We start from the raw sequence: 72089 nt of genomic DNA on the forward strand, positions 1-72089 counted from the left end.
ATCTTCATCGAGATTCTCTATGTCCTCATCACTTTTTCTTACAGTATGTTTGGAGACCTTAGATTGGCGTAAACCGCAACGTATTCATGTTACCTTCACATAAAGTACAGTTTGTTGATGGCCATTGACTGTTAACATAAAGGCAGGCCTATCTGCTGCTGAACGATCACTTATTTATACCATACCGTAATAATATGTTTGGACTCTTTTTGCTCCTCAGGATGTGGGTAACAATTTGAAAGAGGTTTGGTAAAGAAATATTCCAGTCCTTTATCTGATCTCCGGCACGTCCAGGGGACACTAGCAGATACACTCGTTCTGAGTCTGAGCCCTGCAAGGTTGAGACAATAGCAGATCAACAACGTTCTGAGTCAGAGTCCTGTTACTGGGAAGCCAGCAACATTAACAACGTTCTTTTGTCCAGAGAGACTATATCAGACTACCTGTGTTCTAAGTTCCAATCCTGCGAGGGAAAGGAAACTAACAGATACAACGTCCTGAGTTTCTGGCCTGATGAGGAAAGAGACTTCAACAAAGCTAAGGTTCAGCTCAGCTCTTGAGTAAACCTTTATATTGACTATGAGTCAATAGGTGTTATCATCATACAGTCTTCATGCATGTCTTACCCAAGGTTATTAGATCCATGTCACACAGTGTGATCGGCAATGATCTTATAGTGTTGCTAAAATCGTGCAGTGTGTAGAAGACTTAATGTAGGGGTTCTCAAACCTGTTCTGGAGGGCCCCCTGCCCTGCACAATTTGTAGGTCTCCTTTATGAAACACACCCAATTCACGTCTTGTAGTCTCTACTAACGCGGCTGATGAGTTGAATCAGGTGTGTTAGATGAGGGAAACACACAAAATGTGCAGGGCAAGGGGGCCTCCAGGACCAGTTTGAAAACCCCTGCTCTAAGGACCCCCTTGGTACAACAGAAGTTCAGCATTCTCCAGGCCAGCACATCAACGGTTACCGGAATGCAACTCTATGCCCTCTCTACTGTACGCAATCTGCATCACCAGTGGAAGACATCTCTGCTGCTGGACTGATCACCCGACCACGTGGAATGTAACTATAAACTTCCAATCCTCTTTCCTAAAGACCTTGGCTTAGTTTATACCAGCAGCCTGTTTTCTAACCTGTTTAGATAACATTTACTTGGGGTCAGAATTACAAATGATAGCTATATTATTTGTTCAAAGATAAATAAGCAGTTATTTATTATTAAGTCTACCAGAGCCATTAAGTGTTTTTCCGATATGTCGTCACCTTTACTTTGTGGTGAACAACAGTCAAGATGGCATTCCAAGGATCAGTTTACGGCAGAGCCCTTCCTAACTGCCAGGTTTGGAGGGAGATGTGCCACACTGTGATTGGACCTTGGTGGAGTAGAATAAACAAATGTTCAGAAACATCAGATAAGATGCCAAGACAACTGCCAGACACCTCCAGCAGGACAGGGAGGGAGACCTCCTGCACCCACAACCATCTAAAAGAGGACTTCTCATTGGACTATGGGTTGACCCTCACCAATCCTAAGGTTTAGGAATGACTGCCATAAAAATTCCTTTTTGGATGCAACAGCAGCGGCCGGAACAAAGAAAGGCCACAGAGATCCATTCAAATCCATTCATACCTATGTTTGGAGACCTTAAATTGACGTAACCCTAACCGTATTCACGTCACCCTCACATAAAGTACGGTTTATGTTGATGGCCATTGACTGTTAACAGTTGACGGAAGCAGGCTGAATAACATATTACGGTATAAATGAGCGATTGTTTAGCAGGTTCCCATCATGTTCGGACTCTTTTTGCTCCTCATGATGTGCATAACAATTTGGAAGAGGTTTGGTAAAGAAATATTGCATGGGTAAAATGTTAAAGACACTGTTTAACTTTGTACTCCACTATATGCAATAAGTTCCACACTAGGGCGGGCAACACCATGGCCACCACGGACACAAGCGGCCAATCACATTCCTGGAATGGAGAGGCGCCAGATTTCAATCTCCTCCTCATCAGAAAGGGATAAATGTATCCCTTCCAAAAGACACACCTTGTTCTGAGTCTCCGACACGGTTGAGACAACAGCAGATCAACAACGTTCTGAGTCTTTCATCCAGAGAGACTGTAACAGACCATCTATGTTCTGAGTTCCAATCCTGCGAGGGAAAGGACACTTACAGATGCAACGTCCTGAGTTTCTGGCCTGACGAGGAAAGAGACTTCAAGACAGCTAAGGTTCAGCTCAGCTCTTGAGTAACCTTCTATATTGCATTCGGCTGCCCTTCCGTTGCAAAGGACCCAGCAGTGACGGACCCCGTCTGACTCTTGCCACTCCGTAAGCAGCGCAGCCCAGACACTGCCTGAAACACACAGCTCCTCGATGACGCAGCCCAGCTGCAAAGGACCCTGTGAAGACCCATCTGACCCAGCTGCCCGGTCCATGCTCTAAGGACCCCTTTGGCACAACAGAAGTTTAGATAACATTTACTTGGGGTCAGCATTACAAACGATAGCTATATTTTTTGTTCAAAGATAAATAAGCAGTTATTTATCGTTAAGTCTACCAGAGCCATTAAGTGGTTTTCCATAAGCAACATTACCATAGAAATGTCTTCCATTGCTACATTCAGCTCAACAGCATTGCATTCTGCCATTCTGTATTCACTCCATTTATTTGTTTTATGACTTATTTGATATTTTCTTTCATGTGTAGTTACCTATTATCTATTAGCAGTGCATATTCATTTATTGGTTTTATCACTAGTTGTTGTATTTACTCTTGCAAATCTATTGTTAATAAATTTCATTAATTTTATTACAATTATGTCTTCCTTGTGTCGATGATCCAAGGCTCTACTAGCTAGCAAAACCACCAAACTTTCAGATAAATCAGTTGACTAACTCCCTCCAGAGTGCAATTCTCAAATTATTGAATGTATTGCCGAATTAACAGTCCTTGACTGATGCATTGAACCAAGCAAGATGGGAACTGGTCATCTGATATACTCATATCCGCACCTTGAGTGATGTGTGACCCAAAAATCACAACATCATTGGTGACGTGAGTCCCCTTTACTACAACTTGTATAGTGCGTTTAACAATAAAGATTGTGACAAAGCGGCTTTACAGTGTTAAATATGAAATAATGCTTCAATAATGCAAAAGGACAACAGTAAACACTCAATTTTCAGTTAAAGGCAGTTCATCACTGAATTATCATCCAGCTCAATTCAGTTAAAACAGTATACAATATCACTGGAAATTAAGTGTCCCCAAGTAAGCAAGCTGGAAGCGACAGCGGCAAGCAACCAAAAGTCCATCTGGGACAGAATGGAGAAAAAACCTTGGGAGAACCAGGCTTAGTCAGGGGGTCAGTTCTCCTCTGGCCAGACGAACCAGCAGTTTGTTCCAATGCACAGAGGACTCATCTGGTTGTCTGTTGATGGCCATCTAGGTGACGAGGTCTTCACTGGGGATCCATCTCTGGGACTCATCTAGCTGATATGGTCTCCGCTGACATTCAGGCCATTTTTCTTACGATGCAACAAACACATTGGGTGTTATGGGAAGTGTTCCCGGTTCCGGTTGACCTAATTAATGCAGCCTAATAATCCTTTAACAGATCTGAATTATAGAAATGCATTACCATAGAAATTGCTACATTGACCTCAACAGCATTGCAATTAATTTTATTACAATTGTGTCTTCCTTGCATTGACAATCCAAGGCTCTACTAGCTATCTAAACCACCAAACTTTAAGATAAATCAGTTGACCAACTCCCTCCAGGGTGCAAATTCCAAATTATTTAACCTATTGCTGAGTTAACAGTCCTTGACTGATGCACTGAACCAAGCAAAGGGGGAATTGGTCATCTGATATACTCACAACCGCATCCTTAAGTGGCGTGTGACCCAAAAATCAGTGTCATTGGTGATGTGAGTCCCTTTTACTACAATCCATAGTCTATGTAAATGTTAAAGGTAAAAAAAAAAAAAATATTTTTCAGATACAACTAACCCCTATAGCAGCAGAAAAAAAGTTGATTTAAAATCTCAGTAATTAATTTGCTAGATTTTGCATGATGCTGCACCAAGTAAAACATCAAAAATTAAAATATCATTTGAATGTTACAAAGTCTACATCTGCTACATGACTAGCAGTGTGAGCAAAAAGAGTGAGAAAAATATATATATATATATATATATTATTCACATTATTCAGTCTCTTTTTACTTCAGTTTAACTTAAAGCCAGCATGAAAAATGCACCCCGTTTTGTAAATGCATGTTATAGATTTAAATTTGTTAACATTTTGTCCAAGTGTTTAATCAAAATGTCATAACTCAAACTTCCTGTGAAAACGGACTTATTTTTGGTGATGCATGCAAAACTATTTAATCCACTGAAACTGGATCCCTCCACAATCAACCAGTGGATAGAACCCACCCTACATTTTTCTTTTTCAGTAATCTGTTTTAATAATCATGCAAGCAGGGAAAAATTACGTTACTTTAGTTTCATTGCGACTTCAACAAATTTCAATATCTTTAAGATGATTTAGAAAAACTAAAAATAAATCTACATTAACAATATTATTTCAACGAAGTAATTTTACTACGTTAATCTGTATCTGTCAGATCGACCATATGAAACCATGTGGGTGAATCAGGAAGTTTACAGAAATTTATCTAGACATCCAAACAACTGCTTAAATGTCACATCAGGGAGTCAAATCGGAAAAAGCCTCAGCATGTTGACTTAAAACAGGTTACATAATACATCAGAAAATTTAAACATTTTATTACTAAAAAGATAACACTCAATGTGCCATTTTAATTTTCCTTCACAATCAAATCTTTCAAGTTTATTATTTTCAAAAAAAGAAAAAAAGGTTTTACACTGTGAAATCTGAATTATTTACACTGTAAAATAATTGATCATCGTTTTGTCAGGGCATATCTGAGAGACTTTATATTATGGTTCAAATCAGCAATTCAGGCATAGAGAGAGGCACTTCCTATCACATAACCTTAACATTAGGGACTTTAAATACAAGCATCATCTCTAACAGGCCTGGTATACTGAAATTGGATGTGGTGCCAAATTCAAATCTAGCAATTCAAAAGAGGCAACTAGCAATAAGTAGTGGTTAATAGACACTAATAGAGTCTAATGATCCAAAAAGTTAATTTTCAAATTAAAATTTTGTTTTGGAGTTTTTGGAAACAGTGAATCCATGTAAATTAACAATTTAGCTGTTGAAAAGTGACAATTTACCATCATTCACTTACTAAGATTTAATACCTTTAAGTGCCTTGTAAATTTAATTGTTTCTAAAATCAATCTCTCAATAGGACAGGCTTGTAAGGTGGGGCAAATAAAATGTGACAAGGTTTCTAGTGTGATCTCCAGTACAGTTTGAGGTAAATGTACTACAGCAAAACCAATATTTTAAACAGCTGTACATGATGAACTATTGTGTATTGTTTTCAACAAGAAGGAGATAGTATGAAGTTACTAACCAGCATAAGTTCCGATCACCTGGAGAACTAGCAGTTAATGTCAAAGGTGCACTCCTTGATTAGATAAAAGAATTCTAAATTGAAGCCACTGGTTTAAATGGTCACCAAAAGGGACACATACACATTATAATTGGAGAATCCCAAAAATAATTTGTCTCCTAAGATACCCCTCTCATATGCTTGCCCAGCCATTTCTTGCCTTCAACATCTGAACCACTCAACTAACCTTGTATATGCTGCATTCTGCACATTTCGTTCACTTCTGAAGTTAAATAAGACAAAATCCGATAACTGCTAAACATGCCTCTCTCTCAGTGAATGACAATGTGTGCATATGTACAATAAAAACAAGATCATTCTGAGAGATTTGAATCCAAAATGACTGGGCAAAACAAAAACAAATAACTAGAAAAAAATGAATAAAAATAGAAAATTGAAAGTCTTGTAATGATTCTGAACATCCTGAGCTTGAGTCTATTGGCTCAGTCCTGGAACAATGAGAGGTAAGGATCAGACGTGAAAGTTTCATATCTTCTCCTGAATAAAAGGGTGCTGCAGGGCTTGGTTGATGCTGATGCGTTTAGCTGGGTCCAGCATCAGAGTCCCATCCAACAGATCTTTAAGCTGCATGACCTTCTTTCTCTGATCCTCAGGTAACCTCTGACCTCCAATCATGTCTGCGAGCAGGTCTTTAGTGGGGTTAATTGTGCTCATCACAGTTACCTTCTCCTGAAAGTTTAAAAGAATGTGTGAGAGAAGGTTAAAGGCATGAAATAGGAAGCAGACGTGTGCTGTTATCATAGTTGTGTGAAATGGGCATTAAAGTCACTTGAAAAAGCGGAAACCACAAAAAAAAAACTGGAACATACCCTTTCAGTCACTTTGTCTACCTCTATATACAGGAAGTTCAAGTTCTGGTCAAAATGTTGGTCTTTAAAGAGACCTTTCCGGATCATCTACACAAAAAACAAAACAACAAAAAACAAACAAACATTGACAAGAACAACAACAACAACAACAACAACAACAAAAAAAAACACCATGTAAGAATGTATACACTAAGACATATGCTGTAATAGTGAGTAAATATTATTTAAAAACTATACTTAATTGTAATAGATTTTTAACTTTATCTTTTACAAAAAAACAAAAAATTGAATACTCTGGTTCAGTACCTTGTTGGGCATTTTGCCCTTTAGATCCATGGCCAGCTTCAGCATGTGGTTGTTGGAAGAGCCAGGAAACAGGATCTTCCCAGTGTACAGCTCATACAAGGTACAGCCGACTGACCACATATCAATGCCATAATCATAAGGTTTACCGATGACTGGCAAGGAAGAAAATGTTAGATCCAATTACTCTGTTGTGGTTGTGGGTGGGGAAAAAAAAATCTGTGGAAACTAAATTATACTAATATGAATATAGGCAAGCCTGCCAATCACACAACTACAATGCAACTTACCGATTTCAGGTGCCCTGTAGAATCTGCTGACCAGGTAGGGAGTGATTTCATTGTCAGCAACATGTGAGGCAGAGCCAAAATCACAGAGTTTAAGAATGGTCTTTGATTCATTCACCTGCAAACAGAGAGAGTGAGTGAGTGAATGAATGAATGAAGACTCGAGTCAGCAGCCATACAGATTATGCTCACCAATATGTTGTCTGGTTTTATGTCAGCATGGAGGATGTTGCAGCGTTTCAGTAGTTTGAGGGCAAGAAATAGCTGCTGACTGTAAGAACGCACCGCCTTGATGTGCAGCCCCACGTCTTTACCATACTTCTTCAGCACTTCCCGCAGGTTCATACTAATAGAGACAAATGTGGTATAAAAAAAAAAAAAAAACAGCTGATAATTGCTATTTCACATTTTATGTTATTGACCACACTAACATTAACATTCATATTGTCGTATGATGAAGGCCAGTGGTTCTCAATCCGCGGCCAGTCACAAATCCAAATGCGGCCCACTATGCCGAATGCAATTAAAAAATAACTTCACTTCACTTCACTTCACAAGTTTGACAATTCATTTCAGTTTGTAAATTCACTACAAAAAATGTACTAAATGTAACTTTGAGCTATAATGTTTTTTTCATCATTTGTTTTCAGAAATGCACAAACCTACTTTGTACTCACGTAATTATGCATTTAACAAACACGTACAAGTGCGGGATTCAGCAGAATTCAATTCAAATAGTCTGGAAGAATCAGTTTGCTTTTAATCAGCGAACTGGACAGCCTTCCTGTTTGCTCTTTAGTAAAGTACTGGGCGTATGCAAAAGCTACAATATCAAAAGATTTTAATACCACCCATGCAGCATTTGATAAGAAATAACCACCTGGATCTCAGGAGAGAGCCCCTTAAAAAAAAAAAAAAAAGTGATTGCTGAACTGAATACAATGCTAGTTAGTTTAAAAGTGTCCCAGACCATGATATTAGCAACGATCAAAATTTTGTGACTCCTTTCCAAACACGGCAAACCATTCAATGATGGGGAACTAGTTTAAAACAGTGTTCTAGAATCACAATATATTTTCGATGAACTTGACAGAAAAAATAAAAACGAAGCTAGCCACTGTTTCAGTTTGGCTGCAGATGAATCGACAGACATTGGAGACGTTGCTCAGCTTAGTATTTGGGTGAGAACAGGAAGTGTGTTATTTTGAATTTTCTCAGCAAGTTTTGTGCCATTTTTGCTATTTCAGATGTATTTAAACTCCTTCTCAACACCAAAACACCAAATTTGGTCAGTGTAATCATGTAAAATTTAAAAGGGATGTTAAATTGCAAAGATCTTCAGTTTTCTTTGAAGGGCATGTCCATGGCGGCCTGACAAACTTTGATGTTTCACCATGAAACAGGAAGTTGTTATTATTCAAGCATACAATGTCCAATCTGACCCAACCTTCAGGTTTGATAAGAATCCTGTCCTGAACACATGCACATGCTTATATTCATTTATAGTCATAGAGCCACTTGCTGGCAACAGGAAGTAAAATGTTTTACACTGTAACAAACTCCTCCTGCAGATTTAATGACAATGACAAAGGCCTTTGCGATGTTAAATTAAATATATGTTGGGTTTTCGTTGAAGGGTGTGTCCGTGCAATGTCCAATCTACACCAAACTTCAATGTTTAGTAAGAGTCCTGGCCTGAAGACATCTAAAAGCCAATATTCAGTATAACCATAGTGCCACCTGTTGGTGACAGGATACGTCATGCTTTACACTAACTCAAACATACCATGTTCAATCTGCACCAAACTTCATACGTTTAATAAAAGTACTGGCCTGAAGACATCTACACACCAATATTCAGTTATACGCATAGTGCTACCAGCTGGCAGCAGGAAGTTTGGCACATATAATTGACTTTGACATATTCCTACTATATTTACCACTTTACTTGCATATTGCTCACATTTGCTGTTTTCCTAAAGCCACCAAGTGGCGGTGAGTCCAGGTGCGAGGGCCCTTTCAACGCTGCTTGCAGCTTTAACTGGCATTGGAATCGCTACATGAACAAACAAGGGGCGAGGACATTTATAGGGCACTCGGTGAAGCATGCAAAGACGAACATACCAGCATCCTCAATTGTTTCCACTACTGATGGTGCTCCTTCAATGACAGGAAAACAAAGGTTTTGTTGCTAAAATGCGAAAAATATCCCCTGACTTGTTGGCATTTCACTGTATTGTGCACCAGCAAGCTCTATGTAGCAAGCTAGCTGATGGATACCTCATGAAGATCATGGACACTGTGGTCAAGGTGGTCCACTTTATTTAAACACACCCTCTAATGCTTCGCCGTTTTGTTGCATTGTTGGAGGAACTGGACGGTGCCTATGAAGGCCTAGTTCTGCACAGCAAAGGGAGTCGGGCAAAAGTCTTAAATCGCTTTCTGGCTGTACTCCCTGAGATAGTTTACTGTTTTGATGACATTGGCGAGGGAGAGAGATTCTCTGTCGTGAGAGACAAATAGTGGATGACAAATCTTTTATTGCAGACATCACAGTTCAAGGTGATGGAAAACATGGTGATGACCTCTTAGGCTTTGTTGAGAGTTTCAAAATGAAGCTAGGACTGTACACTGCACAACTCAAAGATGGTTAACTCATTTCCCACTGCTAAATGATGGGAGTGAGGGTGTATTGGATGTTCAACACAAAGAAAGATTTGTTGCAACTCAATCAAACGAATTTTTTTCGGATTTTGAGAAGCTTAAATTTGCTGGATATTTCATCAGAGAGCCATTCACTTTCCCTGTGGGAAAAACCAAGGAACTAGCTGCAACTTTCGGTTTGCCTCACCACTCACTTAAATATGAACTGAAGGATGTTCAGGCAAAATGAAGTCACACTTCTGTGCGTGTCTTATAGACTGCAAATTACAGTCACAACTTAATTGTGTTGTTACTCATTTCTAGCCAAATTTCACCACATTGGTCAGCTCTTGACAACATCAGGTCCCATTAATGGCGAGTAAAATTATTTATTTACATAAATCTAAACGTCTGGATATCATAATATTTATAATATTGTCTGCTAATACAATAATATAAATCTGGTTGGTTGGTATTGGTGGTGTAATGAATAACATGGGGCCCGTGAGACTTTCACTTGGACCATAGTGTGGCCCAGTGGAAAAAAAGGGTTGAGAACCACTAGATAAGGCTGATTAGGGAAGCTGATCATATCAAGGCTAATTTTAGCCCCATTTTAAACAAAATGTTGAAATGGACAAAGTGTACACTTAAAATACTAAACCATTACCTTTTCTAATGACAAGAAAAGTTTTGATGCCCTATTTCACGAAGTAAGTAAAATTCTATAGTAATATCAGAGATGCAAACTCATCTTGAGTGAATAGATGACAAGGTGCACGTCATTTACTCCTGTGATGGCAAAGCTGAATTTCCAGTATCCATTACTCCAATGATCCTTCAGAAATCATTCTAATATGCTGATTTTCTTGCTCAAGAAAAATGTCTTACAAATGTTGTAAACTGATTTTTTTTTTTTTTTTTTTTTTTTTTTTGTGGAAACTGATGTTATTTGCTGCAGCAAATTTTTGCATTGGTATCAACCGGTACCAAATATATATTTATATCAGGGGTGGGAATGTTCAGGCGCTTCACGATCCGATTCCAAAACGATTCTTGATCTACATTTTTTCCCCAATTAATTCTTCTGCTGTGTAAATACATCTTTACAACCATATATTTTAACCAAAATTGCAGTTTCTATGTTTTTTTATAGTTGGAATCTCTGTGTATGTCAGTACTACCATCTTAAAAGTAGGAGTGCGATTCTTCACTGGTTTCACGATTTAGTTCAATAACGATTTTCATTATCAACTCAATATTTTTTCATGTTTTCAATATTACTTCACATAGCTACATTTTCATATAAATTTTAAATCAAATTTATTTTGTTATAATCAATTTTATTTTTTATTATATAAGCAGGCTACCTTTTTACAACAATTACTTATTTAAAATAAGTGTTCTTTAAGTATCCTAAAGTTTACAGACAATAGTTATGGGTTTTTCTTTTTTCCTCAGCATTATTCCCGTTTGAATATTACTGATAAGATCATAGACAGTGGCAGCTTTAACAGACTGCATTCATTTTTGTAGAGCTCCATTTGATGTTGTGCGCTAACGCGGGCGGTTGACATGCGCTATAGAAAGCTTCATCCATTTTTTCCACATTAAGTTATGACTGATATCTGACATTTCTGAACTCTTTTAAAACAAAGCTGGGCTATCTCATATCCTCTTGCTCACAAGTGCTTGTCAGTGTGAGCGTCTATTGTTGTGTTCTCTATTTTGTTGTTATGTCTCTTTACTTTCATTTTCTATTGTGAAACAATTGGCCCAGACAGTGTTGCCTCCTGGTGGAACGACTGATTTCTGCAAAATAACTTGTGCAACCTGCGCATACAAAGTGCGGTTACAAAAATCCGGTGGTGTGTGTACTGTTCTGATGACGAAATTCTCTGTACACTGTTCCTTGCGTACGCGTAAAAAGTGAAGTATACTTTAGCCTTAATGTACACACAAAGTGCACGTGAAAGTCCGTCAGTGTGGGAGTTTCATGCATCTAATAGTACTGCATTCCAAACAGCATTAAATGAAAGCATATCTGAAGTAAAACACGGTGGGTGGAAGCACACACTGTCAAGCAATGCGCACGTGTCTCACAGTGAAAATTCTGTGCAATGAAGGCCGGCACGTCTCTAGAGTGCACACGTGCCACAAGCTCAGTATACCGAATCATTGAAGAGAGAATCGCGATGCATTGGAGAATTGATTTTTTTGTCCCATCCCTAATATATATATATATATATATATATATATATATATATATATACACATACATATAGATAGATGATAGATAGATATAATATAATATAATATAATATAATATATAAAATATTATATAATATTATATTAAATCTCACACATGCACACACAAACAGCAGGCGTGAAATACCTGAGAGGTTCAAAAACCAAACAGAGATGCTGTTTGTGGTAAAAGTGCCTAAAGAGCCGCAAACAGTGAAATTTATCATCAGGATCTGCGTCATTCAGCTTCTTTAGAAACTCAAGTTCCTTCAGTCCTGTCTTCTGCCTGCAGACACAACAAACAAAACCAATAAATAAAAATGGGTTCTCAGACATGACTATGAGAGAGAGTAAATATGGTGGAAATCTTGGATAATTTGGGTAAAATATAAAAGAGCAAAAAGGCAAAGTCACAGTGACAACCATTTTAGAAAAGTACTTACATGAGCTCATTGTTTCGAATGATCTTGACTGCCACCTCCTGGCCAGCCCGGGCAGTGTCTCTGGCCCTGACCACATTACTGAACACACCCTGTCCAGTGTACCCATACACATCATACCGCTTATCCAGTATCTCACCAATGTTTACACCTAACAAAAGGAGATGTATTTTAATTATTTACTTTTTAATTATTCATTCTTGCATTTAAAATGCACTGCCTTTAGGAAAGAAGCAAGACTTTGGACTTAAACAAGCCTTACGGTAGTATCCTTCGGCATCAGTCCAGTTGTCCCTGAGATTGGGATTCTCCTTAAAATCTTTACCAATGCCTGCAGCCCTCAGTCTTGCACTCTGTATTGGAAGCATCAAAACAGTCAGATTTCTCAAACTAACCAATCTAAAGCTGCAGAAAGGCCAAAGAAGCTTACATCAAAATCTGCAGCAAACATGTCATCTGACTCGGTGAACATGTCAGGTGCTGAGGGCTTCTTTGGGTTGGCTCCTGCATAAAAGACAATAAGATTACAGATTGTTTAATGTGCCTTCATGGGAAAGATTATCAAGCTGTAACACATTAAAATTGCCCCACAATTCCTGAAAACTGCTCAAGCAAGAACCCTGCAAATAACCCAACTTATGCCAGAATACAAAACCTTCTTTCTCCTGAGCGATGAGGTTGTGCTTGGCCTTGATGTTGGCCTCGAAAGTGTTTACATTCTCCCGCTCATATTCCTTCACATCGGCTGCTACCCGTTCCAAGATGTCATCAGGGGAAGGTGAACGACTACGGGTGCTGCTCTGAGGACTGCTGGGCTCTGATGCCATGGAGCCCATATTACTGTCCTCATTTACTGCTTTATATTTCTATATCAAAACAGAACAGTTTTATGGATGTACAACCTGATCATGTTTCTTTCAGAAGAATTCACTATATTGTGTTACCTGCACAATGGCAAGTCGCTGCTGTCGTCGCTGCTCAATCAGAGCCTCTTCATCCTCCTCTTCTGCATCAAAGTCCTCCATCCTAAACACATTAAGGTGAATTTCTCATCAGTCAAAAGACTCAATTACTTCTTTTGTAATACAAACATCAGTCCAATAATTCTATTACCACAGAAAAAAATATTTTGCCTTTAAACACCAAAAACTCTTGCACGTTATTATAAAAAAGTATCTTATGCTCACCAAAGCTTACACTGTTAAAGTCAAATTCTGACAGCAACACACCGTTTTCCATTAAAACAGTAATGTAGTGTAGAAAACAATGCATTCAGGGCAATATTATGCAATAGTTTCCAGGTGCAGCCCGCAGACCCACACACGTTTCAGGCCACATAATCCAGGCCCCCCGATCCAGGCTGGAAGTGGTGGGTGGAGTAATTAAAACCACAACATTGTGGAGAGAATGGTATGATACCTATAATGTTTCTGTCATTACGTAGTGAACTGTTAATTCATATACTAATTTAAACGGTTATCTTATAAATATCGATTATGTATGTCTTTCACATTTTACTACTGAAGGTTACAATTGTCTTTTAATGTTCTCAGCATTTTTCTGTTAACAGTTCAAATACGTTTTAGATTGGGTGTTGTAAATGGGCTTTGTGATGAAGCCACATTATGTTCTGAATACGTTTAATATATTTAATGCTACTTAAAGGGGTCATCGGATGCTAAGTTCACTTTTTCATGTTGTCTGAACATTAATGTGTGTTGGCAGTGTATGTACAAATCTACTCTATAATGATAAAAATCCATGCAGTGGTTTTTAATTAATCTGTAAAAAAAAATATCCCCTTTTTCAAATCAAGCCGTTCTCAGATGCCTGTCGGTGTGCCGTCACACTGACAGAGGCCACTCCCACAACAGTTGACTGACATGAGCTCTTACCCCAGACCAGCTGTCACAGTCCAGTAACTTTCTATGTTTTGATGCCGGAGCAGGGATGTAAGTTAGACAAGAATATCTCTGATTGAGCGATTGAGGTGTTGTGTTGCTGGATGTAATAATGAACATAGTGGTTGTCATTTACTCCTGACATCTGAGCTGCTGAAGATGCAGTAGATTATGATTGTTTGTGAATGGAATGCGCCTCCCGATCTACATATATCCGTCTATGTTCGCACTAATCATTCATGATCCAGCTTCACTTACAGCAAAAGTGAGTACAAGCGTTTTTTATGAATGCGATCGCCTTTCTTATAACGTGGTAGTTAGGAAGTTTAGTGGTTAAACGCGGCTAATGTAAACAAGACCATCTTTCCACAGAGAGAAGAGAGGGGTGGGGTGAGCAGAGCTCATTTGCATTTAAAGGAACAACCCCTTAGAATGAGATGATTTTTGCAGAGCTTATTTTGGCAAGGTAAAAAAGGGTGTTGTTTTACAAAACCATTGAGAATTTTTAATCAAAGTATATTAGAGACTTTTCATTAAGACCCTAAAGAATCATATCAACTTGTGGAAAATGGGCATCCGATGACCCCTTTAAGGTTACTTCCCCTATATTAAACAAACTAAAAAGCCTTGTTATTTACCTTACTTGCACAACGGCATGTAATTTGTGTCTCTACATGGTCGTGCGCCTACAATTACTCCTCGACAAAAACGCGGAAGGGATCGCGGAGCCCATTCATAAAAACAGATTTATTCTAGAGCGCGGAATGCCACGGATGCCAAGTAGATTGTGGTTCTTAAGGAACTTTTCTTTTGGAATCTTCATTTTTAAGGCTCTGTATGGTTTAATCCCTGAGATATTGAGATCTCAGTGCAGCTCCATGTCAAACTTTAGTATCCTAACCATTTTCAATTGTCAAAAATGAGGTTGTGTGTTTATATTGTTATCACTGTTGACAATGCAAATATGCAAATAATAACAGTAACCCAGGGTTTAGGAATATACAGTGACACACGTCAGACTACGAATGACCAGGATTAATTGTTACCTCTAGGTAAAGTATGAACAGTGTGAAATGCAAAAAAACTAAAAAATAAAAAAAATAAAACACACACACATTACGCAGGATCCTATTTACTTCGGCTTTAGAATTACCCAGTGTCAATTATTTCAAGTGTAAGAGGCCTTAAATGTTTGAGTACTATCAGTGATTCTGCCAAATATGCCCTTTAGCAGGAGATACATTTTACAACAATAAAAAACAAAATCAGAAATTCTAATAATCAATCCAGCTGTGGTAAATCTTAAAACCTTAAAATTCTTAAATCCCAAGATTCGATTAGTCTAGCCTGTTTTCAGTTAATGGATGGAACATCCAATATGATACAAAATCTCAGATTTCATATTCTGTCCATTGTATTGAAGTATTCTAATAATAAATGCCATTTTGGCGCTGTTTAATGTGGAGTGGCAGATTGCTGGAGAGCCTCAATGAACAGACATGTCAGTGCGTAGCGCACGTGACCTGATCATCTCCGTCCAGAGCGCCAGACTGCAACCATTTTTTCTGCCAGTGCGACTAAATTTTGTGAGCGGTCACACTGGCACTACCACAGTGTTTGATCAACTCATAAGTGCTGCCATTTATCTGCCATATAAGAAACGGCAAACAAAACAAAAGCGAAACAAAATCCCATTGCTCTTTTGAGATGCGCAGCATGGACCGTTTATCAGCTCGGACCACAACGCAAACCAACTTGTCCGAGCTCAGCACAGCTTTAACAGACACCATTACTGCACAGTGCTGCGAGATCTGGTGAGAAGCGTTTTAATTCACCGCAGAAGGAATAAAAAGGCTGCGAGATCTAGTGTGAAACATTCAAATTCAAAGTACTTATACTACAACAATCCGTATCATGTCATTCTCGTCATGTCGTTTTATGTTTGAATAAATTCATCCAAGTTATGATGTTTATATGTAAACATTATTTAAATGTTTCTATGTAAAAAAAACAAAAACAAAAAAAAAAAACAAACAAAAAAAAACAACTTGTGATTTAAGCAGTTGTTTAGCACAAATCAGTCAATTTTAACCTTCAATATTATAATCTATTATATTTTACAGCATTCGTTGAGAGATTTTTTTTCCTTGAGAAAATTTGGCATGTACTGTACATGATGTATATCCAAAATAATTGAAACAATCGAATCGGTAATCAAAATGCAAGCTTGCGAATGAGAATCGACTTAAATTGTGAAATTCGTGTCAAAACCAAACCCCACAAAAAAAACAAAGAAGCTAGTGTTATTTTTTTTTTTTAATTAAGAAAACAAGCAGTAAGCAAATGAATAGAGTCTAAAAGGGCAAGTTTATTTTTTTTTAAAGAATTGAATTAGAATAGAGAGTGAGAGGGTCAAAAAGAGATGGAAGAGATGTGTTTTTAGACTATTCTTGAAGTCCCTTTTATAATTCTTGAGTTACAAACATGCAAACTTGAGTAAAAACTTGAAAAGTGCTGTTTCCCTATTTTTGAATGGTCATCATTGGCAAATAATTCAACAAAGATGGCTAAAGTCAACAGATTTTTACTAATAGAACTACCCATTTCTGTGTAAAAGTAACATTTTAATGCTACCATTTTTTTGTAGTAAGTTTTACCCCATTGTAATTTGGGTCTGAATCTCAGGTGAAAATTGCCATTTTGACCCCCCTCTACAAAATGGTGGACATCCACGACATTTAATACTTTGGCTTTCATTACTATACACGTTTATCTTTCTTCAGAAAAAAAATACTAGCAAAATCAACAACTTAAGCCGGGGACCTTTGGTTAAGTTGACACGGAATGATCCTATTAATGTCCAACCACTCCCACAGAGGATGTGGGAACACTTTGGTAGCCCAAGGAATGCTGTAGGCCTTTAAAACCGACCTCAGTCTTAAATATAAAAAGAAAGAAAATCCAGGTAAAGAAAACTCTGTACTTAAGTCCTGAAACGATTTGAGGCCATTATCAGAATAAATGTCATTCAATGTATGAACACCAGCATCAGACCTGGCTTTAAAAGCAAAGGGTTCTTCACCAGTGCATAAATGATTATGCTATAACTATAACTATAAGTTGTCTTAGTATAAAAAAAAAAAGGGCCTCCCCTAAATTTTTTTCAACCTTTTTTTCCAGTAGAGTTTTATAATTACAATTGGCAGTCAAAGACAGTGAATGTAATCACGACAGGCACGTTACATAGGAGTTTATATTTTGCGTATGTAAAAATGTCTCAAGAGAAAAATAAAATATGAAACAAAACTACGATTATACAGGTTATATAGGTTTACATTTTTTCAAGCTGTAAACCTAATGTAAGTAGTATTTTGCAGCAGAGGTATCTTGATTTTTTTAATGTAATAAGACAATTTGAGACAAATACGATGTTATTTAATAGAAAACTATGCAGAGGGCGCTCTGTGGCGCGGCAGGAATTTGAACAGCGTCCTGAGTCCTAGCTGGGCGCCGCGGACAGACGCCGAATGGCGCCGCCGGTGTGCGTATACTCATAGAAAACTATGTGTTCGAATTTTAAAGATGTGGCGCGACGCAACGCGGCGCTGCGCTTCTCGTCCGGTGTGCGACCCCCTTTAGTCTCTTTTCGGCGCAGGTAAAACAATTATAATGCTGAAGGTGAGGTACAATTCATATTTCTTCATTAAATAACTTCATTTGAAAACCTTATGTAAGCCATAATTTCACAAACAGCGTGAGTGAATTACCGCGTGCCCTCTCTCTTTCCCTATCAAAAAGTGTGCTTAATGGCTACCAATCACCACATCGCTTCTGACTATAAGTGAGCTGCACAGTTGACACAGGAATTGTTACTTGCACAAATCAGAATTAGCGTTGCATCGTTGCTGAAGTTTATAAACTGCATTTTTAATTCTTTCCCGTGTTTAACAACCCAGCGTTCGCGCTCTCCTGCAGACTGGGCGCTTATGCACACTTGAAGGGTACATGCATAACACCATGTTCACATATCTCAGTTTGCAGTGCGTATTTTTTTTTCACGCTCATGCTAACAGATTAAAGCGTTTAAGCTGCACACGGTTGCGGTCTAGCAGTGCATTCCAAGAGCGCTGTATCTGCAGCAGTATAGAGAGCGTTTCTGCACAGAGTCTGTGCTGCACACACAGAATTAAAGTGACACTGCATTGTTTGCGGTAAATATGAACAAGGATTGACACAAAAATATCATGATTACACCATAAATGCATATCATTAAAGTCTACTGTGTTTCACAGTCAACACATATGGGTGTTTTTTTGGCTAGGTTTGAAGAAAAAGAGCACTTTTAGATAAACAAGGCAATAATAGATGGGACTCGTGGAGGTAGGAAAAACTTTTTCATTAACAACAGGATTGCTTGTAATAAAAATTTAAATTCAAAAGGAAAGGCAGTAGAACTGACTATTTCTGTCAATGGTAAGCTTTTAATTTAGAATGTTTGTGATAACGTAAAAAGTAGTTCAAACGTTTTGCCAGTTGCTTGAGCAACTTAATATATAAATTAGAAGTAAATGCAAAAGTAAAAAGCATTGAATAATGTGCTGCTTATATTTGTGTATAAACACATCTATGAAAGATTTACTGCACTGTGCAAAAAAAGAATCACAATGCTGAAAAAGCATTTTCAATAATGTTGGATTTGAAATCAAAATAATGGATAAATGTGTTTGTGGAAATCAGGCTTGTGCTGTGTGTAAGCTATTGCGCAAAAACTGCACAATTGAAAAACAAAATGCACTGTGTTATCAAACATTTAGGTGAGATAAATAAACAAATAAATAAATAAATAAATAAATAATAAATAGATAGATAGATAGATAGATAGATAGATAGATAGATAGATAGATATAGCTGTATCGGCTTCCTGTGATCGGCCTCAAAAATCCTGATCGGAGCACCCCTATTATTAAACTAATGAGTCAATAACTGGCACATTCTAAGGGATCTTTGTGTGATCTTTCTTGAGTAAAAGGGTTATAAGAGCTGTGTTTTGATCCCTGTGAAGGGTTCCAACTTCAATTGCAAAATTAAAAGAGTTAAGATAAGTGACGAAACTATATCCCAAATAGCGGGAATAAATGCATGGGAAATTCACTACCTGGAGCTTTGTTCTTTGGCATGGAGTCTAGAGCCAGTTTCAGTTCTTCTAGTGACAGTGGGCCATTTACTAACTCTAAATGATGTTCCTCAAATTTGGACAGGGGAAACTGTTGAAGAAAATGTTTTTTGTTGTATTTTGTTGGTAACTAGAGGAAGAATTAGAAGTATACAGTACTCAACATTTGAAGTAGATCAAAAAAAAAGTTTAAAGTTTCCTAAGACTCCTAAGACAAAAACAGGTATCCTTTTGGTTTTAGGACAACTTTGATTAATTATTTTTGTGGTTTTGATCCACTTCAAAATGTTGACTACTATATAGTTGTTAATAGTGAAATTTAAAGAACTGGACCTGTATGTATAAAACTTCTCAGAAATGCTCTTAAGAACAGTCTTAATCTTTAACTCTCCGGGGTCTGAGGGTGTTTTGTGGCCCTGGAGAAGTTTTGACATGCCCTGAAATTTGTGCTTTTTCAGTATCTTAAAAACATGCTAATTAGGGCTGCACGATTAAATTAAATGCGATTTCCATGCGTATTTTGTCAATAAAGCCGGTTCTGTAATCAGCAGTAAATCTCCATCACCTGCTTTCAGATGGAGCAGCAATTACTACACAGAGCCGTAGTTCACTGATAGGTTACGAAAAAAAAAAAAAAGTAGACAATACTATTGCGAAAGAAATCGTTCGCGATAATGATAGCTGTTTGCGTAGCTTTCTCAGTGAACTACAGCTCTGTGTAGGTAGTACATCTGAAAGCATGTGAAAATACCACATTTAATAACATTTAATCTGTTTTTTGTGAGTGAGATAAATTAATGCATGTTCACATTTAGTCTAGAATACAGTAACATCATGTTTACTCCCAATTTCCCGACAGGGAAAATCAACTGTGAATCTTACAGTCTTGTCAACTGTGCTTCACTGAAAGATACGCATAACAATCGCAGCTTCTGCCTAATCGCGATTATGATTTCATTTTGATTTATCGCACAGCCCTAATGCTAATGTCTAAAGTCTGACTGCACTGTAATCAGCACAAACTGGGCTACAATAATATGTAAGCAACATAAATGTACATGTTTGTGTTTTTTAGAAAACGTTTATGTGTGGTTAGTAAAAATCTACATTTTTTAAGTCACTGAAATAAGGCCATGAAACACATACAGAACATTTCTTCAGAAGACTTTTAAGAACTAGATGTGGTAGGCTACAGTTTTTTTTTTCTACAAAATGATGTGAAAATCATCTTCCGTCATTCACAAAAAACAGTATACTTATTTAAATTTTCTAAGACATGTTTTGTGATCGAAAGGGGATATGCAAGGGAGTGACAATAGCCATGAATATTTAATGATTCACACCTGAGAGACAAAAGGCCCTCCTCCCCTACTGGCCCATCAATGAGACTGTGACTGTCAGGTAATAATAATAATAATAATAATAATAATAATAATAATAATAATAATAATAATAACAACAACAACAACAACAACAACAACAACAACAACAACAACAACAACAACAACAACAACAACAACAACAACAACAACAACAACAACTATTTTTATATAGCGTCTTTAAAGCAGTTTCTCAAGGCGCTGTACATGATAAAACAAACAAGTAAGAATCCAACACACACACATAATAACCAATTAAAATCAAACTAAGATTTAAAAAAAAAAAAAAAAAAAAAAAAAAAAAAAAAAAAAAAAAAACGGAACAGTTAAGAAAGAGCTAACCTAACAAAAATGAGTTAAGTAAGATACTTAAATTTTGTGCATCTCTAATTTGTGGAGGGAGTGCGTTCCAGAGCCTAGGAGCGTAGGAAGAGAAAGCCCTGTCCCTGACAAAGCGTAACCGTGTCTGTGGAACTACCAATAAACCAGCTTGTGATGATCGAAAGTGACGCTTGGGTGAATATGAGATTAAAAGTGCAGACAGATATTGAGGGGCTAGACCATGCAGTGCCTTATATGCAAGCATAAGGATTTTAAAATCTACTCAGAACCTGACCGGAAGCCAATGCAAAGACTTTAGAATTGGTGTAATGTGCTCATTTTTTCTGGCACCAGTCAGGATCATAGCAGCTGAGTTCTGCACATACTGCAACTTAGTAAGTGTGGTTTTAGGAACCCCAACAAGAAGTGCATTGCAATAATCGATGCGAGAAAAAACAAAGGTATTACTAAGCCTTTCAGTCACAGAGAAGGACAGCATAGAACTGAGTCTAGCGAAATTTCTGAAATGATAAAAGGAGGTCTTAACAATGTGCTGCACATGATAGTCAAAAGACAAACTGGAATCAAATACAACTCCTAAATTTTTTAATTTAGTTTGTGACTCCAGAACGGAGCCATCAACGTTTAAAATTAGTGAGCCAGCTTTACGAAGCTGATGGGAGGAGCCAATGAGCAAGACTTCAGTCTTATCATTATTAAGACTCAAGAAGTTTTCGGACATCCATGTTTTTATATAGCTGTATCGGCTTCCTGTGATCGGCCTCAAAAATCCTGATCGGAGCACCCCTATTATTAAACTAATGAGTCAATAACTGGCACATTCTAAGGGATCTTTGTGTGATCTTTCTTGAGTAAAAGGGTTATAAGAGCTGTGTTTTGATCCCTGTGAAGGGTTCCAACTTCAATTGCAAAATTAAAAGAGTTAAGATAAGTGACGAAACTATATCCCAAATAGCGGGAATAAATGCATGGGAAATTCACTACCTGGAGCTTTGTTCTTTGGCATGGAGTCTAGAGCCAGTTTCAGTTCTTCTAGTGACAGTGGGCCATTTACTAACTCTAAATGATGTTCCTCAAATTTGGACAGGGGAAACTGTTGAAGAAAATGTTTTTTGTTGTATTTTGTTGGTAACTAGAGGAAGAATTAGAAGTATACAGTACTCAACATTTGAAGTAGATCAAAAAAAAAGTTTAAAGTTTCCTAAGACTCCTAAGACAAAAACAGGTATCCTTTTGGTTTTAGGACAACTTTGATTAATTATTTTTGTGGTTTTGATCCACTTCAAAATGTTGACTACTATATAGTTGTTAATAGTGAAATTTAAAGAACTGGACCTGTATGTATAAAACTTCTCAGAAATGCTCTTAAGAACAGTCTTAATCTTTAACTCTCCGGGGTCTGAGGGTGTTTTGTGGCCCTGGAGAAGTTTTGACATGCCCTGAAATTTGTGCTTTTTCAGTATCTTAAAAACATGCTAATTAGGGCTGCACGATTAAATTAAATGCGATTTCCATGCGTATTTTGTCAATAAAGCCGGTTCTGTAATCAGCAGTAAATCTCCATCACCTGCTTTCAGATGGAGCAGCAATTACTACACAGAGCCGTAGTTCACTGATAGGTTACGAAAAAAAAAAAAAAGTAGACAATACTATTGCGAAAGAAATCGTTCGCGATAATGATAGCTGTTTGCGTAGCTTTCTCAGTGAACTACAGCTCTGTGTAGGTAGTACATCTGAAAGCATGTGAAAATACCACATTTAATAACATTTAATCTGTTTTTTGTGAGTGAGATAAATTAATGCATGTTCACATTTAGTCTAGAATACAGTAACATCATGTTTACTCCCAATTTCCCGACAGGGAAAATCAACTGTGAATCTTACAGTCTTGTCAACTGTGCTTCACTGAAAGATACGCATAACAATCGCAGCTTCTGCCTAATCGCGATTATGATTTCATTTTGATTTATCGCACAGCCCTAATGCTAATGTCTAAAGTCTGACTGCACTGTAATCAGCACAAACTGGGCTACAATAATATGTAAGCAACATAAATGTACATGTTTGTGTTTTAGAAGAAAACGTTTATGTGTGGTTAGTAAAAATCTACATTTTTTAAGTCACTGAAATAAGGCCATGAAACACATACAGAACATTTCTTCAGAAGACTTTTAAGAACTAGATGTGGTAGGCTACAGTTTTTTTTTTCTACAAAATGATGTGAAAATCATCTTCCGTCATTCACAAAAAACAGTATACTTATTTAAATTTTCTAAGACATGTTTTGTGATCGAAAGGGGATATGCAAGGGAGTGACAATAGCCATGAATATTTAATGATTCACACCTGAGAGACAAAAGGCCCTCCTCCCCTACTGGCCCATCAATGAGACTGTGACTGTCAGGTAATAATAATAATAATAATAATAATAATAATAATAATAATAATAATAATAATAATAATAATAATAATAATAATAACAACAACAACAACAACAACAACAACAACAACAACAACAACTATTTTTATATAGCGTCTTTAAAGCAGTTTCTCAAGGCGCTGTACATGATAAAACAAACAAGTAAGAATCCAACACACACACATAACCAATTAAAATCAAACTAAGATTTAAAAAAAAAAAAAAAAAAAAAAAAAAAAAAAAAAAAAAAAAAAAAAACGGAACAGTTAAGAAAGAGCTAACCTAACAAAAATGAGTTAAGTAAGATACTTAAATTTTGTGCATCTCTAATTTGTGGAGGGAGTGCGTTCCAGAGCCTAGGAGCGTAGGAAGAGAAAGCCCTGTCCCTGACAAAGCGTAACCGTGTCTGTGGAACTACCAATAAACCAGCTTGTGATGATCGAAAGTGACGCTTGGGTGAATATGAGATTAAAAGTGCAGACAGATATTGAGGGGCTAGACCATGCAGTGCCTTATATGCAAGCATAAGGATTTTAAAATCTATTCAGAACCTGACCGGAAGCCAATGCAAAGACTTTAGAATTGGTGTAATGTGCTCATTTTTTCTGGCACCAGTCAGGATCATAGCAGCTGAGTTCTGCACATACTGCAACTTAGTAAGTGTGGTTTTAGGAACCCCAACAAGAAGTGCATTGCAATAATCGATGCGAGAAAAAACAAAGGTATTACTAAGCCTTTCAGTCACAGAGAAGGACAGCATAGAACTGAGTCTAGCGAAATTTCTGAAATGATAAAAGGAGGTCTTAACAATGTGCTGCACATGATAGTCAAAAGACAAACTGGAATCAAATACAACTCCTAAATTTTTTAATTTAGTTTGTGACTCCAGAACGGAGCCATCAACGTTTAAAATTAGTGAGCCAGCTTTACGAAGCTGATGGGAGGAGCCAATGAGCAAGACTTCAGTCTTATCATTATTAAGACTCAAGAAGTTTTCGGACATCCATGTTTTTATCTCAGAAATACAATGCGTTATAAAAGGAACATCCACATTTTGATCAGGCCTAGAATGAATATAAATCTGAATGAGTAATTAAGCCCAAGTGATCTTAAAAGCAGTCTGAGCGGAAATATGTAAATGCTAAAAAGTAAAGGGCCTAAAATTGAACCTTGAGGCACACCTGTACTGACAGAACCAATCTCAGACCGTGAACCACTCATACAAACAAACTGTTGACGATCAGTGAGGTAAGATCTAAACCAGGTTAAAACAGTGTCAGAAACACCAAAGTTTCCAGACGATTGAGTAAGAGGTTGTGATTAACAGTGTCGAAAGCGGCACTGAGATCAAGAAGAATAAGAATAGAGAAAGAACCAGAATCTGAAGCTATTAGCGGATCATTTGTGACCTTGACCAGAGCTGTCTCAGTACTGTGAAGTTTTCAAAAGCCAGACTGAAAGGGTTCAAAAAGATTATTTACTATGAGATGATTGTGCAGCTGCAAAGCCACAACACGTTCTAAAATTTTTGCAAGAAATGGAAGTTTTGATATAGGGCGATAATTATTTAAGTTATCCAAATCAGCATTACGCTTCTTTGGAACAGGTGTTACAGCAGCAGTTTTCAATGCTGCTGGTACAACACCAGTACGTAAAGAATCATTAACAATGCTGAGAACAGCTGGGCACAAGGAGTCAAAACAAGACTTAAATAAGCTTGTAGGGAGGGGATCAAGTGTGCAAGTGGTAGCTTTCATACGTGTTACCTCCCTAGTAAGCAGCTCAGAGTCAATTTGAGAAAACAATGTAAACAATGTGCCATGACAACTAGACAGGCAAACTGTTGAAAATGAAACAGGTGCAGTTTGAATATGTTTGTAAACATTGTCAATTTTAGAACTGAAGAAATGAAGAAAGTCGTTACACAACTTATTTGAAACAGGTAGCGAAGTATGATCATTAACTCTGAGAAGTTGATTAATAGTATTAAAGAGATGCCTGGGATTACTTTGATTATTGTCTATAATCTGAGAAGAGTAAACAGATCTAGTAGACTCAATTTCAGCTCTATATTCTCCCAAGTTGTCTTTCCAAGCTTGATAGAACACATTCAGGCCTGAGTCATGCCATTTGCGCTCCAATTTACGGCAAGCTGCTTTCTTAGAACACAAGTCGTCAGTATACCAAGGGGCAGAACGAGCAAAAGAAACACAGCAAGACTTCAATGGAGCAAGAGAATCCAAATTAGAGGCAAGAACGGTATTCAACTGCAGGATCTTATCTTCAAGAGAAGCTGACTGAAGACCACCAAAAGAGAAAACAAAAGAGTCTGCAAAATCTGACAGATTAATTGATTTCCATTTACGGAAATTAACAATATGTGAAAGTGAAGTACAAGAAAGAGACATATCCAAATTGAAGAAAACTGCCAAGTGATCTGAGAGACCAATGTCAACAGAAGACAGCTGTGAAACAGCATAATTTGCAATCACAAGGTCTAAATGTGTGACCTTTGTTATGTGTCGGTCCGCTAATAAACTGTTTGAGATTACAACAGTCCAACAAAAATAAAAAGTCCTTTGTCAACATACAGTCATTTTGATCAATGTGTATGTTAAAGTCCCCCAAGATAAGGATGTTCTTGAATTTAAAACACAGCATGGACAACAAATAAGCGAACTCAGTCATAAAAGCTTCATTTGCCTTCGGTGGACGATAGACAGTAGTGATTGTAATTGCTTTAGGTGCAGAGATGCTCAAAAGAAGGCATTCAAATGATGAAAACTGTGGTACACACACAGTGCTAATGTTAAATTGCAGATTGTGGACTGCAATAATTCCCCCACCTCTACCAGTAAGGCGCGGGAGATCAAACAGTCTATACCCCTCAGGAGTAATCTGGTTGAAGAGGAGTCCATCATTTTGTTTATGCCATGTTTCTGTTATAAACAATAAGTCCAGTTTTCGATCTGTAATAATGTCAGACAGTAGCAGAGCTTTATTGTTTACTGAGCGTGCATTGAACAATGCAGCATTTACAGGGTTCTGACACACCACAGAAGGCAACTCCAACCGAACGAGCGAAGATAAATTGCTGAGAACCGCATCAGTACAGGACGCTCTTTCAGTCTGTCGTCTACTCGTAGGCACGCAGACGTTATCAGAAGAGTAAAAGTCTTGGTCTCTGCAGACCAGCGTTGCGACAGAGTTCATGTGTGTCTTTTTGTAGACGGTAGTTCTATTTTAGGTTAAGCAACTGTTGTGCAGCGTACCTTAAAACCATGCTTCGTGAATTCAGGTCTACAACAGTCCCACAGCGGCGAATGTTCACAGTAAGGCCACAAAGTAAACGACCCCGATTAGGCTCCAAAATCCTCCAGAGGATGCAGGTAGATAAAAACAATAATCCAATGAATATGGAATAGTGCCGCAACAATGCAAAACAGCAGATTAAAAAAAAAACAAACAAAAAAAACGCATTAACATAAAAACACAAACAAACGGTGAGAGAAGCGGCAGCCAAAACGCGCCAGCGTTCCCAATCGAACCCGAACCGGAAAACAATGTGAGAATGTGAGAAAATTCAAAGAATGGGGTTTCAGATTATTTGTATTTTATTTACAACACAGTATCATCAAAACATACATAATAAAGGTCAAGGCACATTATTAAGCAAACTGATCTAACCACAGAGATGTGAAAAGACTTTGTGTAATTCCTGAAAACTGGCTTCTGAATTCTGTTCAACAAGTGAAACAAGTAAATCATACCTGATATTTAAGTGCTTGCAAAACTCATCAGTAATCAAGGAACTCGTTTACCATAGAATATCAGTGTAGTGTGAACAGCCTGTGAGAACATCTGATGTTGCTACAGCGCTCAGAGGAAAACAGTTTGCAGGATTCATCTGTTCTGCAGGTATCAGATCACAAATAACTAAAACAAAACAAAACAAAAACAAAACAAAAAACAAAAAAACAAAAAACAAAACAAGAAAACTAAGACTACAACTAAGTGTTGTAAACTAAGGACTACAATGATGACCTCTGAAACAGCCAATAGTGACTTGATCGTGTGAAGTCACTGCAGCACAACACTAATTATTAATGTAACTACAATGAAATCATTTAATCAAGATACCATTTAATATTTAAATGTATTTTTTTTTAAATGCTTTGCATTGTGAAAAATTGTCACAAATTATCACTGATGCTTTGAAATCCTTTTCTATTGGTATGTCTCCTTGTTTAGAGTTGGAGCATCAGTCCATCAACAGCTCCAACAACTCCAGGAAAGCCCACAATCCTCATAAAAGTGGCTTGTTTTTGCAGCATGGTTTGACGTTCAGTTGGAAAGTCAATGAACTGCCATATAGTAGTGGCTAAAAGTGATGTCTGGCCTGAGAAATTTGACATCTTCAAATTAGTTGCATAGTTGCTTAAGAGTCAATTGTTTTATTTTCGATGATAACAATGAAACACGCCAAATTGTGTAGTCATATTTTTTGGCCATGCTGTCATACATAGAAAGTATGAACACATGTAAAAAACAAAAAGAGAGAACCACCAAAATATTAATAACTAATTTTGTTGTACTCAATGTGACAGTGTTGCCAATTTAGTGATTTTGTCACTAAAAATTGTAATGGAGGCCAGCAGGTAGGTGCTGTGCAGGTAAACCTCATTACTCTGATCTCAAGAGGCGCACTAGTGATTGACGCTAGTGGCTGCAGTCTTTAGCCACTAAATTGGGCTCTGTGTAAAAGCAGTTCTTTTAACTTGGATTTAAGGAAGGTATCAAGTGGCCAGGGTCATACAGAGGTTTTACAAGACAAATTCCATTCGGAATAGGCCTTGCAAGGGTCGATCAACGAAGTTGAGTACTCGTTCTATGCGTCAGGTGCAGAACCTGGCTTTAAAAAACAGATGCGTGAGTGCTGCCAGCATTGCTTTAGAGGTTGCAGAAGTAGAAGGTCAGCTTGTCAGTGCTCAGACGCTGCACACTGCAACAAGTCGGTTTGCATTGGCGTCATCCGAGAAGGAAGTCTCTTCTGAAGCTGGCTGACAAGAAAGCCCGCAAACAGTTTGCTGAAGACAACCTGTCCAAGAGCATGAATTATTGGAACCATGTCCTATGGTGAGATGAGACTAAGATAAACTTGGCTCATGGTCACTGCAGTCCCCCGGATCCAGTCCGAACCCAGCCCAGACGGTGGATCAGCACTTAGAGACGACCTCTACAGCCCTGAATGTCAGCGGAGTCCACATCAACTAGATGAGCCCCAGAGACGGATCCACATTAAAGACCACATCACCTAGACGGCTGTCGGCACAAGACCACGGGAACTTTGGCCAGAGGAGAACTGGCCCCCCGACTGAGCCTGGTTTCTCCCAAGGTTTTTTTCTCCATTTGTCACCGATGGAGTTTTGGTTCCTTGCCGCTGTCGCCTCTGGCTTGCTTAGTTGGGGACACTTTCTCTCAACACAATATTGCATTTTATTTTATTGTTTTTGATTAACTACCTTTACCTATAATGTGAGTGTTTAATGTTGCTTTTGGCATTGTTGATGTACTGTTTCCTATTTAATACTGTACAGCCGCCTTGTCACAATTCTGTATTGTTAAAGGCGGTATATAAATAAAGGTGACTTGACTTGGCTCAGATGGTGTCCAGCATGTGTGGTGATGCCCTGGAGAGGAGTACCAAGAAAATTGTGTTTCTCCTACAGTCAAGCATGGTGGTGGTAGCATCATGGTCGGGGGCTGCATGAGTGCTGCTGGTACTGGGGAGCCGTGGTTCATTGAGGGGAAACATGGCTTCCATTATGTACTGTACATTTCTGAAGCAGAACATGATGCCTTCCCTTCAGAAACGGGGCGAACAGCAGTTTTCCAACATGGTAATGACCCCAAACACACCTCCAAGATGACAATTGCCTTGCTGAGGAAGGTGCAGGTGAAGGTGATCTGACCTGAAACCTATTGAGCACCTATGGGGCATCCTCAAGCGGAAGGTGGAGAAGTACCATGTGTCTAACATCCAACAGCTCCATGATGTCATTATAGAGGATTAGAAGAGGATCCCAGCAACAACCTGTGCAGCTCTGGTCAATTCCATGTGAGAATGATTAAGGCATTGCTAATGAACAATGATGTGACACAAAATATTGACACTTTGGACACATTTTTGTCAAGTTCACTTAGGGTGTACTCACTTTTGTTGCCAGCTGTTTTGACAATAATGGCTGTATGTTGAGTTACTTTTAGAGGACAATATACACTGCTAGTGTCCAAGTTTCATTTCTATAGTATTGTCCCTTGAGAAGATTGATTGCTGAAATGTGAGGGGTGTACTCACTTTTGTGAGATACTGTGTGTGTATGTATAGGGGTGCAACGATGAATGTATTCTTGCCTCTCTCATTTGGCACAAATCCAAATATTCCATAATATTTCCATATTTGCGATGTTCCCAAATGCTAAACTATTATATATTATGTAAATTTATAAACTTTGTACTTCAGCCGCATTCTAACGGTGACACAGTGAGGCGGGTGTGCTGATGTTTGGTTTACTGTGTTTTACTTTGATAAAAGTAACATTACCAACTACGCTGTCAAGTTAGCAATGCTAGAAGCCTGGAACTGATATGTGTCGTGTCTGTGTGCGCCGGAGCAATTACTTCAACTTTCCTCATACCAGCAAAATCAACTTAAACAAAATACAAATAGAATATCGCTTTCTGCCATTTGAGGTTCCTTTCTGTCACAAAACTGAACTGAAAATCAGCAAATATAGGCTGTTACGTGTCACACAGTTTTTTTCCCTTGTCTATCTTTTAACTAAACTAAATACATTTCAGGTATTTATTCCTTGTATTTATACATGATTAAAAGATTTTATAGCCTATATATGACATTACTTTGATATAATACTTAGTATTTTCACACGTAGTTGGAAAAAAAAAAATTGTAATTTGTACTACTGTCTGTTTAAAATAAATGAAAAGAAACGTAGCATAGTAGAATTTTTTTTTTTTTTCTGTTGTACCAAAATCATAAAATAAAAAACTGAAGTAAAAAAAAAAAAATTGTTCTCTTTTGTTGGACAACAGGGCCTGTATTCATAAAGCTTCTAAGAATCCTCTCAGCAAGCTCATTATTTATCTTAAAAATTTCTATGTAGGAGTCTTGGCTTAAGAGTGATTCAGAAGCAATCTAAGAGCAACTCTGAGTGAAGAAAAGACAAAAACTTTTATCTTAGTGAGGAGGCAGAGCTGACCACGTTGTTGGGTATGACAGAGTTTTATAAGACTGTGATTGGTTGGCTGTCCAAGAAGAAAATAAAAGAGCACTTTTAAGTGTTGGGTATATTACAGTAGTTACGATTTTGTAATGGTTTATCATGCACACACACATACATTATACATTGTGTGTGTGTGTGTGTACGTACTTGTTTTTGCTATATAAGATAGTAAAACCTGAAATTTACGAGTAAAGGGGGGAAAATAAAGTGCTTGCAAGATTCTTTAGTTATTAAATGTATAAAATGTAAACTTTTATAAACATACCATATATATTTTTAGACCCTGCTTTATAATTTAAGTTAATTTTGATCTGAACTTAATTACATCTGCTTACTATCAATAAAAAAATAAAGTGCTTACAGGATTCCTAAAGAAAACAATAAAATTGTAAAACAATAAAATAAATACAGATACTGGAGATTCTGAGAACCTTTTTGTTCTGAGAATTTCTCAAGTTTTTCAGTTTGTTATTATTCTCCACGTGGAATCGCAGAGACCGCGATGCTGCACAAAACAGCCCCACCACGAGATAAAGTGGTGGGGAGCCGCCCCCAGCGCGAAGGCCCTTTCGCGGGACACAGCAAGCAGCGGAACCACGGGGCGGGCGCTGCCTCGGCTGCACGGGGCACTTCTGCTGCACGGGGCACTTCTGCTGCACAGACGGGTGGTGTCCTGGAGCGAATGTTACCTCAAAAGCCAAAATGACGCCACACTTTACACTGAGGCGGAAGCAGGAAATATTCTTTCATCCTCCATTAACGCTAACATTAGTGGCGTGCCCTTATGCTAGTATTTCCTGTCACTGTTTAAGTTCAGAGATAAGAAGACTGCAATCTAGTGGTCAGAATATATGCTCAAAACAAAGCAACTGACATAAATCTTGTATGATATTTTTTTTGTAATCGATATGCCATTTTTGAGAATCGATACAGTATCACGTGTATCGATATTTTCTTACACCCCCACTGAGCATGAAGAAAAGAAGTGTAAAGAGTTGTCTGTGGGTTTGAGAGAAAAAATGTGGAAAAACATGGACAATCACAAGGCTTCAAGTCTATCTCCAGAGATCTGGCGCTGTAGCTAACCTCCTTGGACGTGGACGGAAAAGCAAAATGAATGAAAAATTACAACCAAGGATTGTTCGAATGGTGGATAAAGAACCCTGATTATCTTCCAAACAAATTTAAGATGATTTGCAGACACAGGGTACAACAGCTCGCACTATTCATCGCCATCTGAATGAAAAGGGACGCTATGGTAGGAGACCCAGGAGGACATCACTGCTAACACAAAGGCATAAAAAAAATAAATTAAAAAAAAAGCAAGACTGGAGTTTGCCAAAACTTATGTGACAAAACCACAATCCTTCTTTAACCCTCTGGTGCTCTTCGGTCACTTCTGACCGAAAATTTTTCTGTTTTAAAATTTTAAAAATCACAGCTTCATCGGAATGGTATGAAACTCTGTGACTTTTATGCCATTTGGAATGTCAACACAAAAAAAAATTGAGGGCATGATTCAAGCAGGCTAAGTGGTCGTAAAAAAAATAGTCACACTTGTACTCTTCGGTCTAAAATGACCGACCATAGGAAATGAATGGGAAATCGACAAAAATACAAATATTCAGAGAATTTTTGTGTGTACAATCTACAAATCCTCCACAATGCTGAAAAAAAAAGTACACAGCAGTGAAGGGGTGACACTCTAAAACACACCCATTCATAAACACACCCATTCACACACACACACACACACACACACACACACACATTATATACACACCTCTCTTCGGTCACTTTTGACCGAAACATTTTCGGTTTTGAATTTTTCAAAAAAATCACAGCTTCATCAGAACGGTACCAAATTCAGTGACTTTTATGGCATTTGGAATGTGAACACACATAAAAAATGAGGGCACGATTCCAAAAAAAAAAAAAAAACAACTTGTGCTCTTTGGTCTAAAATGACCGACCACAGGAAATGAATGGGAAATCGACAAAAATACAAATATTCAGAGAATTTTTGTGTGTACAATCTACAATTCCTCCACAATGCTGAAAAAAAGTACACAGCAGTGAAGGGGTGACACTCTAAAACACACCCATTCATAAACACACCCATTCACACACACACACACACACAAACATTATATACACACCTCTCTTCGGTCACTTTTGACCGAAACATTTTCGGTTTTGAATTTTTCAAAAATCACAGCTTCATCAGAACGGTACCAAATTCAGTGACTTTTATGGCATTTGGAATGTGAACACACATAAAAAATGAGGGCACGATTCCAAAAAAAAAAAAAAAAAACAACTTGTGCTCTTTGGTCTAAAATGACCGACCACAGGAAATGAATGGGAAATCGACAAAAATACAAATATTCAGAGAATTTTTGTGTGTACAATCTACAAATCCTCCACAATGCTGAAAAAAAGTACACAGCAGTGAAGGGGTGACACTCTAAAACACACCCATTCATAAACACACCCATTCACACACACACACACACACACACACACACACACACATTATATACACACCTCTCTTCGGTCACTTTTGACCGAAACATTTTCGGTTTTGAATTTTTCAAAAATCACAGCTTCATCAGAACGGTACCAAATTCAGTGACTTTTATGGCATTTGGAATGTGAACACACATAAAAAATGAGGGCACGATTCAAAAAAAAAAAAAAAAAAAAACAACTTGTGCTCTTTGGTCTAAAATGACCGACCACAGGAAATGAATGGGAAATCGACAAAAATACAAATATTCAGAGAATTTTTGTGTGTACAATCTACAAATCCTCCACAATGCTGAAAAAAAGTACACAGCAGTGAAGGGGTGACACTCTAAAACACACCCATTCATAAACACACCCATTCACACACACACACACACACACACACACACACACACACACACATTATATACACACCTCTCTTCGGTCACTTTTGACCGAAACATTTTCGGTTTTGAATTTTTCAAAAAATCACAGCTTCATCAGAACGGTACCAAATTCAGTGACTTTTATGGCATTTGGAATGTGAACACACATAAAAAATGAGGGCACGACGAAAAAAAAAAAAAAAACAACTTGTGCTCTTTGGTCTAAAATGACCGACCACAGGAAATGAATGGGAAATCGACAAAAATACAAATATTCAGAGAATTTTTGTGTGTACAATCTACAATTCCTCCACAATGCTGAAAAAAAGTACACAGCAGTGAAGGGGTGACACTCTAAAACACACCCATTCATAAACACACCCATTCACACACACACACACACACACACACACAAACATTATATACACACCTCTCTTCGGTCACTTTTGACCGAAACATTTTCGGTTTTGAATTTTTCAAAAATCACAGCTTCATCAGAACGGTACCAAATTCAGTGACTTTTATGGCATTTGGAATGTGAACACACATAAAAAATGAGGGCACGATTCAAAAAAAAAAAAAAAAAACAACTTGTGCTCTTTGGTCTAAAATGACCGACCACAGGAAATGAATGGGAAATCGACAAAAATACAAATATTCAGAGAATTTTTGTGTGTACAATCTACAAATCCTCCACAATGCTGAAAAAAAGTACACAGCAGTGAAGGGGTGACACTCTAAAACACACCCATTCATAAACACACCCATTCACACACACACACACACACACACACACACACACACACACACACACACACACACACATTATATACACACCTCTCTTCGGTCACTTTTGACCGAAACATTTTCGGTTTTGAATTTTTCAAAAAATCACAGCTTCATCAGAACGGTACCAAATTCAGTGACTTTTATGGCATTTGGAATGTGAACACACATAAAAAATGAGGGCACGATTCAAAAAAAAAAAAAAAAAAACAACTTGTGCTCTTTGGTCTAAAATGACCGACCACAGGAAATGAATGGGAAATCGACAAAAATACAAATATTCAGAGAATTTTTGTGTGTACAATCTACAAATCCTCCACAATGCTGAAAAAAAGTACACAGCAGTGAAGGGGTGACACTCTAAAACACACCCATTCATAAACACACCCATTCACACACACACACACACACACACACACACACACACACACATTATATACACACCTCTCTTCGGTCACTTTTGACCGAAACATTTTCGGTTTTGAATTTTTCAAAAATCACAGCTTCATCAGAACGGTACCAAATTCAGTGACTTTTATGGCATTTGGAATGTGAACACACATAAAAAATGAGGGCACGATTCAAAAAAAAAAAAAAAAAAACAACTTGTGCTCTTTGGTCTAAAATGACCGACCACAGGAAATGAATGGGAAATCGACAAAAATACAAATATTCAGAAATTTTTTTGTGTGTACAATCTACAATTCCTCCACAATGCTGAAAAAAAGTACACAGCAGTGAAGGGGTGACACTCTAAAACACACCCATTCATAAACACACCCATTCACACACACACACACACACACACACACACATTATATACACACCTCTCTTCGGTCACTTTTGACCGAAACATTTTCGGTTTTGAATTTTTCAAAAATCACAGCTTCATCAGAACGGTACCAAATTCAGTGACTTTTATGGCATTTGGAATGTGAACACACATAAAAAATGAGGGCACGATTCCAAAAAAAACAAAAAAACAACTTGTGCTCTTTGGTCAAAAATGACCGACCACAGGAAATGAATGGGAAAACGACAAAAATGCAAAAATTTAGAGAATTTTTCTGTCTCTTTCTCACACATCCACACACACGCACAAATGAACTGTAACACAGCAAAGTGAGAATATGTAAAATAAAAAAAATATATATAAAAAAATTACATATCCAGAGTGCAAAGACACACACTCTCTTGCATATACAAATTCAGAGAGTATCTATGTATACAATCTACAAATCAGCTGCAACGCTGAAAAAAGTGAAGGGGTGACACTGATGTAGACACATCCACTCACACACAGACGTGCACACACACACACACACACACACACACACACACACCTATGAACTACGGTGTCTATAAACAGAGCAGAGTTTTGAGAATATGTAAAATCCATTCAATAACTCAGTCATAATTCAGCGAAAGCTCACAACAGTGAAGGGGTGTTACTCTAAAACATACACATTCATAAACACACACACACACACACACCTATGAACTGTGCATTTGGAAGCTCGGGCTTGTTCCATTACATTGTTTCGAGCGTTTTTTTCCTTTTTTTGAAGAAGCTTTGTGTCAACAGCATAAGAAGTAAAAAAAAAAATAATAATAATAATAGTCACATGGCGATATGTTCCTGAAGGTCATGCATCGTTTGTTTCACAACTTGCTTACCCAGGTTTCTCTCATGTCCATGGACTGTACATTTACCCATTTTTCTCAAATATCTCAGACGAGTGACAGCTTGTCATTTTGATTTCTTGCAGCTCTTGTTCTTGTCATCAAATCTCACAACCCTTGACTGTGTGTGGAATGTTTTCTGTCTCTCTCACACATCCACACACACAAATGAACTGTAACACAGCAAATTTTGAGAATATGTAAAATATAAAAATTTTTAAAAAAAAATACATATCTAGAGTGCAAAAGACATAAAGTGTTAAAAAGGAATTAATTGTATTTTTTTTTTTGTACAAATTCTGAATTAAAAAATGGGTAACAAATACTTCCTTGTGTTCTCTTTCTAACACAATGTTTAGGTTTGACTGTAATCATAATACAAAAAATTAACACTTCAAATCATATTTATAACAAAAAACTATCCCAAACTGGATAAGAAATAGTCTTTGAGATTATTTAAATGTATGTTCAGCTATTCCACCTAATAAAAATGCTGAATCAATTGTCTAAAAACAACTAGGCAATTCACAAGCTGCTCTGTAGAGAACTATACAGGCATCAAGTTACACCTGTCATTACAGATGTTTTTCTCGTTTTTTACAACCAGATGGCGCTAATCTGCCTTCAAAAATTAGTGTTGAATGGCTGAGTCTCTATTTTAACCTGAAATACTGCATTAATTAAAAAATAATAATTTAAAAAAAATAAATAAAATTTTAATTATTCTCAATGGCAAAAAAATGGATATTAATTACAGCATAAATATTAATTATTACCACAAAACCCTCTCAAAATGCAAAATAAAAAAGAAAAAATATTATTAAACAAAAATGAATTTGAATGGTTTTACTGAAAAAAATTACAAGATGCGTTACAGGTGTCCGGTCACTTCTGACCGCGAAGAGCACAAGTGTGACTCCGAAACGAAGAGCACCAGAGGGTTAAGAATGTACTGTGGACAAATGAGACAGAAGTAGAGATTTTTGGTAAAGGACATTATGGCACTGTTTACAGAAAAAGAAATGTCCCTACACACAGTCCCTACAGTCAAACATATGGTGGAGGTTCAAAGATGTTTAAGGTTCTGAAAGTGCTGCAATTGTTTGTGTAATCACTTTGCTTATAGAAGTTTGTGACAGAACCAAATCACTGCTGCATAGTTGCATTTTTATTATTATTATTTATGAACCAAACCGCTCTAATCACAATGCTGCCCTACTCTGAAACACACTGCACATATCCATTTAATAAACTCCATCAGACTGTGATTTTTTTTTAAGCCTTATCGTGATTTTGGTTTTATTTTGATCATGCAGCCCTCCTGCATTTAGCAAAGCATGTACATTTTGACATGAATCTGGTTTTCGTTTGCTTTTGGCCCAGTTCCATGTAAAAGTATCAAGTAAAAGCAGTCAGCTTTCAGGCAGCGAGCAGGTACCAAACTAACTTGGTTCTCAACATCACCATCAGTCCATTTTTTTTTTTTTTAAATAAAGTTACTACTGAAAAATTACTACAGATTCAAACTTCTTTGACATCATTATTCACATGCAACCTTAGTATGTTTAAGCCTTGAAAATAGTACCATTACTTACACTTCTTCAGAAGAGGAGTCTTGGTCTGCTTTCATACCCTCTGACAGACTGCCTTTGAACTTGTCTTCATCCCGACTTCGCCTTCTCCTCCTCTCACGCTCTCTAGAGGTGGATCGCCGTGGTCTGGAGCGACCAAACCGGTCCCTATCAGCAGACCTGCCAAACCAGAACAGTCCAATACACAAATAACTAACAGTACTATCACACTGAACTAGGATTCAATGACACACTACAGTTCATAATAGGGATGCTCATATTGACTGTTTAACCATTAACCAGAGTAAGAACTTCAACAAATTGATGCTATCAGTTAAACGGTTAAACTTTTTTTGTTTTTTTTTCCTCCCCATTTAATTTTATTGTTATTATTTATTTTTTTATTTTTTTGCTGCATGACACATATTTGTTAACTTACAGGGCATGTGCCTATAAATATATTTAGCTAAGTAAGCACCTGCTCCACTTTCACTCAGTCAACTGAAGTAGTAAATGCACAATAGCAAGTGGCAAAATTAATGGTTATCAGAGAGTGAATCAATGAGTGAATGTATTCAAATTCTTAATGGATTTTAGCCTAGAAAGCGTGCAAAGACCGCTGACCTTATAATCGCTTAATCCTCTGGGGTCTGAGGGTGTTTTGGGGCCTTGAAGAAGTTTTGACATGCCCTGACATTTATGCTTTTTTCAGTACCTTAAAAACATATTAATGGATAAAGTCTGATTACACTGTAATCTGCACAAACTGGGCTATAATATGTAAGCAACATGAATGTACATTGTGTATGTTTGTGTTTTTGCGAAAACAACATTTATACATGGTTAAAAAACAAAAATATATCACTGAAATAAGGCCATGAAACATACAGGACATTTGTTTACAAGACTTTTGAGAACTGGATGTGGTAGGCTAAAGGGAGAAAATGCGATCAGAGTTTTTCAACATACCCTAACGGTCTTGAGCCAGAACACACAGGGTGTGTTCAGGGAGAGCAAGACAAGATGAGCGTTTGAGATTAAAAAACTGTATTTTTTTTTAAAGAAAATAACAGATTGTTTCGCTAGATCGTTTACAACCACATTTGGGATCGCTTGAAGCCGCATTTAAACTGCATTTTGGAAGTTCAAACTCGGGGCACCATATCAGTCCATTATACGGAGAAAAATCCTGAAATGTTTTACTCAAAAAACACAATTTCTTTAGTACTGAAGAAAGAAAGACATGAACATCTTGGATGACAAGGGGGTGAGTACATTATCTGTAAATTGTTGTTCTGGAAGTGCACTTTAATTTCCACTAGATTTCTGATATCATCTATTAATATAATCTGACTAATCATTTGCTTTTACTTTATATTCCCGAGCACAGCACGCTAGCCTTCCGTTAGCTCGCCATTTGCATTTCTATTTGCATCTACTACCGTTTTTTTCCTCTCTCTCCGTTTCTTTCCCTTCTGCTCCATTTTTCACAAGTTCATCAAACAACAGTGGCAAGTCGGAATCATTCCACATGTATAGTTTATCCATCTCTGTTGGCAGTGAGGGATTTACATGTGATAAATGCAGGGAAATAGTTAGGCTGACTAAAATGGCATCTACGCTAATATTAGTCTGTTTCGTTCTTATTCCGAAGTCACTGTAGCCACCCAGATCCAGTCTGTACCCAGATCAGATGGTCACTGCAGTCACCTGGATCCAGGCCATATCTAGACGAGATGGTAGATCAGCACCTGGAGACGACCTCTTCAGCCCTGAATGTCAGCGGAGACTACATCAACTAGATCAGGGGTTCTCAACCTTTTTTATGCCGGGGCACACCTCCTTCTCTGGTCAATTTTGCAAGGGCCCCTATGCCTGAAATTTTCTCTAAAGGTGTTTATTTTTAAACCTTTTTATTAACCAAAACATTTGTTTTGCCTTTTTATTCTTCTACTGCATGTTATTAAAAACCTCAAAATACAAACAAACCTTAAATTAAAGCTATACTTTTTAACTTAAAAGAAAACCCTTTGCTCAATTCTAACTTTTTAATATATATTCAGATTTAAAGCTCCTGAATTTTTTAATTCAGACATTCTTTACAACTTCAGAGTACCTTTTCTTAAGTAAGTGAACCTGCCAAACAGGACAACAGGGAGATGCCAAAAGACCACTCACTAAACCTGTCCATTTGAACTTGACTGACATATCTATTGTTTGTATCTATTATAAAATAAAACATACAAATGAAAAATACAGCAAATACATTCTCTGTTGATGCTGATGCTGGTGCATATAAACACCACTGAGCCTCACAAGATTCTTCTCTATGGGCGAGCATCCATTATGAAACACTCACAGGACATTCATTTCGACAACTACGCAAATGTTTTGAAATTTCACGCAAAAATACTAGGGACAAGACCCCGAAAGCACGAATAGCTTGTGAATCAATAACGGACTTATGCGTGCCTAAAATATCTAAACATAAAAGAAAAACATATAAACTGTTATTCATCTATTGCACTAAAGCAACAAAAACAACTAATATAACAAAAATAACTAATGGCGCAAGAATAGGCAGTTTCGATTTAAAACACGTGTTTGCAGCTTGAGCAACATAGCCATCTGTTGATTTCTGGAAGACATTTGCCAATCAAGTGTTTAAGTTAGAATCCACTCACCGCTTATAAGTTTTTGCACAGTGCTGAATGTTGCGTGCTCGCAAATCCTCTCATTACAACACAAGTGTAGACATTGTGGCAGATTCATTGTGCATATATTCATTGTGTTATAAGAGCTTTATGAGATCGCAATGAACTGAGATGTCAACTTTAAGGGAGCGCTGTTTGCTTGCATATTCTGCCATGCATACAAGCAGCATCTGATGCTTGCTTTTCTGTTAAGAATAGCAGTGGTTTCTAAAATGTTGATGCTTAGCCTAAATAACAAATATTTTATCAGGAGCGTTTATGCGGAGATCTTGTGGAAATTATGAGATGTACATTTCATCGATGTAGTGAAAAATGTCTAGATAGGTTACTTTTATGCGGGCTTTTGCGATCAGGAGCAGGAGAAAACATGAATACCGCGGATGTGAGCGGGACAAAATAACACATCTCTGCGGGAGCTGGTGGGCGCGGGTCAGAATCTTGAGGGAGCGGGACTAAAACATGAGTCCCGTGCAGGTCTCTAAAATGAAGTTTGCTTGCAGCGGAGGAAGTTCTGAGCCGCCGTTCAGTCTGTATTTAACAGTGCGATGAGGCTTGCTGCGCTGAGTCCGCAGCAATCAATCACAGAACACGAGAGGCTGTGCTTTGATCATTTTAATTTAAAACATTAATAATGAAATTAAACAATTTTAGGATAATATTTAAATTAATTTTAAGCTATCTTGCGGCCCCCCCTGGAGGATCACTGAGGCCCAATAGTGGGGCGTGGCCCACCGGTTGAGAATCCCTGAACTAGATGAGCCCCAGAGACAGATCCCCAGTGAGGACCTCATCACCTAGACAGCCATCGGCACAAGACCACGGGAACCAGATGAGTCTTTCGCACAAACTGACTTCGCTGCAGCCTGGAACAAACTTCTGGTTCGTCCGGCCAGAAAAGAACTGGCCCCCCAACTGTTGGGGAGTTTGGGACACATAATTTCCAGCGATATTGTAGGCTTGACTGCACAGATACTATCTGAACTGAGCTGAGCTGGATGAGGACATCACTGAATTAACTGAAAATTGAGTATTTACTGTTGTCCTTTTGCATTTTTGATGCACCATTTTCCTATTTAATAATAAAGCTGCTTTGACACTATCTGTATTGATAAAAGCACTATATAAATAAAGGTGACTTGACTTAATTAAAAAGGAAGTAAAGACTGTAACCAACAGGGCACTCAGTATTCTGGGAAGTTTTTAAGCATTGGGATTCAATTTTTTTTCAAATAAAGCCAAGGTAATACTCATTTTACATACAGCACACAGTGAAAATGACAGTGAGCAAATGGATAAAGCACAGCATAGTTTAAAATCACGAGTTTACAGTTTATCAATTGTGTGTCTCCAGTGAAGCTGAACTCTCCTCCTGTCCTCACTGATCGAACGTCACGCAGAGCACACAAGATCAGGCAATATAACAAATGCACACTTCACAAGCTAGATTCGACTAAGTTTGCAAGGTTTATTAAATGTTCATTAGTCATTCAAAGATTTGTTTAAATGATATAAAAGCGTATTTGCTGAATGCAAATTAGAAAGTAGAAAGTATTACAATATTTGCCCTTCTATTACTAATAATACAAAATCAATCGCTATAATACTTTTTTTGTATACATTATAATTTATTTAACAGTTCTATCTGATTATTAAACACTTCTATCTGTATTAGACAGAACTGTTAAACGACGACAAGACATTTTTTAGTTTTTCTCTGTTCTGAAGAGTGCTGCAGGTACATGATAATTTGACAATGGACAAATACAGATTTTGCTGTCATTTGTCGATTGTTTGCATGCTGTCATTTGCACTTGTTATAAAATATGTATATATATATATATATATATTTTTTTTTTTATAGGTCACAGAGTCTCTTTTTTTCAATACTAATTTTATATTGTAATGTTATCAGTTAGTCATTAAGGTTCTGATAACAACTGGAAAATAACTCAAATGAGCATCCCTAGTTCGATATTTCTCACTGTGTCTCACCTGCGTCTCAGGGGAGATCGACTTCGCCTTCTGGGTGAGGAGCGAGACTGTCGCCTTGGGGATACAGACCTACGTCTGAGTGGTGAGCGGCTCACTCTGCGCCGCGCTGGACTCGTTTCCCGTGATCTCCCAACTCCATCCACACGAGACCGCTTCCTAAGAGGCATAAAGCACTTGCCAGATCATTTATTTCATTGGAGGGGATTTGTACACAACAGTTACAAGCATACATATAAAACAATTCACCTTAAATAGTCCAATTTTACAGTCTACTATTCTGATACTAGGAAGTTTATCACACAGGAAATCTGTTGCACTTAGGTACATTAAGCTCCACCTGGTCATTATAAATGCCCTACAACCAATAACTTTCAAATAATAAACAAAAAAAGGCAAGACAAGCATATTAACCCACTACCTCAGAATTGTAACAAAACATTTTCAGTGGGAACTAAACAATTTTAGACAAACAATCTACAAACAATAAGAAAAAAAAAGAATTGAATTTGCTTTCAATGGTACAATCTACTTAACAGAGACATTCCCATTGAGCTGGCAGTTCTTTAACTTGATATCAAAACGAAAAATCGCTCTGATCTTCTTGGTCTCATTCCAGCCAACAAACACGAAAACGCCTAGAGCTAAACAAAAACTCTGATCTCTGACTGTATGTTTGCAACCATTACGTTCAGTCAAAAATGAGAACAAGAGTTGTGCAGTGAACTATGACAACATAATCTCTCACCTTCTAGCCTTTCAAATGAGTTCACTGCAACCATGCAACTAGACAGTAGGGGTGAGACAAAATATCATTATTGCGAGAGAATCAAGAATCGATATCTGGCACCAAATCGATGTGGCATGTTAGCAGCATGTAAACCTTCATTTTTTTTCAAATTCTAAGTTGATTATTGCCTAGAAAGCAAGCAAATAGTGTTTCCATACAGACACTAAAAAGCTGTCACTCACTTCAATTTATCGCAATCTCACAAGGTTCCGTTATAATCAAATGCAAATATAATATCTTATTTACATTGCGTCTATGTGTGGCGTTTAGCATTGAGCAAAGACTATAGAATACACAAGACCTGTCACTCATATAGTTTTGAACAAGGAAAAACGCAATGCTCATTATGGCCTTCGGAATAAATAAGCAAATCGCTAATCGGTAGAGTCAGCGCATCAGCGCGTCTAACTGCAGTTAGTAGTCCCAGTTGCTATAGAAACAGTCAGTATTCTGAGATGTGCGCTCAGTACTGCGCATGTGCACTGGCTGATCTCGGCTGAAAAAATTAATTAAATTAATTAATTAATTTTGAATTAAAATGAATGCATAAGGAGGAACCACCTGTCTTTAAGGAGAGTTTCGCTGGGATTTCTTTTCATCTTCTCACCCTGTAATGCGCAATAAAGCAGTGCTCATAAGTTCAAGTGCTTTGTTTACAGCGGTTACCAGAGAAACTGCTTTATATATTTGTTTCATATGCGCCACCTTCTATCAAACAGTGGATTTCCAATTTTATATTATCCGAAGTGTTGAGATTTTTAGAAAGTCTATTTAGAAGTGTTTGGAGCAGATAAAACAATTTATTATTCTGACATATAATTAATATTTTACCAATTCTAATTCTGTTTTTAATGTTTTTATTTCAATGTTTATGCAAACCAAAAGTGCATAGTGCTGCTTTTGTTGGTTTTCAACATAAAACTTGAAATGATTTAAGTGTGTGCATCAGTACTTTTTGAACATTTTCAGCACATTTTAACATGTATTATACCATATTATGCACAACAGTTTGGACTTATACATTATGTCTATTTAAGAGATTTAAGTATTGTATAACATGGGTATCTCTTAGCCACTTTCATTTTTAAAAAGTAGCCCTCAAATGAAAAAAGGTTGGAGACCCCTGATCTATCTAAACAAGATATCCAGGAACTCTGGCAGAAAAATAGGCCCACAACATTAAAGATACAGCAGTATATTTCATTGTATACATGGGGTATTTGTTTATCCCCGTGTGCACCAAACCCAGCTTGGGTTTTTTGCGGCTAAAAAGCGGATTTTTTTTTTTGTTTCATCTGACCACAGAACCTGTTTGAAGTTCCAGTAGTGTCTAGCAAATTAATACGAAATTTTTTAAATCAAATATCATATGGATAAACAATACAAACTTATTTTCACAGCCTTCTCTGATCATGTTTAAAAGGGTATGAGTAATTCTAAGCATAACTATATTATAAACCAGCTAAAAGCCATCTCGGTCAAAAATGAGATGATGATACTGAGTGAATGCTCCTGACACATCCATCAAATACTTTTGCTTCAAACTTGCTAAATTCCAGCCTCAGCCCAATCAGAAGTACCAGCACTTATATAGAAACCTATACAAAGTAGCCAGAAAGAAATGCTCATTTTAAAGAAAAACGCTGGATGGATTTAAAGGCTAATTCCTAATCTGCCACTAGTATCTAATGCGTGCAGTAGGAGCGTCTACGGTAGTTAGCATTGCTCAAAACAAAAGAAAACGCGTTGTGAAAAAAATAACGTCAGCAATCACATACATTTGCATTTGCACGGGTTTAGTTTTCTCAGAGTATCACTGAGCTTGCCACAAAACAGTAGGTAATTTGCTCTGGAATTATTACAGACGTTGTTTAAGAAAAACACAGATGTGGCAGATTCGGACGGAATTAAAATCATGAAGTACGTCTGTGAAACACAAATTTCTCTAACGACCCCCTGCAAAACTAGTCCCGTCCGAATAGGGCTTTTGTTTTGGTTTCTCCTTTTGAATGACGAACATATACTATTGAAAATTGCTAATACAGACAGCTAAATCCTTTCACACAGGTGCAGAACGCACATGTTAGTTTGCAGTCAGCTGTAACCTGTGCGCTGTGTTCAAGCACAGCTTTTTGTCCAGACGCTGCTGACAACACCGTCAGCTTTCATCGCCACTAGTTCTTTGAAGTCTGCATGGTGTGTCCCGGTCTTTAACGGGGAAACCACCGAGAATTAAATTGCATTTTCAATTAGGGGTGGGAGGGAAAGAAAAAAAAAAAAAAAGCCGCCAGACACGTGCGCATTGCTTGACAGTGTGTGCTTTCACCTGTCGTGTTTATATGCTTTCATTAATGCCGTTTGGAATGCAGTACTTTTGGATGCACGAAACTCACGCACTGATGGACTTTCACGTGCGCTTTGTGTTTTTGGTTCTGAAGATCTATTAGGCTGCGGTTAAATGCACTTGCATATTTGAATACTTTTATACAAAATAGATGTTCACAGTGAGTTATGTTTTCAAAGCAGGACAAAACATCTGATATATGGAAATAGATCTGTGCATTAGTGTGAACGCAGTCCATTAAAGCTGCTATGATCTCATCAGTAATAATCAAATGGCAATGATGCTGAGGAAAAAAGAAAAACCCATAACTATTGTCTGAAAACTTTTGGATACTTAAAGAACACTTATTTTAAATAAGTGATTGTTTTAAAAAGTAGCCCGTTCATATAACAAAAAATACATTTCACACAAAATAAATTTTATATAAAATGTATATGAAAATGTAGCCATGTGCAGTAATATTAAAAACTGAGAATGTGACGCATAGTGATATTGAGTTGATTGAGTTGAGTTGAAAATTGTAACTGAATTGAATCATGAAACCAGAGAAGATTCACACCCCTACTTTTAAGATGGCAGTACTGACATACAGAGTTAAAATATAAGGTTGTAAAGATGTATTTGCACAGGAGAAGAATTAATTGGGAAAAAAAAAAGTAGATCAAGAATCGCTTTGGAATCGGATCGTGAAGTGCCTGAAGATTCCCACCCCTATTTTCAATAAGCCTGTCTCCAGCAACACGTTTTTGTTGTTGCTTATTTTCTTTTTTTTCCCTGTTTTTTGCAGCAACTTTAAGCACTGTTCATATTCTTTATCAGGGCTGCACGATAAATCGCATGGGATTGTCATGTGCATCTAAGTCAGTAAAGCCGGTTCTGTGATTAGTAGTAAATCTTCATCATGTGCGTTCAGCTGGAGTGGCAATCAATGCACAGAGCCGTAGATCACTGACAAGCTACGCAATATCACATAGCTTGTCACATGATCCTTCAGAAATCATTTTAATATGCTGATTTGCTGTTCGAAAAACATTATTATTATTATTATTATTTAAAAAGTTGAGTACATTTATTCAGGCATTTATCTGAAATAAAAAAATGATACACTATACCATTAAAAAGCTGGGAGTCTAGGTGGTTTTTGGGGGTTTTATCAAGGATGCTTTAAATTATTCAAAAGTGATAAAGAGTGAGTATAAAAAGTGATAAAGACATTTATAATGTTACAAAAGTATAATGTTTCTATTTCTGATAAATGCTGTTCTTCTGAATTTTCTATTTAACAAAGAAACCTGAAAAAAATAAATCTACTCAGCTGTTATCAACATTTGTCATCATGTGGCTGGAGTAATGATGCTAAAAATTCAGCTTTAAAAATCACAGAAATAAATTCCATTTTAGAATATATTCATATAGAAAACAGTTATTTTGAATAGTAAAAAATATTTCAAAATTGTACTGTTTTTGCTGTACTTAGGATCAAATAAATGCAGGCTTGGTGAGCAGAAGAGACTTATTAAAAAACATTTAAAATCTTTTGACTGGTAGTGTATAAGAACAATCAGCCAATGTTATGTTATATTATCATTTAAATATTTTATAATTTTACTATTATTAAGGTGAGTCTGAGATTCTTATGTTTATTTAACAGTGATTTCACATCTATTGTTTGTATAAAGGCTAAATACATATAAAAGGTACATATAATACATATAATTTATTTGTGCTGTTTTTTTTCAGTTATAGTTTTATAGGAGGAGGTTTCATAGACTTGGCATATTCATTTTTACCGAAGTCTGTAGGTACAGACATCTGTTGTGGGCATTCTTGGCAGTTCTTCTGAGGCTTTTTTCAATATCGTTCATATCAATGTCGGAATTATACCGTATTGACTGAAATTAAGAAATATATTGTGATTTTTTTTTGGCCGTATCTTCCAGCCCTACTCCAACCCCAATTAAACTCACCTGAACCAGCTAATCTAGGTCTTCAGACTCACTAGAAACTTTCAAACAAGTGTGTTGGAGCTTGTTAAAGCTAAACTCTGCAGAACAGTGGACCTCCAGAAGTAGTATTGAACAACCCTGCTCAAAGGGACAGTTCACTCAAAAAAAGAAAATGTATATGTGTGTGTATATATATATATATATATATATACACACACATATATATATATATATATAATTTTTTTTTTTTTTTTTTTTCATGGATGTTTTCAACATATCTTTTTGTATGCTACAGAAGAAAGTCATAAAGGTTTAGAACAACATGAGGGTAAATAAATGACGAAAAAATGTTACGTTTTAATTCTTTAATGATGTGCGGATATGTACCTGGAAGGGGAATCTCTTCGGCGCTCATTTGAGTGACTTCGTCCCCTCCTGGCTGGTGACCTGTTTCTGGATGGCGAATGGCTCAGCTTGGAACTCCTGTCTGCAGAACCCGATGGGGGCTGGATGGACTGGCGATCTCTGTGGCGAGGGGAGGAACTGCGTCGACGTTGAGGGCTAAAAGCTCGACGCTGATGAGGAGACCGATTCTCTTTCCCAGATGAGGTGTCTTTGGATGGAGACTTTCCAGGCCTTTTTTCCCTGTCTGTCTCCGAACGACCCAGCCGGGCATCTTTAGAGTGAGACTGACGATCTTGTGACTGGCTTCTGTGACCCCGTGAGTTTGATCTCTGTGTGACTTGTTCTCGCTTCTCATCTACATGGGGAGAGGAACGTCGATCAGTACGTCCCTTCTGGTCTGACTTTCTCTCTGCAGAGCGCCTTCTTGTAGACGGCGACTGGGACTTCCTTACACGCTCCCTGGATTTGTCCCTGCTTCGGGAGCGTTTTTTCTCTTTGGACTTGCTACGCTCCTTAACAGTCTCTTTTGCAATTTTGGTCATTCGTTCAAGCTTAACATCCCTCCCAACTTTCTCTCGAGAGCGGCTGCGCCGTTTAACGCTTGGTTTGCTGGTATCCGTTGAGTCCCGTCTGGATCTACCTGCTCTACCTATATGGTCCCTAGGCGAGCGGGTTCTGCCCCCGCTGCTTCTCTGCCGTTGCTCCCCATTACGTGCTCTTTGTCCCTCTCCATCCTCTTCTGAGCCGGAATTGTAACCTTGTAGAATCAGGCCCATTCCTGATTGAACCTTCCCCTCCATCAGCTGGCTGTCCAGCTCAGCCTTTAATCAGTGCTCTTTGTTTTTCCAGGTCTTCAAGAAGCGCCTTGTCATCCAGAGTTGCATTGCCCAGTGAAGGAGAGCCATCCTCGGCCCTCCTGTTGATGGCTCCAGATGGCGAGGAGGACAGCTCCTCTTTGCGCCTGTGCTTCTTATGTTTGTGTCTATGTTTCCGTTTCCGGTCCTTATCCTCCTCAGATGCATGTTTGTGTTTTTTGTGCTTGCTACGGTGCTTGTGTTTCTTTTTCTTGTGTTTGCTGCTGCTGTTGTGATGTTTAGAACTGCTGTCCTGCTTCTCTCCATTCACCTCCGGTTCTTCCTCACCCTCCTCTTCATCTTCTCCAGACATGTCACCGTTTTCATCCTCATTCCCGCTCTTCTCTGGACTCTCCAAATCCTCTGGCCTGTAAACATAAACAAGCACATTAACAAGCGGAACCAGTAAACTTGATGTAAAAAGAAAAAAGGGTCACATTTCAATTTTTTCCTCATTACAGACACTTTATTTGTTTCGCGCTTATTTCGGCACAAAATAAAATAATGACGTTTTGTTATGTTTTGTCAAAGCAACATGGTGTTCTTCACAAGGACGCAAATACTGACCATGTAACTCACTAAAATGTATCTAGGTAGACTTGTTAATATGCATAGTGACTATGCTACATAATTATATTAGTTTTATGATCTAATTGACATAGAAAGTTTATAAATTTGGATAAACGACCAAATATCTTAGCGTATCGATAATGCCATGTTAAGAATAATGGATACTTTACTAAAGAAGCTAACCAAATAAACTGCTGAAATACACAGGGTGGGGTGTTTAAAGTTCAAAGTTTTTAAAACAAAATACTACACTAAATCAACAGAATTCACCTCTAAAAAAATCAATATTGACAACTAGCTGCTTGTATAAGAACATTTAACGGTTAGCATTAGCACGCTAACAGTAGCCCAACAGAAAAAATAGATAGCAAAATCCTCATAGTTAACTATGAGAGCAACACAACCCTGAACAAAACTGTCCCTTTTCTCTAAACCTAAACGCAAGCTCTAAAACGCGTTGTTAGTGGGGTTATACAACGCACGTGCTCTTACCCGTTATTTAGTCTCTTGCTCCGTAAATCCATTTCCACGTCGGCCATTTTGTTTCAGCAGCAGCCCGCTGTGTTCTTCTTCTGCAGTGAGATTATGAGGAGGACCAGAGCGAACAGGACTGCGTATGCTCTCTAGTGTCTGCTTTAACAAATGTATGCATATCTGTAGGTTGTCACGAAACTTAAATGTAATAGCGCAATGTCTAGCTATTTATTTTTATATAGTCTTGCTGTATGATAAAATTACAACTAATCAACATAGTATTAATTAATATGGGGTTTAAAAAGTTGAATTCAGAATAATCACACAATAATTAACAAAATGCTGTTTAAAATATTGTAAAATAGTAAAGTGAGTAAAATAGTAAAGGGAGGATATACAAACTGACCTTTAAAAGTTTCCTAATGTGTTTAAACTATATAACAAATATCCTCATTTGTAAAGACACTAACGTCACTGACTCAAAGTGAATTATCATAATCATAACATTTAGAACAACATTACTTTAAATTACTTCTGCAGTATCAGATTGTGTACAAATGCAAAAATTTAACCACCCTAGAGTCATGTGATGTAAGTAAGAAAGTTTCAAGCTTTGTTATAGGTATTTATGTGATCAGGAGTCTCTTCAGAATCATATAACTTATTTACTGCACAAAACACAGATAGGATAGTTCTGATGTGAAGCACTAACTCTTGAAGTGGATCAAAAAGGTTCATCAAAGTTGTCCTAAGACAAGAACGGGTATTGTTTTAATTTTAGGACAACTTTGATGGAAGTTTTGATCCACTTCAAATGTTGAATATATATTATATTTCTGCATAAATATGACAGGACTGTATATAAAGAGTTCAGATGCAAAACCAGCTAAAAGCCATCTCGGTCAAAAATGAGATAATCAGAGATGGGAAGTAACGAAGTACAAATACTAGTAGATTTTTGTAGTATCAGTACTTTACTTCACTATCTATTTTTCTGCCTACTTTTTACTTTCACTCCTTATTTTTACACAAATATCTGTACTTTCCACTTCTTACATTTTCAAACCAGGATCGTTACTTTAGTTTTAATGTGCATTTTGATTTAACAAATCTCTAATAAATCACGAATTGGTTAGTCTGTACTGGCAAAGCGATTCGTCTCGCGCGCGCTCCGTGTCTCCGCCAAGCGGTTTCTATCAGAGTAATCAAGCACCCGGGTGGATCAGAGAGGTAAAATCCTGACCTGTTCAGGACTTCAAGTGCAGGTCAGTTTCATCTGTCAATAGACTACTGTAGTTTTGTCTTTGCTTCCTTGCATTAAACTACTAGCAACTCTTGGCAGCAGCAGCCAGAGGATTAATAATACTGTAAACCAAACTAAACTAAATAACATCACTCAAAATAGTGTATGCTAAAGGACATCTGTAGTTCGTGCGAACAAATGAACACTGATAACATCAGAATTGGATGAAAAACCTCGAACCGGCCATGGCTTTAATGAACTCGAAGAAGCCAAACTCTTACAGGGAAAACACAACCAGGGGTGCATTTCCCGTACAACGACGTAACTCGCTAATTAACCTCCATAGTACGATGCATTGTTGTAGAAACGAACTAGGTAGTCACGTGTATGAGGGGCGGATCGTGCCAGTTTTAAGGCTAAGCAGGCCAAGGATAAGGCGCAGTCTACTCTTACGTCGCCGTCAGACCGTGTCAAATTTTGAATGGGATTGATAGAGAGGGCAGACGATAGACCCGCGACGACGTTACGGCGACGTCACTGTAGAACAAATCCTAGGCGGCGACGTGACGGCGGCGTATGTGAGAAATTTACATAAAATGCTATGTTTGATTCATCGTGGGTTCCCTCTTACGTCATACTCCGGGGTTCCCATAGGCATTTATGGGCATGCGCACTATGCAAAAACGTCGCTTGCAGAGAAAGCTTAAAAATACATAGATTAAAATGCATTTATATTTAGATCGAGTGAAAGATATAGATTGTACTGCATGTTAGCTTGCTTATTGTGCCCAAGAGCATAATTTTTTGAGCCCATATGTCTTACTAACAAGGAACTATGCTTCTAACCACAGGTCGAGAGCTGTAGTTCCAACCACGTAAGTTTGTGATGCTGTTTGCGAATGTTCCTTTGAACTTGGTGCTTCATAATGTTCCTTTGAACTTGGTGCTTCATATAACATTATCCAGAGAAACAAGTGTTAATGATAAATCCCTCATGACGTTTGTACTTGCTACTGTATACAGGCCACCAGGGCACCGTACAGATTTTATTAAAGAATTTGCTGATTTTCTGTCTGAACTATAGTGTTGGCTACAGATAAGGTCTTAATAGTGGGTGACTTTAACATCCATGTTGATAATGAAAACGATGCACTGGGAGCAGCATTTACAGACATTCTAAACTCTATTGGAGTTAGACAACACGTGTCAGGACCTACTCATTTTCAAAAGCATACTCTAGACTTAATACTGTCACATGGAATTGATGTTAATATCGTTGAAATTCTGCAGCAATGTGATGATATCTCAGATCATTATCTAGTCTCTTGTATACTCCAAATAACGAAAACTGTCAATTCAACTATGGTATGGTAGAACCATCACTTCTACTACAAAAGACTGCTTTCTTAGTAATCTTCCTGACTTATCTGAATTCCTCAGCATGTCCAACCGCTCAGAAAAACTTGATGATGTAACAGAAACTATTGGCTCTCTCTTTTCTAGGACTCTAGATATGGTCGCTCCTCTGGGCCTAAGAAAGATTAAGGAAAACAGTCCGACCCCGTGGTATAATGAGCACACTCGCGCCCTAAAGAGAGCAGCTTGGAAAATGGAGCGCAGCTGGAGGAAAACAAAACTACAGGTTTTTCGTACTGCCTGGCATGAATGTACCCTATCCTATAGAAAAGTGTTAAAAACTGCAAGATCTGATTACTTTTCGACTCTTTTAGAAGAAAACAAACATAACCCTAGGTATTTATTCAATACAGTGGCTAAGTTAACAAAAAATAAAGAACCAACAGGCGTTGACTGTGCCCCTCAGCATAGCAGTAATGACTTTATGAACTACTTTACTTCCAAGATCGATACTATTAGAGACAAAATTGTTACCATGCAGCCGTAAATTACAGTATCGCATTAGATAGTGCGCTATAGATCTCCTGGGGAACAATTCCACTCATTCTCTACTATAGGAGAGGAAGAATTGTATAAACTTGTTAAATCATCTAAACCAACAACTTGTATGCTAGACCCTATTCCATCTAGACTACTAAAAGACTTGCTTCCAGATGTCACAGGTCCTCTTCTGAATATTATTAATTCATCACTGTTATTAGGATATGTCCCCAAAACCTTCAAACAAGCTGCTATTAAGCCTCTCATTAAAAAAACACAACTTGACCCCAACAAATTAATTAATTACAGACCAATCTTGAATCTCCCTTTCTGTCAAAGATATTAGAAAAGGTAGTATCCTCACAATTATCTTCCTTTGTACAGAAAAATGATATCTGTGAGGATTTCCAGTCAGGTTTTAGACCATACCATAGTACTGAGACTGCTCTTATTAGAGTTACAAATGATCTGCTTTTGTCATCCGATGGTGGTTGTATCTCTCTGTTAGTGCTACTGGATCTTAGTGCTGCGTTCTATACTGTTGACCACAACATTCTCTTGAACAGACTTGAAAATAATGTTGGCATTAGTGGTAGTGCATTGGCATGGTTCAAATCATACATATCTGACCGCCATCAATTTGTGGCAGTGAATGAAGAGGTATTATATCGGTCACAAGTGCAGTATGGAGTACCGCAAGGCTCAGTACTAGGGCCATTACTTTTTACGCTTTACATGTTACCCTTAGGAGATATCATCAGGAAACATGGTGTTAGCTTTCACTGTTATGCTGATGATACTCAGCTCTATATTTCTTTGTGGCCCGGCGAAACATACCAATTTGAAAAACTAACGGATTGTGTAGCTGAGATAAAAAACTGGATGACAAGTAATTTCTTACTGCTAAATTCAGAAAAAAACAGAGGTGTTAATTATTGGACCTAAAACCTCTGTCTGTAATAACCTATAACACTATCTAATACTTGATGGCTGTTCTGTCAGTTGTTTGTCATCAGTTAGGAACCTAGGTGTGCTATTTGATAGCAGTCTTTCCTTCGAAAACCACATCTCTAGCATTTGCAAAACTGCTTTTTTCCATCTCAAAAATATATCTAAATTACGACCTATGCTCTCAATGTCAAATGCTGAAACACTGATTCATGCGTTTATGACCTCAAGGTTAGATTATTGTAATCCTTTATTGGGTGGTTGTTCTGCACGCATAATAAACAAACTCCAGCTGGTCCAAAATGCAGCAGCTAGAGTTCTTACTCGAACCAGAAAGTACGACCATATTAGCCCAGTTCTGTCAACACTGTACTGGCTCCCTATTAAACATCGTATAGATTTAAAATCTTGCTAATTACTTATAAAGCCCTAAATGGTTTAGCTCCTCAGTACCTGAGGTCATGATGTAATTATCATTATACTCATTTTGACATTTTGACATTTAGGCTATTTAGAAAATATTGTAAAAAAAAAAAAAGTGTAGTCATTACTTCTACTTTTACCAGAGCATTTTCAAACGCGAGTATCTGTACTTCTGCTTGAGTGAAGGATGCGTGTATTTTTGCCATCTCTGGAGATAATGATACTGAGTGAATGCTGTTGACACGTAGTATACGTCCATCAAATACTTTTACTTCAAACTCTCTACATTCCAGCCTCAGCCCAATCAGAAGTACTAGTACTTACATAGAGACCTATACAAAGTAGCCAGAAAGAAATGCTAATTTTAAAGAAATACATCAGATGGATTTAGAGGCTTTTGCATCTGAACTCTTCATATATATATTTCTGCATAAATATGACAAAAAGTTAATCAGATTTTCAAACAAGTCCTGAAAGTTGACAAAGAGAACCCAATCAAACAGATTAGATGATAATATATAGTCATTTATTTATTGAGAAAAATGGTCCTAGTCAGGTGCTAGTGTATGCCCTGTTTTAATTAAAGAACAGGAATCTATCAAAGTCTGATAATGTTTGTGGACGTGAAACATGGCATGAACAATGTAGATCTCTGAGAACCTCAGAAAAGGAGTTGTTGTTGCTTATCTGGTTAGAAAAGGTCATAAAACCATCTCTAAATAGTTTGGACTCCACAAATCCACAGTAAAACAGATTCAAGACCACTATTTCCCTCCCTAGGAGTGGTCGACCAACAAAGATCACTCCAAAGCAAGACTTGTAATAGTCTGCAAGGTTGCAAAGGACCTCAGGGTAACTTTGAAGCACATAAAGGCCTTTCTCACATTGGTTAATATTACTTTTCATGTGTCTGTTAGCAGGAGAACACTGAACAACCATGACTGGCAGAGTTGCAAGGATGAATTCTGAATTATACCAGCAAATTCTAAAGGAAAATGTCAGGACATCTGTCCAAGAACTGAATTTTAGAAGAAAGTGGCTCATGCAGCAAGACAATGACCACAAGCACACAAGTCATTATACCAAAACATGATTAAAGGAGAACAAGTTTAATGATCAATTACAAGGTTAATCCAATTGAAAGGTGGAAGGACAAGGACCTGAAGCAAGCAGTTCATAGGAGGAAACCAACCAATACCACAGGGTTCAAGTGTTTCTGTACTGAAGAATGGGCTAAAATTCATACAAGCTGTTGTGCAGGACCGATCAGCAGTTACAAAATACATTACCTGCGGTCTTAAGATTAAAAGCGGTCACACTAGTTACTAAAAGCAAAGATTTGCAAACTTTTGCAACTCACAAATATTTAACACTGCATCATGTTTCTCAGTAAATAAAATGACAAAGTATATTTATTATCTCATTTGTTTGATTGGGTTCTCTTTTTTTAACTTTCAGGACTTGTGTGAAAATCTGATGATGTTTTGTGTTATATTTAGGTAGAAATGTAGAAAATTCTAAAGGGTTCACAAACTTTCAAGCAGCACTGTGTGTGTGTGTGTGTGTGTATATATATATATATATATATATATATATATAAACTTTCGAGGATTTACAATGCTGATGACTGCTGAAACGCGTCATCAATCTTGTGAAAAGGGTCCATTGCATTATAAACAGCCAGATTAATATTAAATAAAGATAAATATTGCACAGATAGCATGTTTTTATATTGATATTCATTTTGAAATATTAAGGTAAGATAATCATATATGTTGCATTGAAGCTCTGTTTAGTATCAACTATTGATATTGAGTTTTACTGTAACTTCAATAGTCGATCTTGATCGTGTACAGTACATTAACACTCACCTGCAAAAATAACCAATGCATAGTTTTTTATTTCATTGTTTTTTTTTTTTTTTTTTTTTTTTTTATTAAAACCATACAAACATTTGTTGTAATCTGATATAAAAAAAAAGAGCATTGAGACTTTGTTCCCAGTCTAAGGGTGCTAGGCACCTTGACTATTTTGATCTCTCTGTTTGAATGTAAGACAGGGCACAGGGACTCCTGCTTAATAGATGCTTCTACTAATTCTGACCCCTGATTCCACCTAAACTCTGAACTACAGTCTACAGAATGAATATGTATTTACAAGCATAAAAAACAAATGTAATAACTATTAAAAATAACAACAAACAACTAACATTGCTTACACGTCACATTTCTCAATGCCCAGCCAACAGAATGTAGTGTTCCATGTAACATGTGAAGTCACAGGTCTCTTTTCATACATTTTTTTCTCTTTAATTCCTTTAAAAAAAAAAAAAAACATTGGCAGTGTTTCTTTTGTCTGGACAGGCGTTAATAAGGCACATACCTCAGGCTCAAAGCCTCTAGTCCTTTTAAAGAGGAATAGGTCATATCACTTCTGTTTTCAAAACTAAAGAAAGACACTAATACACAACTACAGAAAAATTTCAAATAATCATACAGAGACAAACAAACAGAGCTTACGAGAGTACACCTTTAAAAACTGTACATTTTAATACTGCTAAAAGTCTCTTAGCTCTTGTAGTGGAGCTTGATGTGTCTTGGTGTTTATAATTTTCCTTATTCAGAAGTGGGTAAGATAGAGGTTTTTTAATAGATACGCAAAGACAGGTTGATCTAAAAAGCCATAGCATAAATGAGATCTCACTACAGATTCACTGCACTGCTGTGACAAAAACAGCACACAACTGACTGTTATAAACAAGATAACAAATAAAATTACTGGTATATTTAGATAAATTGAAACGTGAATTAATACCATTGCTTTCAACACATTTTGGCCACACAATGCTTTTTTGTCATGTAATGCACTGCCTAACATCAGCACCAGTCATTAAAATGATTTTTTGCAATATAAAAAATGAAGAATAATATTAACATTATTTACAAGAATACAGTCAATATAATCAAGATATTACATGATCAGCTCTAGCATTTTGCTCTATATTTGTCAGACCCTTACACAATAAAGTGGTCCCTCTTACTTGCCATGGAAAAATTGGTCAAAGCAACATTTGGTAAGACTTATATAATCACTGCAACATTGTTGTTATAAGACACTTAAAAAGACATTTAGAATAATCAAAATATGACACTTGGGCCTGTTAAGAGTGATATTCGACCCTGTCTTGACCTGATGACAGTTAAGTCTGTGCATATTCACACCATAATTGTAGTATGTAATGCACTCAACAATAAAGCTACATAATTACAATGAATTAACCTACTGAGTTTAGTGAACACTGTGTACACTTAATAAGAAAATGATCATGCACTTGTAGCAACAATGTACAACAAAACATAAAAATATTAACATCAACAACACAGAGAATACTGTTTAAATGTGATAAAAAGAAGACCACTGTCTCCTTTTGTCATCGTCATATAACGATATAAAAGAAGGGCTTTTAAAAAAGCCTCTATTCCAGAAATGGAATGGTTCTATTGGTCACTGCCTCTAGGAAAATCAGACAGATTCAAGATTGTGTACCAACTCTGTCCTAATGAACAATTTTAATGAGTATAAAGCAATAGCTTTCTTTCTCATCTCACATCTTTACATTACATACACAAATCTGTTAAATTAACAGCGTAACAATTTTTTGGAGGGGGAGTGCACAGATTACTGCATAATAGCCAGAAATTTGCTCTCTTCTGCGAGGGTGGTGAGGAGGGAGCTCATATCACCGATAGCCATGTTGTTAGTGCCTGGATGAAATGAAGCTGAAACACGAGGAGTAGTCAGCCGAGAGGAAGTTCTAGACAGACCATGGAAAAAACTGGGACTGATTATGTCAGCCACCACACTAGCCTGCTCATAACCATCCTCAAGAATGGAACAAATATCTAAACCAACATTATCTAAGACACCAGGGCTTTCTTCTACCGTACTGGTCACCTGATCAACCCCAGGGGACAGAAGGGCCTCAGAAGGTGTTTCTGTCTCAGCTGTCAAGGACATTAGATATGACTGTGCTATGTCATGAGAAGATACATTTTTGGATTCTGTCATATCAAAACATTCAGCAATAAATGCAGGCTTTTGTCGCTGGATAGAGGAGCAAGTGTTGGTTTGAAGGTGATCATCTGCCTCAAGCTTCAGTCCTGAAACCTGATTTGCAAGAGAGCAATTGGTTCCATTTCCATTTCTCAAGCTTTGTTGCTGGCATGAATGTGCATTTTGACCATTAATAACCTGCTGACTGAAGTAGGGTTGTGTGTGATATAAGCCTCTATGGCCACTATTGACAGGTGGGTGGGTCATTGGAGGTTGGGTCTGGTTAGGCAGTAGTGTTGCCGGAGATAAGCTGCAGTTAGCTGGTCTGTGCAACAAAAGGTTGCTGTTGATCTGATGTGTTATTGTGTGATTTTGCTTGAGGTCAGTTTGGGATAAAGTTGTCTGCTGGGTACAACTAGGACGGATGGGGCCCAAAGAGATCTGAGAGAAGTCTGGTCGACCAAAGTTGTTGGACCTTGATTCCAGTTTGAAGGTTGAAGAAGACTCAGTCTTAATGTCTGGATTCATCCTGGACTGCTGTTGGGATGACTTTGCAATTTGTTGATGCTGCTCTGGATGTATGCACCTGTAGTTCATACCTGCCATGTGTTGGACACCATCTCTACAAAAAATTGATTGTTGATCCATGAACTCTGTATGCAGTTGTTGCTGCACAACCATGTTTCCAAAGCGACCAAAGGCATTGCTCACTATTCCACTCTGGTCTGACCATCTTCCACACCTCTGAGGCTGCTGCCTGGGAGGAGAAACATCAGCACTACCAGAGGTCACTTCATTCCACTGGATAGGCATTATATCTTTACTAGTGCTTTCCCCTTCTGTGTCCTCCTGTTGCTGTTGTGGGTTGAGGAAGTTCTGGACATCTGCAGTATCCTTGTCAAAACTGGATCTATGGGGACTGGAATCACTGCTATGTTTGTGATCCAATTCCTGATCTTGAGAACGCAGATACTGCACTAAGTCATCTGGCAGAATGTGTTCATCAACATGTAACAGAAGACCACCCTGGTCTATTACCAAGTCCTCAAGTGCTGATTGCTCCATAATGCTAGGAGGGCAAGGCGAGTGTAGACTCCTGTGAAAGCTACCTACTGGGAAGATGTAGTTCTGTAAGCTCAGACCATGATCTTCTCCATCTAAATAATGATTACCAGCTATATGGGGTAATGAATTCATATGGTTTAAACTGCTGAAACGCTGTAACTGTGGCAAGCCAAAAGCACTAGCATCCCGTGTGCGCACAGGGTCACTGGCTCTTCGATCACTATTACCTGGACCTTCAACAGGGTACAGTCCCCTTCGTTGATACGCTGCTTGACTGCCATGTAAGTTGTCCGTACCATCACTACAGCGGCGTGGCCTGACCAGTGGTGGTAGTGTAAGTTGACCAATGTTCTGTTTGTCTTCCATCAAAGCCAGACGAGTCTTTAGGCCCATGTGCTCCATGTTTGGCAAGGGTGTGGGAGGAGGCCCACCTGTAGCAGCGGCATACTTGGCCTTCAGGTGATATTGTTGAGCCGGAGTGAGATTAAGAACACCTCTTGCCCCCATTCCACTTCCTCCAATACCTCCACTTCCACCATATACCATCCCACCTGAACTTCCTCCTCCTCCACATTGGCTGGCTTCACTGGAGCGTCGTGAGGCATCAGTGGAGATAGGGTCATAAGAGTCAGTGGCACTGAGATTGTGAATACGCCGATGTTGGCTGTGCTCAGACTGTGAAGCCTGGCTAGAACGGCGGCTGGAGAAGCAGGGGGAGATGCCAGAGGATCGACGACTGCTGCTCAGGTAGGCTGAGCTGGTGTTGCTGCCACTGCTGTCCCGGCGCTCACGTAGCAAATTCAACACTGTCAGCTCTGTGTTGGACGGCTCAGGACGTGGAGGAGGCTGGGGCACCCCCACAGAACTACTCCTACCAAGGCATGAACCTAATAATGAAAGATACTTTTATTAGGAAATGTTAATGTTATCATTATGATGTCATTATCGTCATAATTAGACATTAATGGTTAAGTTCATCCAAAAATGAAACTGCAAATAAAACAAAAAAAATAAAGAAATAAAGTACATGGACTGTATTTTGTGTCATGTTTTAATTATCTTGATTTCTCAAAATGGTCCTGATTTCTCCTTTTAAGGTCTGAAAATGAAAGAAGACTATACAGAATTTAAACGACATCAGGGTGTATAAATGATGACTTAATTTTCGTGTTGGGTGACTTAAATGTGTAGAGTTTAGTATGTTGAGAAAGCTCTGAAAGTAAGGATGTACTTGCACTAGGTATGGGTGCTTTGTACCATGCCCAAACACAATTGTAGCCCCTCTCCACTCCCTTGCTAGCCTGCACTTGCACTTTAACATTCCAGGCCTGGGCTTGTCTTAATGATGCGACTGTTTTAAAACAGGAGAGCTGTTTTAAAGAGCTTGCACTCAGTATAATAGAATCTATCGTAATGTTAACTCTGTGGCTTATTGTTTTGACCAATTTGGGGTGCGGTGACACATAGTTCTCTCACATACATAATATGTTGTTTAATAGATCTTAATCGATAGTTTGGTTAAATGGAACATTTGCATAATTGACATAATTTGTCTTGAATTCTGTAATCTAACATTTTTAGTGCTCATATTATATGAATCATGCCTAAACTCACCAAGCAGGACAGGGAAAACTAGTCAAATGACCTGGACTTTGGGGGTCAAATGTGCTCGGTTATGGTTCAAATTGCCTAGTGTGAGTACACCCTCAGACTTACCCTTTCCTGTGAGGGCAGGCAGGGCCTGGCCTTTAGGGGGTGGTGTTGGGGACATATGTCCTAACCTAGGCACAGCTCCATTCACCTGCCTTAACCTCTCCATCTTAACATGCTCCATCCAGCGTAGGGGCCGTCCTACACTTCGGCGACTCTGCAGAGCTAGTGTTGCCGCCGTGGTTGTTGCAGTGGATACTGTAGAGTCCATAATGGGGGCATCCTCCTCCTCTCCCTCTCCTTCCTCCTCCTCCTCTTCATTTTCCTGGTCCTCAAGCACTGCCTCCTCCCCCGCAAGCCCAATACTGTTCACAGCAAGCTGGACTCCACGGCCGATATGGGGGCCGCTGGTGGACTGGTCACTGCTGCATGAAGACTGACCGCCAGTGCTTGGCTGAGACGTCTAAGAGGGGAAGATAGGAGAGAACATATATTCTGAATGATTTATCACAAAAAAATAAAAATAACAATCCTGATCTTCTAGCACATTTTTTACAGGATGAATGCAACGAGGAGAGTGAAATGCCATGTTGACAAAATTTCTCACATTCTGGCATGTAATAACATGTACATGTAATAACTACCTGTTTCCCATTCTATCAAAAGGTGTTTGATTAGGGTTGGAGCTAAACTCTGAAAGACAGTTAAAGGAGAACTCCACTTCCAGAACAACAATTTACAAATAATTTACTCACCCCTTTGTCATCCAAGATGTTCATGTCTTTCTGTCTTCAGTCGTAAAGAAATAATGGTTTCTGAGGAAAGCATTTCAGAATTTTTCTCCATATAATGGACTTCATTGGTGACCCGATTTTAAACTTTTAAAATGCAGCTTAAATGCAGCTTCAAAGGGCTCTAAACAATCCCAGCCGAGGAAGAAGGGTAAGCAAAATGATTGGTCATTTTTAAAAAAAAATTGAAACATACCGAAACATACAAAAAGTTGGTCCGACTTCCTCCACATGGCAGCTCTGTGGACATATGTGTCCAGCGCTCGAACTGGATACATACAATTTAGCTTCTGCTGGTCGGGCTCCCGGAAGGGAGGAGGACAGAAGGCCTGCAGCACGACTGGCCATGGTGCTGAGGAGGGAACTTTAGGGATGTAACCTGGACAAGGGTGCAAAAAGGCTTTTGCTAAACCTGGCGCAAAGTCCAGAAAAGAAGGGGCCACTGAGAGGGCCTGAAGATCCCCAACTCTCTTTAAGGAATTAATAGCAATCAACAGAACTGTTTTAATCGTAAGATGACGGTCAGAGATTTCCTCAACTGGCTCGAAGGGAGGCCTACAGAGAGCCTCTAGCACCACCAACAAGTCCCATGAGGGAACACAAGGACGTACAGGAGGCCTTAGTCTCAGTGCACCGCGGAGGAAACACGTAACAAGGGGGTTTTTCCCCACGGAGAGACCACCGAGAGGGGCGTGGTAGGCTGCAATGGCCGCCACGTAGACCTTCAAGGTGGAGTGGGTTAACCCTGCGGAGAGCCGATCCTGCAGGAACTCCAGCACTGTACCAACTGGGCAGTTAACTGGGTCTTGCTGGTGGCGTCGCACCAAGAAGTGAAAAGCTTCCACTTCAAGGGGTACAGTTTCCTCGTGGAGGGAGCTCTAGATTGGAGGATGGTCTCAACAACCTCGGTTGAGAGACCGGAGGCTAAGAGGTGTGCCCCCTCAGAGGCCACACCCAAAGCTTCCAAAGCTCTGGGCGGGGGTGGAGAATGGTGCCCCCCGCCTGTGAGAGGAGATCCCTCCTGACGGGAATCTCCCATGGAGAGCCGTCGAGGAGAGAAATCAGGTCCGAGAACCAAACTCGGCCCGGCCAGAACGGGGCTACTAGAGTGAGGGACACCCCGTCCCGGCGCACTCTCTCTAGAACTCCCGGGAGCAGAGCGATCGGGGGAAAGGCGTACAGGCGAAGCCTCGGCCACGTCTGTACCATGGCATCCAGCCCCAGGGGAGCTGGATAAACTAGAGAGTACCAGAGGGGACACTGAGCATTCTCCCTCGTGGCAAAGAGATCTACTTGGACTTGACCAAACATACTCCAAATCTGCTTCACCACCTCGGGGTGAAGCATCCATTCCCCGGGCCTCGGCCCCTGCCTCGACAGGATGTCTGCTCCCAAATTGAGATACCCAGGCACGTAAACCGCTCTCAACGAGAGGAGCTTGTCCTGGGACCACACAAGGATCTGGTGCGCCAGCTTGTACAAGGGGCACGAACGCAGACCTCCCTGGTGGTTGATGTAAGAGACCACCGCTGTGTTGTTGGTGCGGACCAACACATGACGGTCTCTCAGGTCTGGGAGGAAGTGTTTCAGCGCTCGAAACACGGCCAGCATCTCCAGGCAATTTATGTGCCAAGTGAGTTGGTAACCACTCCACAGACCGCGGGCGGGTTGGCCACTCATGACCGCACCCCAACCGGTGAGGGAAGTGCCCGTCGCTAGCGTTACACGGCGACAAGGAGCTCCCAGCACCGGGCCCTGAGACAGGAACCAGGGATTTCTCCACATGTCTAAGGCACGTAGGCATCGCCGCGTGACCTTGATTGTGCGGAGCGGGTTTCCCCTGGTCCTGAGCCACCACTGTAGGGGTCTCATGTACAGCAGGCCAAAATGTATCACGTTGGACGCAGCTGCCATCAGACCCAACTGCTTGACAGTGAGTGACTGGCCTTCTTTCACTCTCGCGACTGCGGCGAGGATCGACTCGATCCGAGCGGGAGACAGACGTGCCCGCATCGTGGTCGAATCCCACACCACGCCTAGATAAGTGGTTCTCTGTGATGGAGAAAGCACACTTTTCTTGGCGTTCAGTCTCAACCCCAACTCTTTCATGTGAGTGAGCACAACATCTCGTTGCTGAGCCGCTGCTTGTTCTGACTGGGCCAGGATCAGCCAGTCGCCGATATAATTGAGTATGCGGATGCCCTGGAGTCGTAGAGGAGCCAGAGCTGCATCCACACACTTCGTGAAAGTGCGGGGGGAGAGTGCTAGGCCGAATGGAAGAACCTGATACTGGTATGCTTCGCCCCTGAAAGCAACCTCAAGAACTTCCTGTGTTGAGGAAGGATGGAAACGTGAAAATACGTGTCTTTTAGATCTGTCGTCACAAACCAGTCCTCGGACCTGATCTGTGACACAACTTGCTTGACTGTAAGCATTTTGAACTTCAGTTTCATGACTGAGCAGTTCAACACGCGTAGATCCAAAATGGGACGTAAGCCCCCATCCTTCTTCAGAACAATGAAGTACCGGCTGTAGAACCCGGACTCTCTGTGGTGAGGGGGAACCACCTCGATGGCCTCCTTCCTCAAGAGAGTGGCTACTTCCTGTTCCATTACCAGACCCTGCTCGGGGCCCACGAGAGTGGGAGAAACCCCACTGAACGGCGGAGAAGGTGTGCCGAACTGAATGCGATACCCTCTTTCTACAGTGTGTTGGACCCAAGCAGACACATTGGGCAGTAGTTTCCACGCTGCCAAATAATCTACTAAGGGAACCAGTCTCTCGAGACTGGCCTCTGGTGTTGCTTGAGCCGCTAGAACGGTGTCCTGTAACGATTTCCCGGCAGGAAGCACCTGAACTAGCAGCCCCGGAGGCCCCCTCGGGGGTGGCGAGCTCCCTGGCTCCGCTGCGTTTCCGGGCGGAAGAAACCGAGGCGGATGCTCGCTGGAGGCCGCTGCGCCCTGGAGCACTGGCAGGGTTAGCAGGACGGCCTCCTGAGGGCACAGGGGGGAAGTGGACACCGAAGGATGCGGTGCACCCCGCTTCCCCCCAGATGGGGCTGCCCTCAGCGGTCCTGAATTGTCAGGACCGCTTCGTCAAGGACTTCTTACCCTGCAGCACGACCCTCAGGTCGGGTCTAGACTTCGAAGTCCCCGACATTGAGCGAGAGTCAACGCTCTGCTTTTGCGCCTCCCTGTATGCGGAGCTGGTAGACGGCCGGGGCTGCTCCCGCCCAGCAGCCCCGTGAGCTGGATGGCGGAGGGGGAGGAACCGCTGGAACGCCGCCGCTTGCTTACGGGCCTCCTGGTATCTGTCGACGACCAAGTTGACGGAGTCGCCGAACAGACCAGAAGGCGAAAGCGGGGTGTCCAAAAGAAAGACCCTGTCCTTTTCTTTCATGTCGGACAGGGTCAACCAGAGATGTCTCTCCGCGGCCACAAGGGCTGCCATAGACCGCCCAATGGCACGGGCGGTCTCCTTAGTGGCGCGGAGAGCGAGATCAGCGGTCCTCCTAAGCTCCGTGATGTCACTGTCCTTGATCTCTTCTCCCTCATCCAGGTCTTTTAGCAGGTCAGCCTGGTACGCCTGTAACACGGACATTGTGTGCAGCCGTATACCCCTTGCCGACCAACGCTGAGGTGACTCGCAGCGGCTTGGACGGCAGGGCCGGAGCCTTCAGAGACGATGCCGAGCCAGGGGACAGATAGCTGGCAAGCATCTGTTCCACCCGCGGCATCGCTCTATAGCCACGCTCGTCCAACCCCACGACATTGCCGTAGTTGTAGGAAGCGGGGATGAACAAGCGGGCGAGAATGGAGAGCTCCACGATCTCGACACCTCGGTGTGGAGATCGGGAAAGAAAGGAAGGCTCCGGCGGGCTGAACGTGGCCGAGACCGCAGAAATCTCTCACCCAGCTTACTCTTCTGCGGTTCGGATTGTGACTCGGCGGGCCAATCGATCTTTAACTTATCAACCGCACGAGTCACCACCTCCAGCAGCTCCTCATACTGGAAACACTGAGGCGCTTCTTCGACGCTCTCGACATCACCCCCCTCGGAGGAAGATAGTCGGAGCGTCGAGCCCATCCCCCGGGGGGAAGAAACCGCAGTGCGGGCTTCCGAACCCGTAGAACGGGCGGCGGATCTGCTGGGTGAGGCAGGAGATAGGGGGTCACCCGTCTCCATACCCTCCAGCAGATCCAGCTGCGAACCCCACGAGTGCAGCCGCCGCTCCGCCTCGGCGGAAGTGGGACCGGACCCGCGAGGAACGCTGGTGAAGGCTCCCTCCTCAAAGAGAGCCTTCCGGGAGCGGAGCGTGCGCAGAGGAAGACACTCGCAGTGCGGGCAGTCGGCCCCCTCGAGAGCCGACGCCGCGTGCTCCGCTCCCAGACAAACCACGCATAAAGCGTGTGTATCCCCGCTCGTGATGTAGCGAGAGCAGGGAGGAACACACGCTCTAAAACATGGCTTGTCTAAATGCTTGGACTTTTCTGTAGCTTTCTTTCCTGAGCTAAGAGACATTGTGCTCAAAATAAAAGTGGTGCAAACTAGCGACCAAAAGGAGCACAATCAGACACAGAGCGCTGCTGAAAGACAGAAGCTGATGCCGGTTCCGACGCACGTGTATTTATAGCTTCCTGGTTGGTGACGTCACCCGCCTATGACGTCTCGCTCTTTCATTGGACTGATTACACATGTGATTCAGAGCGTGGTCACGCTGAAGGCATTCCATAGCGTTTCGACGCGGCTCGAGTTCCTGAAGGGGAACTCCATCTTATTTTCTCCTACACCTTCAGAATCGTCCAACATCGTTGTGCCTTTTTGTTTGTAAACAGTGTTTGACTTACTTGCACTTCCTTATTCTTTGCGCGTTCGCTTTGTAAACACTGGGTCTGTTCCGCCTTACATTCCGTGTGACCTTTCGACGTAATAGTATGTAACGTTGTGGACACGCATCCCAGAGCTAGTGCTACACAAGTGTTTGTGCTTAAAAAGTATACTTTTTTTTTTTTTCGAAAAAAATGAATCATTTCGCTAGATAAGACCCTTCTTCCTTGGCTGGGATCGTTTAGAGCCCTTTGAAGCTGCATTTAAACTACATTTTGGAAGTTCAAAATTGGGGCACCAATGAAGTCCATTATTTGGAGAAAAATAAAATGTTTTCCTCCAAAACCATAATTGCTTCACAGCTGAAGACAAAAAGACATAAACATCTTGGATGACAAGGGGGTAAGTAAATTATTAGTAAATTGTTGTTCTGGAAGTGGAGTTATCCTCTGTAAGAGTATATGTAGTTAATGAGAGCAATAACTTGTACACACTTATATTTTGCTCTTGACATAAAAATACTTTCTGAATAATGTTTATTTTCACACAGAATGTAAAGTTAAAGTGAATCACAGAAGTGCAAGAAACCAGTTTTCTCATGCTCAGCTGCTGGCAATACCAGAACTAAATAACCAAAAGTGGGAGTAGAGGTAAGCTTGTTTGCCCCATTTTAAGAAAACAGGCCACATGGACATGGTCTCCCTTTAGAATTGTTTTGTCCTAATTAGGTTGTTGTTTGTGTTGTAAATGGCTAATGGCTGCTAAAGAATGAGCGGTCTTGTTAGTAGTAGTGAAAGCTTGTATTTTTCTTTGTGATTACAATGAACTGTTTTCTCAACATACACCACTCTGCAAAACTCTTAGGACATTAGTATTTTCACCAAAAAAAAAAAGGTTTTAAGACAGTTATTTCTATCTATTGCTGTAGTGTGTCAGTAGGAAATATCAGTTTCTAGGAGTCACAAACTGAGTCAGTGCTCCACACAGAGATCTGATCTCACCATCATCCAGTCTGTCTAGAATAACATGAAGGATAAGAAAAAAATGAAGACAGACAAAATCCAGAAGAACTGTGGAAACATCTCCAAGATCCTTGAAAAAAATTACTTGCAAAGCTACAGTACTGAGAAAAGTTTTAGGTACTTATGTAAAAATTGTGAAAAAAGTAAGGATGCTTTTTAAAAATAATGCATAAATAGATTTTATTTATTAATTAACTTAATAAATATGTTACAATTTCTAGCTGGAATGCCTGTGAGCATTCATGACCTCTAGACTGGACTATTGTAATGCACTACTAGGTGGTTGTCCTGCATTTTTAATAAACAAGCTACAGGTATTCCAAAATTAAGCTGCTAGAGCCCTTACCAGGTCAAGAAAATATGATCATATTACCCCAGTTTTACAGTCTCTGCACTGGCTACCTAATAGGTTCCGCATCAATTACAAAATATTACTTCTTACCTATAAGACCCTTAATGGTTTAGCTCCTGCATACCTAACTAGTCTTCTACCATGCTACAATCCATCACGCTCCCTAAGGTAGTGTCACACCCCTGGACTGATTAGTTGGTTTCTCCCGTCATTTCCCCCTGCTGCCTTGAGTGTTTTGGTTTCGCCCTAATTGTCTGCACCTGTGTTTGTACCAGTCTGAGTGTATATATAGCATGTGTTTCCCATCCTTCCTTGTCGGACGTTGATGTTGCTACCCTGTGTTCCTGTGTCTCCTGTATTCCCTATTGGATTTATTAAATACCTTTCGTTTATGTTACGTCGTTGTTCGTGTGCTTCGTCTGAGCGTGACAGAACGTCCGACCGATACAGTTTTTTTTTGCGTATTCCTCCCCGTTTTGTTTGTCGTGTTTTTTCAGTCTTTTGTTTCCGTCGTGTTTTCACCAGTTACTCCATGAAAATCTCTTCCATCAACATCCCCCCAAGGAGGGGAGATGCCATCCTGGGAGGAAAAACCATCTTTATCTTCCAGGATGGCAGGGATCTTGAGGACTACGTGGAGGAGTTTATTAGCATTTGCCATCTTGCTAGCTGCGATGACGTCTGCCTTATAGAGGGATTTTGGTGTGGACTGGATGATGACCTCCGCTTCGTCATGCCTAAAGGTGAACCATGCTGGACCCTAACTCAATATATTAACATCTTACTGAGTGCTTGGGGTTCAGAACTCTGTCTGGACGAAGCGGAGGAGGATTACGACCCCATCCAGCCACACCTCGCAGACGTCTCGCAGCACGACCCGGAACCCAGCCAATCACCACCCCGATACGCGGAACACGAGCCCGAGCCCACCGCAGACGGATCCAACGCTACCAGCGCGACCCAGGAGCCATCGCCCATCGGAGCGACAGAGCGAGCGATCGCCACGGAGCTGGAGGAATTTGCGTCTGACCAGGTGCGAGTGCCGGCCACAGAGACTGCGACGGTGGACGTTCCTGATGGGCGTGAGGGTGCTGAGGACAGCACCGCCCACTGCACCACCGCTGAGGGTGAGCAACGCCTGGATCTGGGATTAATTTTTCTGGAACAAAATTTGAGTAATTTCTCTGAAGATGTATATGAAGATATGCCCATTCTCCTTCCACCTGACTGCCTGGATTTCCCACCCACCCTCCCTCTGTCTATTGTTTCTGCTGCCTCCGTCCTGCCACCGCTGTCTCCTGGCAGCCCATCTGCTCACCCTCAGCCCACCATCTGCGCGGTGGGTTCGCCGCAGGTCTGCCAGTCACCATCGGTGTCAGGGCTGGAGGATCCCTCATCTTCGCCTCCAGCCTCTGAGTCCTGGACTCCACCTCGGCCCTCCGACCCTGCGGCTCCACCCCGTCTCTCAGCTCCCTCGTCTCCACCGTCGCCCGTCGGTCCACCAGCTCCACCGGGCTCCATCGTCCCTCTGGCTCCGCCCTGGTCAGTCGTCGCCCCACCTTCACCTCTGGACTCCACTCCTCCGGCTGTGCCTCGTCGCTCCGTCCCTCCGGCTCTGTGGACCTCCTCCCTCCCGCGGGCACAGCCTCGGGCCTCTGTCGCTCCGGCTCCGCCGTGGACCTCCGGATCTCCGCCTCCGCCTCGGTCGCCAGAGCCTTGGGCTCCGCCTCGGCCCTCCGGATCCTCGGTGTCGCCCAGGATCATCGGCTCTCCGTCTCCGCCTCGGGCTCTACCACCACCTGCTCCGCCTCCGTCGGTCGGCCCCATGGTGTCGTCAGCCCTTCCTCCACCATGGCTCCTCCCTCCATCGGCTCCACCGTGGGGTTCCATCATGGCTGCGGTCTGGGTCTCACCTGACTCCTCCTGCTCCAGCCCTCTCCTGTCTCCTCCTTGGCTCCTCCCCCCATCATCACCTCCTTGGACTATTCCGTCACCACCCTGGACTCCATCTATTGCCCTCCTCCCGGGAGTCCGTCCTCCGCCGAAGCCCCCTCCAAAGACTGTACATTTCTTTTTCCTGTTTGTCGGCGCGAGGACGCGCCTTCCGGGAGGGGGAGGTAATGTCACACCCCTGGACTGATTAGTTGTTTCTCCCGTCATTTCCCCCTGCTGCCTTGAGTGTTTTGGTTTCGCCCTAATTGTCTGCACCTGTGTTTGTACCAGTCTGAGTGTATATATAGCATGTGTTTCCCATCCTTCCTTGTCGGACGTTGATGTTGCTACCCTGTGTTCCTGTGTCTCCTGTATTCCCTATTGGATTTATTAAATACCTTTCGTTTATGTTACGTCGTTGTTCGTGTGCTTCGTCTGAGCGTGACAGGTAGTACCTAGAATAACAAAGTCCACTAAACAAGGTGGAGCTTTTTCGCATTTGGCTCCTAAACTCTAGAACAGACTGATAATGTTCGGAGTTCGGACACACTCTCTCTGTTTAAATCTAGATTAAAGACACATCTCTTTAGCCAAGCATTCAGATAGTGCATATCATAATCTTGTACTGCAGTTATATCTGATCAAATGCATATTATTATTTTTTAGCTTGGGTTAAACAAATCATTTTTGCTTGGTTGAACAGCAGCTACACTAATTATGTCCCTATTTGTTCCTCTGTTTCTGCCACGGGATGGACATCCCTCAGAGGACCTCAGATGATGGCAACCCAGGAACAACATACAGCACTACCGGATTTTGCTATAAATTTGATTAAAACATATAATTCATTACTGTTAATAGTGTTCATTGTCTGTTTGATTACGTCATTAACTGATTTTTGCCATACATCTCCTGCCATATGTAGGGGTGTGTGGGGCAAAAACTAATGCAGGGTTAGTAGTAACGCACGTGGTTTAAATATCTCCACACATGCTAGTATAACCAAATTTACGGTATTTACTAGTTGCTATAGCAACACTATAGAGAGGAAAAAGTGTGCCAAAATTCAAAAGCCTTTTGAAGATATTGCTGAATATTTATTTTACAGTAGTAAAAGTCAATTTCTGGCTGAGGTAAATTTTTCATCTCCGTTTTTAATATTCATTTAAAATTAGACAAATCTGATATTATTTCAAACCTGATGCTGCATTGTAACTGTGTTACAATCTGCCCCGCTACTATTAAACTATGCCATTCTATGACATTACCAATGTAATTTTCACTATTTACTTTTATGGATTTTAATAGGAAACCACAAGAAACAGGTGGATAAAGACTGCCAATCAATGTTTAATGTTCAGAAATTATTATTCCAAGAAATGTGAAGCATTTTGGCTCATTTTTCTGTCTCGTGTTCTATGAGAGCTGTGTTTGGAGGGAGGGGAGTGTTTTTCTGAATGTGTTTCATCTATTTGCGCACATTGTTTTGAACTATACTGTATAGCTGTGTGTTGCGATCAGGGCCGTCCCACGCATGGTTGCGATGTGTTCATTGTGAAACTCAAAAATTAGATTATTTTGAATTCTTAAAAAACACCATTATTTTATTTGAAAGTTAATCATTTTATTTTACTGACAAAATATTTTTGTTGTGCATATTTTTTTCATTCGATCAGATAACATTTTAAGTTGTCATATAGTCATGTTACAACATGCCCCTCACATGTTACAATGTACCCCACCTACGGGGCATGTTGTCACTTTTCACTTCCTTTCTTTTGAGGTAAATAACGAAACCCGTATACACTTTAATTATGAAACAAAGTGACATATTTGTACTAGACAAGTGTGAAATTAACATGGATAAAAAATTATACTCTGAACCTTACATGGATTTACACAAACTGAGAAGTTCAAAAAGTGTTAGGTTGTGCCCTGCGCTCCCCTACGTCAACTTGACATAGTCACCACTAGTAAGCCACTACTAAACCGCTGGTTTCAGCCAGAGCAGCAGGCATTCCATGGGCCT

General features: G+C 39.5%; 2 protein-coding genes across 2 annotated transcripts in view; both read right to left on the bottom strand.

Annotated features, from left to right (window-relative positions):
• Nucleotides 1-4793: 4793 nt before the first annotated feature.
• On the bottom strand, nt 4794-50017 carry prpf4bb (pre-mRNA processing factor 4Bb). Its single transcript, XM_051098066.1, is given in 16 exon segments — nt 4794-6260; nt 6401-6487; nt 6707-6858; nt 6994-7108; nt 7183-7336; nt 12029-12166; nt 12324-12471; nt 12583-12673; nt 12751-12824; nt 12976-13186; nt 13265-13346; nt 37797-37952; nt 42479-42634; nt 47943-48784; nt 48786-49182; nt 49877-50017. Coding segments are annotated over 16 exon segments (3054 nt in total). The 5' UTR covers nt 49924-50017; the 3' UTR covers nt 4794-6056.
• Nucleotides 50018-56158: 6141 nt separating this feature from the next.
• Nucleotides 56159-72089, bottom strand: part of gli3 (GLI family zinc finger 3) — a 153065-nt gene continuing 137134 nt past the window's right edge. The window contains exons 14-15 of the mRNA XM_051098052.1: nt 61203-61599; nt 56159-60373 (exon numbers count right to left, since the gene is read on the bottom strand). Of these exons, the coding sequence (XP_050954009.1) occupies nt 58047-60373; nt 61203-61599 (2724 nt within the window). The 3' untranslated portion in view covers nt 56159-58046. The remainder of the gene's footprint in view (nt 60374-61202; nt 61600-72089) is intronic.

Source organism: Labeo rohita, chromosome 24 (assembly GCF_022985175.1).
Source record: "Labeo rohita strain BAU-BD-2019 chromosome 24, IGBB_LRoh.1.0, whole genome shotgun sequence".
Classification (NCBI taxonomy): Eukaryota; Metazoa; Chordata; class Actinopteri; order Cypriniformes; family Cyprinidae; genus Labeo; species Labeo rohita.